The sequence below is a fragment of the Salmo salar genome, chromosome 18, assembly GCF_965601325.2.
Source record: "Salmo salar chromosome 18, fSalSal1, whole genome shotgun sequence".
In the NCBI taxonomy this organism is placed as follows: domain Eukaryota; kingdom Metazoa; phylum Chordata; class Actinopteri; order Salmoniformes; family Salmonidae; genus Salmo; species Salmo salar.
This window is the reverse complement of record NC_138308.1, coordinates 71,643,483-71,714,605: the sequence shown is the minus strand read 5'-3', so window position 1 is coordinate 71,714,605 and position 71,123 is coordinate 71,643,483. Positions and strand designations below refer to the sequence as shown.

General features: G+C 42.6%; 4 protein-coding genes across 16 annotated transcripts; 2 read left to right on the top strand and 2 right to left on the bottom strand.

Annotated features, from left to right (window-relative positions):
• The first annotated feature begins 1,794 nt into the window (after nt 1–1,794).
• LOC106577555 (G protein pathway suppressor 2) lies at nt 1,795–8,861 on the top strand. Its single transcript, XM_014155690.3, has 10 exons — nt 1,795–1,922; nt 2,260–2,377; nt 2,503–2,612; nt 2,701–2,813; nt 3,233–3,312; nt 3,523–3,602; nt 3,893–4,052; nt 7,585–7,745; nt 7,962–8,057; nt 8,429–8,861. The coding sequence occupies exons 2-10, from the start codon at nt 2,284–2,286 to the stop codon at nt 8,519–8,521; spliced, it is 987 nt and encodes a 328-aa protein (XP_014011165.1). The 5' UTR covers nt 1,795–1,922; nt 2,260–2,283; the 3' UTR covers nt 8,522–8,861.
• LOC106577556 (eukaryotic translation initiation factor 5A-1) lies at nt 8,852–19,499 on the bottom strand. Of its 8 annotated transcripts, none has more exons than XM_014155694.3 (6): nt 19,217–19,499; nt 16,818–16,990; nt 16,550–16,654; nt 15,374–15,505; nt 13,589–13,661; nt 8,852–10,451 (listed from the first exon to the last, which is right to left on the bottom strand). In XM_014155694.3, the coding sequence occupies exons 2-5, from the start codon at nt 16,983–16,985 to the stop codon at nt 13,599–13,601; spliced, it is 468 nt and encodes a 155-aa protein (XP_014011169.1). In that variant the 5' UTR covers nt 16,986–16,990; nt 19,217–19,499; the 3' UTR covers nt 8,852–10,451; nt 13,589–13,598. The 8 variants fall into 8 exon arrangements, with proteins under 8 accessions (XP_014011169.1, XP_014011170.1, XP_014011171.1 ...); XM_014155695.3 differs by having other exon boundaries at nt 19,225–19,499; XM_014155696.3 differs by having other exon boundaries at nt 16,818–16,987; nt 19,225–19,499.
• A 2,187-nt stretch (nt 19,500–21,686) lies between these two features.
• On the top strand, nt 21,687–26,698 carry ybx2a (Y-box-binding protein 2-A). Of its 5 annotated transcripts, none has more exons than XM_014155487.3 (10): nt 21,687–21,961; nt 23,144–23,207; nt 23,385–23,418; nt 23,638–23,727; nt 24,017–24,271; nt 24,656–24,738; nt 24,932–25,151; nt 25,246–25,392; nt 25,557–25,632; nt 26,141–26,698. In XM_014155487.3, exons 1-9 carry the CDS (start codon nt 21,883–21,885, stop codon nt 25,590–25,592), a joined length of 1,008 nt encoding a protein of 335 aa, XP_014010962.1. In that variant the 5' UTR covers nt 21,687–21,882; the 3' UTR covers nt 25,593–25,632; nt 26,141–26,698. The 5 variants fall into 5 exon arrangements, with proteins under 5 accessions (XP_014010962.1, XP_082820602.1, XP_014010963.1 ...); XM_082964476.1 differs by having other exon boundaries at nt 21,688–21,961; nt 24,038–24,271; XM_014155488.3 differs by having other exon boundaries at nt 21,688–21,961; nt 23,638–23,739; nt 24,038–24,271.
• A 317-nt stretch (nt 26,699–27,015) lies between these two features.
• On the bottom strand, nt 27,016–68,444 carry LOC100136445 (solute carrier family 2, facilitated glucose transporter member 4). 2 transcript variants are annotated; one of them, XM_014155686.2, is made up of 11 exons: nt 67,968–68,444; nt 61,867–61,962; nt 41,926–42,086; nt 31,566–31,690; nt 31,256–31,371; nt 30,917–31,079; nt 30,534–30,721; nt 30,186–30,290; nt 28,953–29,054; nt 28,577–28,780; nt 27,016–28,367 (listed from the first exon to the last, which is right to left on the bottom strand). In XM_014155686.2, exons 1-11 carry the CDS (start codon nt 68,148–68,150, stop codon nt 28,149–28,151), a joined length of 1,662 nt encoding a protein of 553 aa, XP_014011161.1. In that variant the 5' UTR covers nt 68,151–68,444; the 3' UTR covers nt 27,016–28,148. The 2 variants fall into 2 exon arrangements, with proteins under 2 accessions (XP_014011161.1, XP_014011163.1); XM_014155688.3 differs by lacking the exon at nt 67,968–68,444 and adding an exon at nt 65,702–66,029.
• Nucleotides 68,445–71,123: the final 2,679 nt, after the last annotated feature.

Below are 71,123 nucleotides of genomic sequence, written 5' to 3'. Positions count from 1 at the left end.
TGATCTCAAGGCAGCTGGGACCATAGTCACCAAGAAAACAATTGGTAACACACTACACCGTGAAGGACTGAAATCCTGCAGCGCCCGCAAGGTCCCCCTGCTCAAGAAAGCACATACACATGCCCGTCTGAAGTTTGCCAATGAACATCTGAATGATTCAGAGGACAACTGGATGAAAGTGTTGTGGTCAGATGAGACCAAAATGGAGCTCTTTGGCATCAACTCAACTCGCTGTGTTTGGAGGAGGAGGAATGCTGCCTATGACCCCAAGAACACCATCCCCACCGTCAAACATGGAGGTGGAAACATTATGCTTTGGGTGTGTTTTTCTGCAAAGGGGACAGGACAACTTCACCGCATCAAAGGGACGATGGACGGGGCCATGTACCATCAAATCGTGGGTGAGAACCTCCTTCCCTCAGCCAGGGCATTGAAAATGGGTCGTGGATGGGTATTCCAGCATGACAATGACCCAAAACACACAGCCAAGGCAACAAAGGAGTGGCTCAAGAAGAAGCACATTACGGTCCTGGAGTGGCCTAGCCAGTCTCCAGACCTTAATCCCATAGAAAATCTGTGGAGGGAGCTGAAGGTTCGAGTTGCCAAACGTCAGCGTCGAAACCTTAATGACTTGGAGAAGATCTGCAAAGAGGAGTGGGACAAAATCCCTCCTGAGATGTGTGCAAACCTGGTGGCCAACTACAAGAAACGTCTGACCTCTGTGATTGCCAACAAGGGTTTTGCCACCAAGTACTAAGTCATGTTTTGCAGAGGGGGTCAAATACTTATTTCCCTCATTAAAATGCAAATCATTTTATAACATTTTTGACATTTTTTGTTGTTGTTATTCTGTCTTTCACTGTTCAAATAAACCTACCATTAAAATTATAGACTGATCATTTCTTTGTCAGTGGGAAATGTACAAAATCAGCAGGGGATCAAATACTTTCCCCCCTATATTTCACTGGTCATCCCCAATGCCAACACCTCTTTGGCCGCCTTTCCTTCCAGGTCTCTGCTGCCAATGACTGGAACGAATTGCAAAAATCGCTGAAGTTGTTTTGACTTTCTGTTGTGGATACGGTTGGTGAGGAATGCAGTAGTCAAGCCAAGCCTTGTGATATCTCACCTTGTCTTTTACGCTCCCTTTCTCTCATTATGTGTTTGTGGAGGGCTTATATCTCCCTCACTAACTTTAAGCATCAGTTATCTGAGCAGCTTACCGATCGCTGCAGCTGTACACAGCCAATCTGTAAATAGTCCATCCAACTACCTACCTCATCCCCATATTGTTTTTATTTACTTTTTTTGCTCTTTTGCACACCAGTATTTCTACTTGCACATCATCATCTGCACATCTATCTCTCCAGTGTTAATTTGCTAAATTGTAATTACTTCGTTACTATGGCCTATTTATTGCCTTGCCTCCTAACTCCATTTGCAAACACTGTATATAGATTTTTCTATTGTGTTATTTACTATACTTTTGTTTATCCCATGTGTAACTCTGTGTTGTTGTTTTTTGTCACACTGCTTTTTATCTTGGCCAGGTCACAGTTGTAAATGAGAACTTGTTCTCAACTGGCATACCTGGTTAAATAAAGGTGAAATAAAAAACTACAAGTGTAGTTATTGGAGGTGCATCTTGGTCAGTTTAGCTCAGAACATGCAGCCCTAGTCAATCGGCCACCTAATCCTGTATAATGAGCGTGCCGTCCGTGAACTTCAGTCATTCCAAATAAAATCATCTGTTCAAGGTCTGGGCCACGTGCTAATTAGAAACCACAACTCCCACCGTTCCCCTGAAGTCAAAACGGGAAGCTCCATTTCACACCGGAAATGTATTGGTTGGGGTTAACCATGATTGAATTTTTTTAAATTTACAATACAGACAAAAAGTCCGTGTTTTTCATAGAAAAACGGTAATTTTCCGCATTATAATTTAGCAAAACAACCAAACTCCAAGCGGAGACTCATAAAGCAACGGAAGTCTGTTTACAACTTAACGCCTGCCGGCCGTTCTTCATTGAGTTAGCAATTCTAGTTACCAACTAGCACAGCCAGATTAAATGCAACGTTAGCTAGCTGATGGTGAATTAATGCAATTAACTGTAGCTATGATTATGTATTTCTATTATCAACAAAGTAAATGTTTGAAGAAAACATCATTTTCAGTTCCTAGGTGGTAATTGTCACTTTTTTATTGCTGCATGTAGCTAGCTACTATTCAACATATTTTCTCCATTCTGCTGCATTCAGCTGGCCCCTCCACTGCCTGTCACCATGCCTGCTCTGCTGGACAGACCGAAGCTGTCCAACGCTATGGCCAGAGCCCTCCACAAACACATAATGAGAGAAAGGGAGCGTAAAAGACAAGGTGAGATATCACAAGGCTTGGTTTGACTACTGCATTCCTCACCAACCGTATCCACAATTATCTTGTTGGAATTGGTGCACATTTCTCATTGTTCTCAAGGTGATTTATTTTCTTCCTAATCTCAGAGGAGGAAGAGGTGGACAAGATGATGGAGCAGAAGATGAAAGAGGAAGAAGAGAGAAAGAGAACAAAAGAGATAGAGGAGAGGATGTCCTTGGAGGAGACCAAAGAACAGGTCAGAGAAAGTCAAAACAACATACAAACAGATGGAGATCAATCAGAGAAATAACTTGTTCACCTTAACCCTCTCTTCCTCCTCAAAGGTGATGAAGATGGGGGAGAAACTGCAGGGACTTCAGGAGGAGAAGCATCAGCTCTTCCTCCAGCTGAAGAAGGTCCTGCACGAGGAGGAGAAGAGACGCAGGAAGGAGCAGAGGTGAGAGGAATTGAGCCTCGATGACTCCTCAGGTCCATCTCAATGTCTTAAGCGGCTTCCTTTCCTTGTCTTCTTTCCTTAATATTTACCGACATGGAAACAGCTTAGGTGAAAACACTTTGGATGCCTGGATGTGTCTAGAAATGTGCTTTCACCGGTCAAGCTTCCTTAACATGGTGTCCTTTTTTGTTTTTGTTTTAAAGGCTCTTTAAATCCCATGTATTGCTATTGTTGTTATTATTATAACGTTAATGTAAGTGTAGAAAGAGTCAAGGTCAAGGATCCACTTTAGATTATTGAAATGCAATCCTCCCAGTTTGGATTATGAATGTGATTGTAGTAAGGCCATAGATATCAGGATTTGCTGATCGTTTGAGTTCTCCTTTCAGAGATCTCACCTGTTTTTACCTCTCCTGCAGTGACATCACAACACTGACGTCAGCCAGCTACCAGCCCAGTCTAACCATGCACACAGGACAGCATCTCCTTAACATTGAATGTAAGGTTTAGCCTACATCTGTTCATAAATGCAATCTGCTATCAATTACATAATAATCATAATAATATGGTCATCTACCAGACCTTTTGATTTTCAATATATGTAGCACGTTGTTTCTCTCCACAAATGTCTTCAGTGACTTCACTGACACCTGTCACTTCACTATACTCGTCCCTCATCCCTTTTTTCGTTCTCTCATCCCTCTGTCAGGCAGTCCAGTCAGTCACAACAGGGCCGGGGGTCTGATGTCAGAGCGCAGTAAGCAGTTGTTTCCAACACCGGTCAACCCGGTGAGTGGCAACTGGCGAGCCCTCAGCATGTGTAATATCCTTTCTAACCACTTGAGAGCTTTCTATGAAGCACACTTTTCACTTGTGTCGGAGGAGCAATATGGTCATAAAAGGAGTTCCAGACATCACTATTCGGCCCCAAGCTGGAATTAAATCCTTAACTCTGTAGTTCCAAACACCACGCCCCTACCCACTGAGCCATAGAAAATGTCAATGATGCCAACAGACGCATAACCCGTGCTCCGTGTGATTTGCTTAGAGTGACCGTTTCACTCTCCTCGCTCCACCAGAACCAGGCTGGGTTCAGTGCGGGCCCGGCTGAGCACGGACAGTTTGGGGGTAGTCAGTCGGTCCACGAGAGCTATGGCGTGGCCCAGACACAACACCCCTCCACCTACGCCCCCGGCCCCTCTGTACCTGTCAGCTTCACCACCAGCTCCCAGATCAGAGGTAGGATGTGTGTGGCTGTGATTTTTTTAGTGTGGGATTTTAATTTTTGAAGTTCAGTTATTTTCATTTTCAGACCGGATTTGCTAGTTTTTAATTTGTTTTTGTTGTATAGCACACTGTATTACTTATACAACTAATATAAGGACAGGACATGAGACAGGAGTAGATATTAACTTGGGCATCGTTTAATGCGTTTCACAGGAAGAACATTTCAACGTAGGTAAGCAAGGGGGAGTTACAGGTGCCCTAAAGGGACAAAACTAGAATATTAATACACAACAGTTTTAGTTGTATAAAATATTTAGTTTTTGTTTTAGTGTAAGGTAGAAACCAAATTCATGGGAGGCTAGGAGCCATTTGTGTTGAATAGTTTGTGCAAATATTGCCAGTGGGGGGTTGTAATACTTCAGGTGATGGGTCAGGTCATAGGTTAGATTTGAATTATAAAGGAAATCTCAATGTGGCTTGGTTTTAAAAGGAATGGCACTGAAGCTAGTGGAAGGAAACTGAACAAAATTCATGATGGTTTTTATTTTATTTAGTTTTGGAGTGAAATATAATCATTTCAGTGTAGTTTTAGTTTTTCAAATGGATTTGTTAATTATTTTATTTCAGTTTACGAAATAGATTTTTCATGATTTAGTTTTAGTTTACTATAATAACCTTGGTGTGCGCATGAGTAAGAGGGATTTAAAGCATCCTAACAGGTTTACTGTTTCCTTAAACTATTCATGTCCATAACAGACATTTTTTAATACCCTTAGGTAGGGGAGAGTGGGATAGGTTCGGCCACTTTTTACATTCCGCATCACTCCGTCAAGGGAAATAAAGTATTCTTTCTAACAAAGAGATCTATACTGAACAAAAATATAAACTCAACATTTAAAATTTTCTCCGATTTTTCCGAGTTACAGTTCATATGAAGAAATCAGTCAAAATGAAATAAATTCATTAGGCCCTAATTTATGGATTTCACATGACTGGGATGATCAGATATGCATCTGTTGGTCACAGATAACAAAAATGTGGCCTCACAATGGGCCTCAGGATCTTGTCACTGTAATTTTGTGCATTCAAATTGCCATTGATAAAATGCAATTGTGTTTGTTGTCCCTAGCTTATGCCTGCCCATACCATAACCCCACCACCACTATGGGGCACTATGTTCACAACGCTGACATCAGCAAACTGATCGCCCACACATCACCATACACATGGTCTGCGGTTGTGAGGCCGGTTGGATATAGTGCCAAATTCTCTAAAACGACATTGGAGGGAGCTTATGGTAGAGAAATTAACATTAAATTCTCTGGCAACAGCTCTGGTGGACATTCCTGCAGTCAGCATGCCAATTGCCCACTACCTCAAATCTTGAGACAAATTTTAGAGTGGCCATATATTGTCCCCAGCACAAGTTGCCCCTGTGTAATGATCATGCTGTTTAATCACCTTCCAAATATGCAACACCTGTCAGGTAGATGTCTAGGATATTTTATTTCAGCTCATGAAACATGGGACCAACACTTTACATGTTGTTTTATATTTTTGTTCTATATACATATATTTCAGAATGTTGTGTATCCCTGGAAATTATCAGAATTCATGTAAACATTACAGTTTTGAAAACATAGCTGTACAAAAAAAGTGGTCTCTTTGCACAACTTACGTATGGGGTAAATTGAGCCGTGGGACAGGGACAAGTTAAGCCACCTACAAATGTCTTAATGAAATATTACAACTACCTTTTTAAAACCATGTCTATCTTTTATATTCAGTGTATTACAGTGCATTCAGAAAGTATTCATACCCCTTGACTTATTCCACATTTTGTTGTGTTACAGCCTGAATTCAGTTTAGAAATGTTGGTAATTGTATTGAAAATGTAATACAGAAATATACTATTTACATAACTATTCACAACCCTTAGTCAATACTTTGTAGAAGCACTTTTGGCAGTGATTACAGCTGTGAGTCTCTGGGTAAGTCTCTAAAAGCTTTCCCCACGTGGATTGTGCAACATTTGTCCATTATTCTTTTCATAATTCTTCCAATTCTGTCAAATTGGTTGCTGATCATCGCTAGACAACCATTTTCAAGTCTTGCCATAGATTTTCAAGAAGATTTCATTCACAACTCTAGTTCGCCCACTCAGGAACATTCACTCTCTTCTTGGTAAGTAATTCCAGTGTAGATTGTTCATTGTGTTTTAGGTTATTGTCCTGCTGGAAGGTGAATTAATCTCCCCGTGTCTGGTGGAAAGCAGACTGAAACAGGTTTTCCTCTAGGATTTTGCCTGTGCTTAGCTCCATTCTGTTTCTTTTTTATCCTGAAAAACTCAGCAGTCCTTAATGATTACAAGCATAGCCATAACATGATGCAGCCACCACTATTCCTGAAATTATGGAGAGTGGTACTTAGTAATGTGTTATATTGGATTTGTCCCTAACGTAACACTTACAAGACAAAAAGTGTATTACTTTGCCACATTTTTTTTTGCAGTATTACTTAAGTGCCTTGTTGCAAACAGGATGCATGTTTTGGAATATTTGAATTCTGTGCAGGATTCCTTCTTTTCACGCTGTCAATTAGGTTAGTATTCTGGAGTAACTACAATGTTGTTGATCTGTCCTCAGTTTCCTATCACAGCCATTAAACTCTGTTTTAGTCACCATTGGCCTCATGATGAAATCTTCCTCTCCGGCAACTGCGTTAGGAAGGATGCATCTATCTTTGTAGTGACTGGGTGTATTGATACACCTTCCAAAGTGTAATTAATAACTTTACGATTTTCAAAGGGATATTCAATGTATACTTTTCAATAGATTTTTACCCAGCTAGCAATAGGTGCCCTTCTTTGCGAGGCATTGGGAAACGTCCTTGGTCTTTGTGGTTGAATCAGTGTTTGAAATTCACCGCTTGACTGAGGGACCTTAGGGATAATTGTATGTGTGGGGTAAAGAGACGAGGTAGTCATTAAAAAAAACACTATTATTGCACACAGTGAGTCCATGCAGATTATTATGTGACTTGTTAAGCACAATTTTACTCCTGAACTTATTTAGGTATCCACCTCTTTGTTAGGTAAAACCTATTATTTCTCCTTTTCATTTTTAATTAATTTGTTAAAACAAATTCTAAAAATGTAATTCCTATGACAAAAACAGTCCGAATGTAATCTATAACACAGCAAAATGTGGAAAAAGTCAAGGGTTGTGAATTCTTGCTGAAGGCCCTATATATGCTTTTAACAATTTAATTCATAAATGTATAAAAAAAAAAAGACATGCTGATCATTGAGAAAATTTGAACAAATAATTCTAAGCACAACTTTGATTGACAGTTGAGGTATGATAGATGACGTCAATGTGGCCTGTCTAGACACTTGTACTAACTATGTTGACACAATTTCATGAGTTTACACCAAACAGAATTTGTTCTGTGGCACATGTTGAAATTGTACTAAATATAGTACAAGGATGTGAATGGGTTAATACCTTAATACCCAATTAGATTGTTTCTGTCTCCTGCCTAGGTGTGTCTGCATTCCAGGCAATGCAGTACCTCCCTCATCAGCAGCCAGGCTATGCTGTTCACAGTCACTTCACGTCCCAGCCTGGATTCATCCCTGGTGCTGGAATACCCCTTCAGAAGCAGTTGGAACATGCCAACCAACAGTCTGGCTTCACTGACGCGGTAAGACCACTGGTCAGACAGATAGGGGGGGAAGATGCACTTTCAAGAGGTGCATATTATATAAGGTTGAGTTCTCTATTCAACCAATACACTTCGTTGTGAATCTGTTTTAATGTTTAAGTGCTTAGTGCACAAATGTCAATTCAAATCGGAGTCCTCACTCTTACCTCTTGTCCTTTCCTTGTCTTTCCCTAAACTCCTCTTGTGTTTTTCCAGGGTGCTCTGAGACCCGTGCACCCCCAAGCCCTCCATACGTCTGCTGCTGGCCTGCTCCCCACTTCCTCCATGGCTGTCCAGATCCCCACTCCCAAGGTACACCTCATTACCCCCTCCCCACCCCACATCTTACTGTTGATCAGAAATATGACTGCCTCAGAAAGAGGTTATTGTGGGTATGTTGGTTATTCCTTTACTCGTGCTCTTTATTAAAGCATAGATTGAAAAGTGATTTGTATTTTTGTTTTGTTGCACAATTTGTCCAAGCTCTCATAGCCAAAGCCAGAGGAAAAACAGTGTGAATCTTGAGTATGAAATAATCTTAACAGTGAACGCAAACATCTTTAATGTGTCAACTATAATATTCAATTTCAATTATTACTTGGTCATTTAAAATATGCATGGTTTAGCTTAAAGTTCTTAGCTGTTGCTTGATAACATTTCATTGGCGTTGTTCCGTCCACCAGGGCCCTTTCCAGAGCTCTCCCCAAGCGGCTCCTCGCCACGCTCTCCTTCCCCACACCCAGAGTGGACAGAGATTCTATCACCACAGCAAGTAACCATGGTTACCTGCCCAAACTACCTTTACCAGGAGTTCTTATCGTTGAGATTTCATAGGCTTCTAGAAGACTGGAATTATGGGACAGTAAAACTTGGATTTTGATGGTTGATTGTAAAGCCCAAACTTCCAGGCTTGACTTTGTAGTAATATTTCTTGTATAGTTTATTTTGTTAGTGCAGTATTACTTTAGTTTTAGATGCCTAGCTGTACTAGGAAACCATTTTCTCCACTGTGAAACTGTATAGTGTTATACTTTGTCAATTTTATTGTGTGTTTGGATGTATTACCTTCAACTATTATGTCCGCTAAATAAATAAAGCACACACCATTTCTAACAATTTGTGTCTTCTTTAATTCATTTTGGGGCGGGGAGACATTCTGCACAATTTGAACTTCTTTGTGAATGCAAAAACCAAATGCCATAACTTTTTTCTCATTCATGAGTTTGTACAAAGTAATAATGGGTCAAAAAACTTGGTGCTTCTCTCTATAGGTGACCCAGTGTGTCTACTAGCTAGCTACCTGCCCTGTTGGCAGCCCCTGTCGATAAGGTCTTTGCCCAGGCGTTGAGGGTAATGGAAGATAAGGGGTTGATTGCGCAAAGAAAGGACTTAGTCTTGTGCACGGTCTCGATCAGATATCTGAAAGACTGAACTGAAACACTGGAATTGGTTTGCGAGTTTCGTTTCTCCCAAATGCTACTCTGTGACACTTGTTCAACTCCTACTCAAAGAACTGGCCCCAGATTCACAAAACACTTACGTAAGAAGCTTCTTAAGAAAAAAAAATCCTCTATCTTAAATCATAAAATCTTTCCTACAAACTTCTCATATCTTGTTAATCTTCTTAAATCGGTTGCCTAGCAACAAACATTTATCTAGCAAAGGCAATCATATTTTCTACTGAGATTACTGTTCTAGTATGTTCTTGGGTTTAAAATAATCGATACTGAAACTTTCAGATGAAGTTTGTGAGTGAATTAAACATGTTCAATTGCTTTCATGAGCTTATTCTCTCACTGCCCTGAGTTCAAGACAAGGGTTTAGCTATCTTGGAATTAGGAACAAATCCCAAAACATTATTTTCAAGAATCGAATTTCTTCTTAACTTCTTACTTAAGGAGAAACATAAGAAGTAGCGCAAGTACATTTCCAATAACCTTTTTGAGGAATAGCAACTGTTTAACTTTCATCATAAGTCTATAGTTAAGGAAAAAAATGGCTGTTAAGACATTTCTTCTTAAGGTTTTGTGAATCTGGGCCCTGATCCTGGCATGTAAATCATGACACTTTTTTAAACAGACAGGTTTAGGTGCTATACGTTACACAAAATATTGAACAAGACAGAAGGGGCTCATTCAGAAGGGTGGATCGCTCAGAAAGTCAGAAATGTAACGTATAGACCTGATACAATCTCCATGTTCTAGAACCGGCACCATTTTCAATGATGTATGCTATATTTCTATTGTAACATTCCAAGCACAGTGCTCCCGCTGAATGAGCTCCTAAACAGAACAGCATCCATCACTCATACATCGAGTTGAAGAAGCCCTTGATGAATCGGAAAAATTTACAAAACAGACATTTGTGAGATTTTCACCCCTCCTCCCTTGACTAGGTACAGTAGTTACTTATGCCCTGCCCTCATAGGTGGCAATTTGTTTGTGAGAAAACACTTTCTCCATTCTACCTTCTCTCTCCGTTTAATCTGTACAGGTGTTGACCTGGTGTGTGTGTGTGTGTGTGGAGAGAATGTTTTGTCTGTTTTGCTATTTCCAATTATTTATTGAATTGCGTTACTAATTTAACCCAGAGAAGGGCGAGAAAGTACAGTGAGAGGGAGAGAGATTACAAAAACAAAAGTGGGAGAATAGCATTGACGTGGCCTTATTCCCTCCTTTTTCCAGGTCCAGTGCATCTTGTTAACTCCTGAAAGAGAGTTGGGAGGACAAGGAAAGTACAGGGGTAGGATAGGTAGAAAAGGGGGAAAAAGAAAAGGGAAGATGAAGTGATTGAGGAAGACACACGTAGGGATAGGAAGGAGAGACGGGAAGAAAGAAAAAAAGTGGACAGTATAATTTAGTGTGCATCCATACAAAACAGTTCACAAGTGCATTGTGGTACATACAGTACGAACTCTGAACATTCAACAAATACAAAGATCCTTTCACATACCATCAAAATACAGTAACCCACCACACATTTAAAAACCTTGACCTCACATAGTGCACATTTCATATACAGTGAGCTCCAAAAGTATTGGGACAGTGACACATTTGTTGTTTTGGCTCTGTACTCCAGCACTTTGGATTTGAGATGATACAATGACTATGAGGTTGAAGTGTACACTGTCAGCTTTGATTTGAGGGTATTTTCATCCATATTGGGTGAACCGTTTATAAATTACAGGACTTTCTGTACTTTGTCCCCCCATTTTAGTATTGGGACAAATTCCTACGTGCAATGATTAATTACATCAAGTTGTGACTACAAACTTGTTTGGTGCATTTGTTGTATGTTTTGGTTGTATTTCAGATTATTTTGTGCACAATAGAAATGAATGGTTAATAATGTATTGTCATTTTTTGGAGTCACTTTTATTGTAACTAAGAAACTAATATGATTCTAAACACTTTTACATTAATGTGGATGCTACCATGATTACGGATAATCCTGAATGAATCGTGAATAATGATGACTGAGAAAGTTAGAGACATAAAAATGCTAACCTCCCCTGTTATTGTAATGGTGTGAGGTTAGAATGTCTTGGTGGTATGATATTTAGCTTTCTCATCATTAATCATTATGCATCCAACAAGTTTGTAGAGTCACAAGCTTTATGTAATCATTGCGCGCTAAGAATATGGAGCCAAATACTCAACTTTTGACTACTTTAATACACACAAGTGAATTTGTCCCAATACTTTTGGTCCCCTAAAATGGAGGGGGGGGGGGGGGCTATGTACAAAAAGTGTTGTAATTTCTAAACGGACCACCCGATATCAAAGAAAATACCCTCAAAATTAAAGCTGACAGTCTGCACTTTAACCTCATAGTCATTATCATTTCAGAGCCAAAACAACCAAAAATGTGTCACTGTCCCAATATTTTGAAACTCACTATCCCAATACTTTTGGAGCTCACTGTAAATACACCATTACATTCACACAAATACACCAAGCATTGGAATCTATATAAAAACAACTCTTTATATATACATGTGCTCATACATAAATACTGTAAATAAATAACATATGTAAGCAAGTAATAAGTGCATAAGGGGTAGGCAAGTCCATTGCTGTAACAGTACTGTACCTTTCATAGATTTCATATAATATACAGTGGATTCATAAAGTATTCAGACCCCTTGACTTTTTCCACATTTTGTTACATTACAGCCTTATTCTAAAATTCATTAAATAGTCCCCCCCTCATCAATCTACTCACAATACCCCATAATGACAAAGCAAAAACTGTTTTTTGAAATTTTAGCAAATGTATAAAAAATAAAAAACTGAAATATTACAGAAACAAGATTCTCTGGTCTGATGAAACCAAGATTGAACTCTTTGGACTGAATGCCAAGTGTCACGTCTGGAGGAAACCTGGCACCATCCCTACGGTGAAGCATGGTGGTGGCAGCATCATGCTGTGGGGATGTTTTTCAGCGGCAGGGACTGGGAGACTAGTCAGGATCGAGGGAAAGATGAACGGACCAAAGTACAGAGAGATCCTTGATGAAAACCTGCTCCAGAGCGCTCAGAAGGTTAATCTTCCAACAGGACAACGACCCTAAGCACACAGCCAAGACAACGCAGGAGTGTCTATCGGACAAGTCTCTGAATGTCCTTGAGTGGCCCAGCCAGAGCCCGGACTTGAACCCGATCGATCTCTGGAGAGACCTGAAAATAGCTGTGCAGCAACGCTCCCCATCCAACCTGACAGAGCTTAAGAGGATCTGCAGAGAAGAATGGGAGAAACTCCCCAAATACAGGTGTGCCAAGTTTGTAGGGTCATACCTAAGACTTGAGGCTGTAATCGCTGCCAAAGGTGCTTCAACAAAGTACTGAGTAAACACTTATGTAAATGTGATATTTCAGTTTTCTTTTGTATTTTATTTGCAAACATGTCTAAAAACCTGTTTTTGCTTTGTCATTATGGGGTTTTGTGTAAATTGATGAGGAAAAAAACTATTTAATCCATTTCAGAATAAGGCTGTAAAGGTAACAGAATGTGTAAAAAGTCAAGGGGTCTGAATACTTTCCGAATGCACTGTACATGGAAAAACAAGACATCCCCAGTATATTGTACAGTACTCTTAAACAATTCCCTTGTACCAACATGTTTTTCAAAACAGACATATACTGTAGTGCGAATGAAGCCTACAACCAGGTAAACCAACAGTAACATTGCAAACACTGGAGGCTGCTGAGGGGAGGACGGTTCATAATAATGGCACATGGTCCATGTGTTTGATGCCATTCCATTTGCTCCGTTCCAGACATTATTATGTATTTGATACCATTCCACCTATTCCACTCCAGCCTTTCCCACGAGCCCGTCCTCCACCAATTAAGATGCCACCAACCTCCTGTGATTTAAAACAAATAAATAAGTAGCCTGGGGGACCAGCCAAAGTGTTTCAGTATGTCCTTAGGCAAAGTAAAACATGTACCTAACCTTGGCTGATAAAAAAAGACATACAAATAAATAAGATACATTCAAAAAGACCTTGATCAACATTAACGATAACTCCTGTTATGCCAACATCTCTGTAGTTCAAGGTCTTGAATAGAGATGTTCTCCAAAAAGCAGTCTTGGAGTTGCCTTCCCCTTGGTCCATAGACATACAGTGTTACGTACCTGTAACCTGGCAATGCACGTGCATGTTAAAAAGTGTCCTGTGGCATCACACACACACACACACACACACACACACACACACACACACACACACACACACACACACACACACACACACACACACACACACACTTTTGTCACAGGCAGTGTGTGTATGGGGTGACAGGTAGTTCAGTTGGGATACAGAAAGCTTCTGCATTTACCTGCAGTGTCTTATTTAGCCATGGCCTTGATGGCAACTGCAGCCTCCTCATTCATCGCAGACAGAACAGTGATCTGGGAAACAAACAAAATACATGTATTTTAATTATAAGAACAACTTTGCTGGTGTAGTAGAAGTAAACTAGTTGTGTCTATCTTAGGCTGGGACATCATCCCTTTCCCTGAGACTTGAAGCAATTGCTACCCCCAAACCAGTGGAGGCTGCTGAGGGGAGGACGGCTCCTAATGGCTGGAACAGAGCAAATGGAATGGCATGTTTTTGATACCATTCCACCTATTTCACTCCAATCATTACCACGAGCCTGTCCTCCCCAATTAAGGTGCAACCACCCTCCTGTGCCCCAAACCATAACACTTTGCAGAGTGCTGCTGAGAGCATGGTATCGATTCCCAGTAGGGATTGGTATGTGCTACATACTGTACAGTCTTACTCCCAAATTCCATGTATCCCTAGTCCTGCCAGTCTTCATTGATAAGTGAGGGTATTTGTGTACTCTGCTAGTTTTAACTGTTCGTGACAGGGACATTCAATTCCCGGAAGTAATGTAAGTATACAGGTTCAATATGACTATAGCAGCTATAATACATATGGAATCAGTGGTAGAAAAAGTACTCAATTGTCATACTTCTGTATAAGCAAAGATACCTTATTAATGGAAAATGACTTAAGTGAAAGTCACCCAGTTAAATACTACTTGAGTAAAAGTCTTAAAGTGTTTGGTTTTAAATATACTAAAGTATCAAAAGTAAATGTAATTTCTCAAATATAATTAAGTATCAAAAGTTAAAGTTAAAAAAAAATATATATTTCAAATTCCTTATATTAATGGCACAATTTTCGTATTTTTAAATTTACGGATAGCCAGGGACATACTCCAACACTCATTTACAAACAAAGCATTTGTATTTGGTGAGTCCACCAGATCAGAGGCAGTAGAGATGACCAGGGATGTTCTCTTCATTGGTGTGCGAATTGGACCATTTTCCTGTCCTGCTAAGCATTCAAAATGTAACGAGTACTTTTGGGCGTCAAGGAAAATGTATGGAGTAAAAAGTACAATATTTTCATAAGGAATGTAGTAAAGTAAAGTACAGATAGCCCCCAAAAATACTTAAGTAGTACTTTAAAGTATTTTTACTTAAGTACTTTACCCCATTGTATGGAATTTCCACCAAACACACACCGGGTAAATAGATCAGAAGAGGAGAGGAAAACATGAATCTGTCACGCCCTGACCTGAGAGCTGTTTTTCTCTGTTTAGTTAGGTCAGGGTGTGATATGGGGTGGGCATTCTATGTATTTTATTTCTATGTTTTGGCCAGGTATGGTTTCCAATCAGAGGCAGCTGTCTATCGTTGTCTCTGATTGGGAACCATACTTAGGCAGCCTTTTCCCACCTGTGTTTTGTGGGTAGTTGTTTTCTGTTTTGCCATTCGTTACCTGACGGAACTGTTTGGCTTTTCGTTTTGTTTCTTTGTTCTAGTGTTTCATTTGTTTAATAAATCAATATGAACACTTACCACGCTGCGCTTTGGTCCCCTCTCTACGACAGCCGTAGCAGAATCAGATATGTCTACCTACACAACTGCTTATGTAGAGGAGGTACAAAGGACTGAATAAGGACAATAAAATCTCTGGACTTTAGGAAAAGGGCTACTCCCATGCAACACTGTGTCTTACAAAACCGTAACGCTTAATAGCAAACGTAGGCAATTTCTTGTCGAGGGAGAATCATAGACGAAGTAGGATGAGGAACACCACTGACCAGAATCTCCTCTCCAGCGTCGTACTTGGTTTCGATTTCTTTGCCCATGTCTCCTTCTGGCATCTTCAGGTCCTCTCTCACTTCACCGCTGTCCTGGAGCAGAGACAAGTAACCATCCGTGATCCCAATCAACTGCAGGGGGAAGAGAGGACGGAGGGAAGGAGGATGACAGAAAGACAGACGTGTGAAAAATACTCTTGTTTAATTTCTGCCCCTTTTCTGATTGCCCTGTCAATCAGTCAATCAATTAGAGCTACTGTGTGCCCTCCAATCAACTGACTCATGTCCACCCACAGTGCCAGAGTCTCCCGCCCGAAAGAGGGTAAAAATGAACACAGGAGAAAAAACAGCTACCCACTTGAGGTTCCCTATCCGGCTCTAAGGACCATGAAAAAGTATAGAACTTGTGCTGGTGTTGGTCAAAGGCATTCCATCCCAGAGTTGTACTAGACACACCACTGTGATTACATTCACCTTCAAACTCCATTATGTGTTCCTCCAACCTCATTGACTTTTCCTCATGGCTTAAACAGCACTGGATTGGTACAGGAAAAATGCTAATATCTCCACAGCCTATTAATAGGCTATAGCAGGGTTCCCCAACTGGCGGCCCACAGGATGAATTTGGCCCGTGGGTGGTTATATTTGGCCCCCCAAGTTTTCTGAGCAAAAACATAACATTTCGAATTTTCATTGTTGGACATAAAAGACTGTAAAAACACCAGTAAATCAGCTCCAAATTATTACATTTTTGGAAATCTGTTCCTAAGTATTCCCACGCAGGCAATTTGCCGACTACAAATGATTGGTATTCATGTTCCGGCCCCCCGATCAACCGCTCAAGATAAAAATCAGCCCACGGCTGAATCTAGTTGATGATCTCTGGGCTATAGGGAGGTTCCACCATACTGCTGACACCTAGTCAATCCTCACAGATCTTCCAGTGTGAGTCAACAAGGGCAGAGGCAGGAGATTGAGTCAGGGAATTACAAATAGGGAATCAGAATGCACAAGGGACATCTATTACCAGTGACGTGGCCATTTAGTTTGAGAGTGAGTGTTACCTAATTGGCCATCTCACTCAAACCAGCAATACCTCTTTCTCTCTACTTCTCCTTCTCTCCCTCCATCCTTTCTGTCCTCCTCACTGCTTTGGCCGTTCCAATGTCCTCTCACCTGGTAGTCTAGTCTCTTGATGTTGGGTACGTCCATGTTGTGGGTGGAGGGACAGATATCCTCATACTTCTTTCCGTTGAAGATGTCAATACCAACCATGTGGACCTGCCCATAAAGAAAAGGAAAGACAAACTGTTCAGGGAGTTGTAGACACAATACATACAGACTCAGAAACAAGCGCAAGATAGTATGATGTCAGCCACTCTTTCATGTCTGCACACCAGCCAGGGCTATAAAAATGGTTACAGTCAAATCGGGCACAACTGACCTTAGCGTGGCCGTGTTTGCCGGTCTTGGATGTGGACATCTCCACGATTTTGCAGGGTCGTCCCTTCAGCACCACGAAGCCGTTCTTGCGCAGGGCCGAGCACTGCTGGGGGAAGGTGGCGGATGCCCCGGCATCGCCTGTCTGGAAGTCAACGTCTGCGTCTGCCATACCTGCTGCCGAGGCAATGATGTCACAGGGGAGAGGGGGGAGGGGGAATGTGGAAAGAGATTTCTGTTTAAAAAAGGAAAAAAAGATTGCCTTTCATGACATAACACTTGCACTTGACTTTTCCCTCCCCCTACTAGCACTGACTTTGCTGATAGCTACTTTATTGAGGAAAAAGGAACTTACTATGACTGACATATGCGGTAGTCCAACCTAACTGTCTTAATTAAGATGAATGCACTAACTGTAAGTCGCTCTGGCTAAGAGCGTCTGCTAAATGACAAAATGTAAATATAAAATGTTAACGAGGACTAAGAACTGGTTAATGACACCGCTGGTAATGACATCACTGGTAATGACGCCACTCAGATACTGCAGAGTCCGGGGATTGGGGGAAGGGGGTCCAATTACTCCAAGTGGTCTACTTACCTCTAATTCCATTCTAATACATGTTAGTTATGGCTTATGCTTGGGAAACTAGCTATTTGCTGATACATCTACAATAGATGTTTAAAAGGTTTTGCTAAAGAATAAATAAAAAGGGAGTGTATTCCGGTATTCCTATTTTTAGCAATAAACACATTATTGAGCAATAGAAAAATGATGGCCTACTGCACTTGGTATGATGTTACACTGTTTGCAGTGTAATGAAGTGTGCAGTAGGCATACACTTTCTCCTACTGTGAATTTTCCAAGAATAATTTTAAATGTGTCCAAATGACCACACTCCAGTAGGGTACTTGCATATTTTACTTAATAACGTTAAGAAATGCAACATTATTAATTGAATACAAAATGAATAAAGAGCTGGTTCACTGACATTAGGAGAAAGAAAATGATAATATCGAGGTAAATAAAGTAACGAGATAGGGCACCTGTTAACTGGACCAGTCAGCCATTGCCTACTCACTATGAGCAATAGGATATAACAGTTTTCTGAAAAATGAATAGGCCTTCTCTATGCTACTTTTGTGCAATTGCCACAAACATTGGAACATTTTCAAATAATGGACTATGTAAACAAGTATATTATTTGCTGAGTATGTGAGTGACTATATATCGCCGCGGAGGAATGCACGCGATTCAAGGAAAGGCCCCATGCCTGGCCAAAGCAATGCACGCGTGCGTCAGCCTTGGTTATAATGTCAAGAATATTATAACGGTCAACTTGCTGTTGTTGGTTATAACGTCAATAATATTATAACGGTCAACTTGCTGTAAGAATAATGGCAAAAATATTGGTGGAAAGTTATATCCATTCAACAGAAAGAGCTACAAAAGTATTGCATCATATAGCATATTCCAATTAATCTACTGTGATTGAATTCGGTCTGCAGCCATAGCCTAGGCCTATTGGAAAACGACACTGATTATACTGGTAGAGGCTTAACCACGGCGCTTGACACACACAAGGCCAATTTGAGACTATACGTGGAACGTAAACACACATTCATAATAAGGATATGTTCATTTACATATTAGTAACAGACAAACTGTCGCTGCCACATTTTTATAACACGCGTGTCTTGCTCCGCAGTGTTGGAGCCTAGCGCGGCCTAGTGCGCACAAAACGTGAACCGGCTGTCAGTGACGGCATCGCTGCATGCATGCGCACTGCTAGTGGGCTGAGGCCCCACTAACTAATATGGGGGCTCCGCTCCAGTCGAGAGGCAAGTGTAACATTGTTGCATGAACCACACAAGGAGAACTCTTGGTCTTGATACACTGAAAAGGCTACGTCGCTGATAGGAATGTAGGCTACTAGAGTAAAATGACTAAGCTAATGCGCATGATAAGGCTACGGCGAGCATAGCGGTAGGTTTGAGTTTCGGTCCCAAGTTATTTTGGTCAATTTCTGTGTAAAATCGTCCCACCGAAGATATGCATGACATTATACATTTGATTGGCTGATAGGTAACGGAAACTTTATCAGTGAGCATTGAGCAAGGGCAATTTAACAGCCTATTGCTTATAGACTATCAAACGTGATAGCCTACAATACAACAATACGATGTTGTATTATTGGTAGGCTATCATCTCATAATGCTCACAAGTGAGCAGCTATGTAGAATGAAAATAACGTGACAGCTATGAGCAGACGAGCATAGGAAATGTTAAGTCTAACGCAAAATCACGCCCGTTATATTCACGTTATGATAAGTAGGCTTAACTTACCCGGTGAACTAACGTTTCCACAATTTGTTTACTCTGTTCGTTTTACAAAATTGTCAAACCTTCCCACTTTTTATGTCTTCCTTTTTCTCTCTTCGTCCGCAGCTACGGTTGTCTGGTTGGTGTCTACCGCCGCGATGCCTCTGTCTGTCGTACCTTATCTCCTAAATCAGCTCTCTTCCTCTCTCATTCCAGTCGCTTCCACTATCCTCCCTATTTTGTCCTGCGGCTCCGTCGTATCGTTCTCGTTGGGGGAGGGGGGGGGGGGGGGGGGCATACGCTTGGGTCAGCCGCCAGCCTAAAAAGAGTGGGAACCTTAAACCCACACTGTCCGTAGCCTAGCACTCTCCACCTTTCCAAATACCCATGAAATGAACCTAGGCAATATTGTGCTTAGTGCGCAGGCGTGGTCACCCTCAATTCTCAGATTCTAGAACAGGGAGGGGGCGCAATCCCGGGAACATCGAATGGAACCTCTCATTCACTAAGCATGGGGCCTCTCTCATTCATTCTAAGGACCGTTATTTTTGGGAATAAGGATATGGGCGCTTTTACGCACCAAATAAGCACTCTCGGATAATGATCGAAGCCTCAATAGAAATTGATCCCTTATCATTCACCATATTTCACTTTTAAGGGAATATTAGGATTAAGATTGTTTTTAACCTTTTTTTAAAGAAGATTGCGCTTTTAGGGGGTTCTGGTTTTAATGCTCAATAAATGTTTCTGATGTAGGCCTAATAACAGCGTCTCATTATTGGCAAAAGTCTTTGCTCTTTGTAATAGGCTACCCATGGTGGTATTGCCCCCATGGTGGTATTGACATGGCGGCAGGCAGTCAAAGTCAGTGCGCAGTGATTGGCAGTTCGCGGAGCCGCTGGGTTAAATTTAGCCCAGTGAAACATGAATCCGATGACCTATGTGTGGAGGGCCCGAGGGCCAGATGGGAGCTGAGATAAAATGGAGGGATGGGGAGTGTTGAGAGACTAGGGGGCATGCGAGTCAGGGCATGGGTTGGAGCAAAGACGGGGACGGGGGGTGTTTGTGCTGACTGATTTGGCGCAGGACCAACCATGTAATTTATCACTGACGGCTGCACGAGCTGAAATATCCGCAACAGAGAGACAGGTGCTAAGCCATTTACTCATAGGAGAGGGTAACACCTAGTAGGCCTAGTAACCCATTATGATAGACCAGCACACATGAATTACACTTTGGACAATGGCATGCTATTGACTATTTCAGAATCATTTATCAATCATATAGGATATGCACTCTGGTCCACACAGTTACGAGAGGCTACATGCATAACACCCAGTGGTTTAAAGTACTTAAGTAAAAATACTTCAAAGTACTACTTACGTCGTTTTTGGGGGTATCTGTGTTTGACTTTACTATTTATATTTTGACAACTTTTACTTCACTACATTCCGAAAGAAAAATAATGTACTTTTTACTCCTGACACCCAAAAGTACATTTTGAAAGGAAAATGGTCAAATTCACACACTTATCAAGAGAACATCCCTGGTCATCCCTACTGCCTCTGATCTGGCGGACTCACTAAACAGAGAACATCCCTGGTCATCCCTACTGCCTCTGATCTGGCAGATTCACTAAACAGAGAACATCCCTGGTCATCCCTACTGCCTCTGATCTGGCGGACTCACTAAACAGAGAACATCCCTGGTCATCCCTACTGCCTCTGATCTGGTGGACTCACTAAACAGAGAACATCCCTGGTCATCCCTACTGCCTCTGATCTGGTGGACTCACTAAACAGAGAACATCCCTGGTCATCCCTACTGCCTCTGATCTGGCAGACTCACTAAACAGAGAACATCCCTGGTCATCCCTACAGCCTCTGATCTGGTAGACTCACTAAACAGAGAACATCCCTGGTCATCCCTACTGCCTCTGATCTGGTGGACTCACTAAACAGAGAACATCCCTGGTCATCCCTTCCGCCTCTGATCTGGCGGACTCACTAAACAGAGAACATCCCTGGTCATCCCTACTGCCTCTGATCTGGCGGATTCACTAAACAGAGAACATCCCTGGTCATCCCTACTGCCTCTGATCTGGCGGATTCACTAAACACATGCTTTGTTTGTAAATTATTCTCAGTGTTGTAGTGTACCCCTGGCTATCCGTAAATACAATTTAAAAAACTAGAAAATTGTGCTGTCGGGTTTTCAAAATATAAAGAATTTGAAATTATTAATACTTTTACTTTTGATACTTAAGTACATGTTAGCAATTCCATTTACCAGTGATACTTAAGTATATTTAAAACCAAATACTTTGAGACTTTTATTCAAGTTGTATTTTACTGGGTGACTTTCACTTTTACTTGAGTCATTTTCTATTAATAAGGTATGTTTACTTTTACTTAAGTATGACTTGTGAGCACTGTTTCCACCACTGACAACACCTCATTCAGGTTATCACCTGTCAAATCTCTTTAAAATCTGGGTGCTCCGCTCTGCGCGCTATCATTTGTCCTGCTCTACCTGCTTTTATTTTAAACCTGTCTTTTTTGCGGCCTACGCCCTTCCAAATGGCTTCCTTGCTGAGCTAATGAGGCTCCTGGATTGGCTACTATGAAACCAATGAGGGCGCGGTTAACATCGTGGATCCCGGGAGATTGTCAGGATAAAAAGTTTGCCGTGGCGGCCAGAGCAAAGTTTGGAGAGGGGGACATTATTGTAAACGTGCATCCGTGAGAGTATGACCGACGCAGAAGCGCAGAGCGCCCCACCGTCGGCTCCGGTGGAAGAACAGCCACAGCCGGAGAGAAAAATTATAGGTAGGTGAAGTGGAATTATTAGTGACAAAAATATCTTCCTTGACTAAAGTTAGAATATGTGAGTGTTGTAAGTTTGTATTTACCTATGCGTCATGGCCACGCACTAAAGCCAGAACATGGCTGTGCCTCAAATCATTGCTTAAAATATGTCAGTAGGACTAAAGATTGGGTAGTTGGAAAGTGCGTATGTTTCAGTGACTCATGTCGGTTTTGTAACTCTTGGATGTTAATCTGTGGGAGTAGCGCACATTGTACACCCAGGTCAAGTTGTGCTGATCCTAAGCAGTTTTTGGAGTTTCGTTTCAAGTTCCACGTGCCTCATGTTTTACGCAAGGACTTGGATGAATATAATTGTATTAAATGCTTACTCCAGTTTAAGACTGACCATTAATGTCGCCACAAATATATTGTTCAACAAGCGCATATATTTAAATTGAGACTTAAAGTAGGACATTTGCTCAACTGACCCCTCGTGGGTTTGTGCGGTTGGTAATGTGCCGGCCTGTTTAGATGCACACGCGTTATCAAGTTCAATTATTCAAACCGACATTTTGAGTTGTCGCGTATGGACGTGGTTGAATGTAGGCTAATGGTGTCACAATATGACCCTAATTTCACCTCATCAAATGTCACGTGTTCAAAGGGGGAGGGATGTTTTCCACAGGTGTACGTCATCTTGATCAACGATTGACGTCTGATTTCACCCTGTGACAGTCCTTTAGGTCAGAATGTTAACGTGACAATCAAGCATTGACAAGTGAACTGGGCTTTCATTAAATGTTCAGTGGTATTGGTGTAAATTATTTGACAGGTTTCCGTTAAACGTTCCAATTGAGGTGGTCAAGTGCCATTGGTTTTGGTTACATCAACAAAGTTACTAGGTATGTTAATGTGTATTCATCAACTCTCTACAATGTTAAAATGGTGAAACACACCTATGCACAGTAAGCACAACGTGTCCCACTTGGTGTCTAGTCAAGTATTGTTAATGATTGGCACAATCACGGCATGTCCTGCAGCCTAGCTTGAACCGTTTTGGTTGATAAAAGTTGCGATAAGGGAGACATGTACTAGGTCATATAGTAGACGTTCACTTTCAAGACCTCAAATGCAGCTTCACAATCGTTGATTCCTTCTTTTTGACTTGACTTTGATGTTTGAGACATTAAACTGTTGTTGCAGCCACCGCAGTCCAAGGCACCGTGAAGTGGTTCAACGTGCGCAATGGATATGGCTTTATCAACAGGTACCCTGCTATGTGGTTTTGTGTAATGTGGCTGTCAAATGTGAAATTGGAAAGTACACTAATGGGCATTTAACTTGACACAATGCATGTGCTCTGTAGTACTGGTATGACACGTTAACATGGATATAGTTTGATCATTTTGGATGTGTCATAACGGATCATTTTTTCCCCCTTCAGAAACGACACCAAAGAGGATGTCTTTGTTCATCAGGTAAGCCCAGCAAGATGAAGTCAGAATCACAAAGAGCACCTGCTGCTTCATACCACTGGGTTGCATTCATTAGTGTGAATCTTAGCAAAACGTTTTACAATGTGAAATGAAAACTAGGGATTCTTATTGGACAAGTTCAGGCAGTCCGTCCCTGTTTTATTCTGTTTGGTGCCTAGTGAATACAAACCCTGTATCACAACATCCAATCCATCTTTTTAGACTGCTATCAAGAAGAATAACCCCAGGAAGTTCCTTCGCAGTGTTGGGGATGGGGAGGTGGTAGAGTTTGACGTGGTCGAGGCCGCCAAGGTAGGCAAACCTGTAAGGACGATCTTTTTTTTTTCACCCTCCATTATTAACAAGTCTTAAGGATAGTTCAGCCCAAAATCAAACTTTATTAGATCTTTTTGTGCTTTTGACATAGTCCTATGCCAATTTCAGTTTCATTCCATAAGTTGTGTGGCTGCTGCGTTATCTGTTTGTTCATTTTCAAATGAATGGAAAATATTAGCTTTTTGGAGTGAACTATCCCTTTAATTTGAATGCCACTCAAACTGTTTGAATTGTATATCATTGTTTTAAATATCTCTCCTACAAGCTCTCTCTCTCCTTCTCTCAGGGCTCGGAGGCAGCCAACGTGACAGGGCCTGGTGGCGTTCCCGTCAAAGGCAGTCGGTACGCGCCCAACAAACGCCGTTTCCGCCGCCGTTTGTCCCCTCGCAGCCCCAGGCCTGGTGACGAGAAGGTCGACGGCACCTCAGGCCCCACCTTGGAGGGTGGAGGAGAGCAGGACGGAGAACGGCCTCCGCCGCGAAGGCGCAGGCCCCGCCGACCCAGACAGGAAGTGCAAGAGGTGATGAGTAGATGGATAAAAAGCTGCAACCCCATGTTTTAAAGTCCCTTCTCCATTTTGACTTATTTGAAGAGGAAAAACAGACCAACTGAAAGTAAAATGGTGAATGGAATTTACTGCCACTTTTTCTAGGAAGTTGCTTCCGCTTGTCCAGTTCCTAAATGGATGTCCCCCCACCCTAAACCCTACCCTTACCTTAACTGTTTTAAATTGAAACTTTAATGGGGTGAAGTCAGTTGGGATGTCCCATGGGTTTCTTTGACTTTTCCGTTACTAAATGTTTGCAAATGGAGGGGTAGTTGAGGATTGGACCTCCACCTGTGCATATCAGTTGTGTAATTGGTTTCCCTCCTGAAGTGTTGTGTGGTCTGTTCTCTCCCCCAGGGTGAGCCAGGGGAACAGGAGGGAGGAGCAGAAGGCGACCAGCAGAGGCCTCCACCGCGCAGGTTTAGGACCCAGTACCGCAGGTGAGACTGACATGGCATTTTTGTGTGTAGGCTTTTATGTATTTGGGATGTTCACATGTCAATAGATCTTACCAAGTTTGTGGATGACTTTTTAGCCCAAAGGCCAGTATTCCAAGAGTTGATGATGGTGTAGTTTTGGCCTATTTGACTTGCAGTGTATTTGACTTTGTCCCATGCCATCTAACCTTCTCAGGCCATTCCGTCCTCGCCCACCTCCCGGGGAGGTTCAGGCGGGTGCTGCCACCTCAGAGGGCCAGGCAGCAGAAGGGCAGGAGGTGGTGGAGGTGGTGGTGAAGGAGGCCCAGGAGGGCCAGCAGCCAAACAGGGAGCAGGCCAACGAAGACAGCCAGAAGCCCCGCCGACAGTTCAGCCGCCGCAGGCAGAGGAACTCGGAGTCTAACTCTGTCTCTAAAGTGAGCGGCTCAGTGCTTCCTATGTAATGTTGCAATACAAAATAATACAATGACAATATTATGTTGCTAATTTTCCCCTCTGTTCATATCTTAGGATGGGACAGAGAAGCCAGATAAGCTAGCCTCGGAACCTAGCACTCCCCTTCAGACAGCCAAGCCAGCTGACCTCAAGGCCTCCCCCAAGTCCTCCCCTAAAGGCTCCCCCAAAATGTCCCCCAAAACTTCCCGCAAATCACCAGAGGTAAGAGGCACCCCGAAATCTATTCAATGCGTCCTCTTGCTTTTAACTGTTGTAACTGGTCTTAACTTGGCTACTGTTTTACTGTAGGTATTCCTGTATGTAGTCATTATATTAATATTGAGTCTTATGTTCCAACGAAGTAAAAAAATTGTCATTTTTTTCAGCCACCTGCCACGACAGTTCCTGCAGCCTCAGAATGACGCCCAGGATGGGACGGTGTAACGCGACCCCAGTCAAGAGGTGGGACCCTACTCTAAACTGGCGCAGCCTTTGAGGGTTTGGGTGGAGGGTTGCGCTTCTTGCATTACTACAAAAACTGCGATGTCGGCTATCTCGTAGCTGTTGTCACTAGTATGTGATATTTAGTTAGTTTTTCATCGTATGGGTTTTCAGAGGAAATGCACGAGTCTTCTGAAAGATGGTCAGCACCTGCGGTCCAAATGGGGGAACTGGGTGTTAAAGATGCTTTTCCTAATGACTTTATATTTTTGGGATGTTCTTGTGTTCAATGAAAGCCCACCTATATTGCAGTTGTAAATTGGTCGCCAATTGAAGGCTCAAACCCGGTGGGACCCACTGCCTGTTAGAAGTCTTAATTCTTGGCATTAATTGTTTTAAGTGTTAATGTCTCTCTCCCCTTTGTCCCCCTCTGTCGGTCTTTGCCCCGCCTGTCTTTTTTTCACCTACCTGCCTTTCTCCCCTTATCTTCTCTGCCCATCTGTCTCTCTCCCCCTGTCCCTCTCTTTAGGTCCTAGGGAGGGTTAGCTGGGGGACCGAGCCCATCTCACCACACCCACCACTGTGTGCACTACTCTCCAATCCCCCCCGCATCCCACCTTACAACCCCCTTCCCCCCACCCCTGACTTGTCTAGCTAGAAACTGCATATGGGAGATGGGAGGGAGGTGTGTGTCTATTCATAAATGTTAAAATACACCTAGAAAGATCTAGAAGAAAAAAGTATTTAAAAACCTGCTTGGATGCCCAGTTATTCCATAAACCCCCAGCTAGTTTACTTTAATTGACTGAGAATGGGCATGAGCAGTAGAGGACCCAGCCGCTATTTAAGTTCGATGATGAGAGGGAAGCGTGTGTGAGGGTAGTGGTCCAGGAGTTGCGACGAGAACCTTGCCACCCCCTTGTTTCTAAAACATGCTGCAGCCCACACCCTATTTGGAAAATCAAGGCCGGGGGTTGGTTTAAAAAAAGTCATTTTTGTTCTACTTATTTTATGTGCTTTTCTTTTGGAGGGGATTATGTGCAATGTCAGTATCTAAATGTCAATAAAATGTTTGCAAAACCCACAATGCATTCATGTCTTTAATGTCCCCAATACAATGCATTCATGTCTTTAATGTCCACAATACACACTCCAGGAAATGTAAAATGTCTGACTTGAATCTAATTTTAGTGGGATAAAACCCAGAGTAAGTAATTGAATTTCTTAAATTCCAACTCCAGTAGAATCTGAAACCGGAGCATCGCACACTTGATAAAAGCTGTAACATTAAAATGCAGTATTTGTATTCAATTTGACCTGTTTCTGGGGATGGTAGTAACTAAAGACTTGCTGAAATGTTGGGGCATTAACATGCTCATGTTTGAAATGAGAACAGTTGTCACAAACCATACAGAATACTTTATCAATATTCACACTTAATATAAATTACAGATTATCTTTGTACAATGTCTTTGAAGATTTGTATTGAACAATCACAAGCAGTACAGCATCGACAGCAAACGGCACACATGCGTAATTAGTTCAGGGACAGATTGCTGATGCAGTAGCAGTCAAAACCAAGGCCTGTTGCCATATCAACTAATATTGTGCCCTACCCCATAGAAACCAAAGACATACTCCTATTGGAGTGGGTAAAGTTTGAGTATTTGTAGACCTTCGTACCATTGTGTTTTTTCAATCAAACCAGCACGCTATATACATTTAAGTACTAAATACATGATTTTCTCTCCTTAAAAGTAACTTCTCTGTAGGCTGTGCAATGAGTCACGTTAAAGCTGTCCATCTTGTGAAATCAAGTTTAGGGACACTTCCAAAAGGGGAAGTGGGTCGCTAGTGGTAGACTGGTTAGCCCACTGAGACTTACAGTAACTCGGAAATAAATCACTCAATGTCACACACCATAGCTTTGCTCACTAAAAATGTACATGGGTTTTCACTAACTGTTTTGCTATTGTAACCAGCTATCAATCTGAAAACTGCTGACATTTTTGTATATAAAGTGCAGGAATACCTCCAAGCCTCTCTCTCCATAGAACATGTGCGCATTCTCTCTCAAATCTCCACCCCATCAGCATATGTACACCCGGGTGGGGGTAATGCCTTAAAGTTCAGAAACCTTGTTCCTGATCATCCCCTCTATCACCCATTATGGGTTGCTCTGGTAATAAAAATCACTCACACTCCACCCTTTCTGGGGTATGTTCAGTTGGTGCAATGCTTTGTAATGTTGCACAGCCTTTTCCTCAAGCAACCTGTTCCTGTCAACATATCTCCCTCAAGCTCCATTTCCTAACTACGGGCTCAGTTCCAAATCCATTCCACCTCCCTATCCCTTGACCCACACGCCAACCCTACCCTACTCTCCCTGCTCGATATGCCTAGATACAACTCAAAGGATGTGTTTGGAATCAGGCCCAAGCCCAGTACCCAGTTGTAGCCCTCTGAGTTTCCCTGCATAACCAAGAGTATGTCTGGCCTTCTCAGCTTGCCCTCCCCAGTTCCCCCAGGGGACCCCATTAGTCAAGGCTTCCCTCCCCCCCCAGGTAGTCCAGCTCTGTACTCCGCTTGCCCAACTCCATGTCCAGGTCCATCATGGCTGGCGGGTGCTGGCTGAAGGAGGTGGAGATCTGGTCGAACGTCTTGCCCCGTGTCTCCGGCACCCGGAAGAAGGTGAAGATGAGGAAGAAGAGAAGGAGCACTGCGAAGATGAGGAAGACATAAGGCCCACAAAGCTCCTGTGGAGCGGGAGGTAGAGGGGGAGGGAAAGGGAGGCGTATATTCATTAGTGTTTCATTGAAAATACTTTTACTCATCAGTCCATGTCTGTCAGACACCATCCAATCCAGAATAGGTCAGCTTCGCCTATCATTAAAACCAATACTAAAGTCCTAAATGAAGGTTCCTGGTCAATTTTTTTTACCAAACACACAAAGTGATCACTTACAGCGAGATACTGGAAGCCAAAGCCAATAATGAAGTTGGCCGTCCAGTTGGAGAATCCGGCCACGGCCATCGCAGCGGGCCTGGGGCCTTGGGAGAAGAGCTCAGCCACAAAGAACCAGGGGATGGGGCCAGGCCCCACCTCAAAGAAGGCCACGAAGCCAAAGATGGCCAGCATGCTGATGTAGCTCATCCAGGGAACACTGTCCTGTCAAGGGAAAGGCGGTGATGGTTCAGCCAGAGGTACATGAATAGAAATAGCCATACCACCCATTATGGCCTCTGACTTGAATGGGGTGCCCCTTCTAGTATTTTATTTCTATGGGTACATGATTCCGTGAATGGGCTAATGAGTTTGTTGCTATTCATTAAGGACTGACCAATAAGGCGAGCGCTATCGTCATGACAATGGCACAGCCACACATTCCGGACAGCCCCAGCATGTGTAGTGTCCGGCGGCCCGTCCTCTCCACCAGGAAGAGCTGTTGATTGGACGAGAGCAGAATGACAAACAGGTAACAACAGGCCTGGATCATTTTCACTCGTTTCTAATTGAGACAAAACTTAGCTGATGATTCTGACTGAACTTTTCCAACTGGCGTTTGTCTCAAACCTCTACTCTGGGACCCCCAGCCGTTCCATGTTTTTGATCTATTCCAGAGCTTGCACCTGATTCGACTAGTTAACTAATCATCAAGACCTTGAATAGGTTAACCAGGTGAGCTAGTTCAGGGCTACAACAAAATTGTGAAATGTCTGGGGGTCCCCGAGGAGAGGTTTGCGAACCACTGGTCTAAGGCATTCTCCAGTCTGGTTTGGTCATGGATAAAGACTATTGTAAGTGGGAGCTTTCTCTACAGAATGCAAACATAAAAGTGAAGCTGATGATTTAAAGAGGTGTTTTCATTTTAAAATCAAAGGTCAACCCTTAACCCAGCCAAGACAATCAATACATTAATCAACAAATCAGACCTTTTTGGATGAAGGCAGAAAGACTAAAGGCTCTATTCAATCTGAAGCGTTACAGATTGTACAATATAAATGTAAAGGTCATTTCCGATTGAGCCGACATATGCAGCGTTTATCGTGAATTCAGACTCCGTTAACGTGGGAACATTGACCTTTAAATTTCCATCACGTTGTAACGGTAACTTCCGCGATACGGATTGAATAGAGCCCTAGGTTGGGATAACCTCATCCCACAGCGCATATAAACCTGGGACATCAACGATTTAAAGTTGGCCTTAGTGGGAGTGACCTATAGAATTCCTAGAGTGACTTTACTAAGTAAGGTATTTATCATCATTTCATTTTAGTGAATCACAAAACTGCGAGGCGTGGCACCGTAAACAGAGTTGCACAAGACACGTACAGAGAAGGGGCAAGGTGTTCTGGGAGATGATTAATTGGTAGATTAAGTCGGGAGTTTCTCCCGTTCTCTATTGGCTCAGGAAAACCAAGTTGAAGCGTTGGTCCATGCGCATGTGGGAGGGAGTGTCTGGGAACGAGATTAAGGTTGGGTCGACCCACTACGTTATCTTGTTTGTTCAATGATAAAGGTGTAGGAGTTAAACAGTAATGGAGGTGCCTGGAAACAGGGCCTGCTTGTGTACCGAGACCACAGTGAAGGCACAGTTGACCACGCCAGCTCCTATAGTGGCGTAGACGGGGCTCTGGACCCCTGCCTTCTGGAAAATACTGGTGGAGTAGTAGAAGATCTGGAGAGAATACAAGAGGACGGTTGGTCATGGAATGGAGTCAAGCTTGAAGCAATGCAGAGATGTGACTAATGCCAACCCTTATTGTAATATGATCCCAATGTAATTGTATTTATTTGTCATTCTTTCATTGTTTGATGAAATCTAAGGACTCCGGATATAGAATGTATTTGAATATACTCATCATCAGGTGATACACACACCTACTGCACTCCCCTGCCCTCTCTACCCTCCAGTACTCACAGCGTTGACCCCAGAGAGCTGTTGTGAGAGCTGCAGCAGGATGGCGATGATGATGGGCTGCCGGTACATGGGGGAGCGGAAGAGCTCTGCGATGGACACCTTCCTCTCCATGTCCATCCTCCTCTTCTCCTCCTTCATCTCCGCCAGCATATCCCCCACCTCCTGCCTCCCGGTCAGCCTCCTCAAGCCTGGCGAAGAGTGGGAATGAGAATCACGCTGAGCGGAGAACTTTAGATGGGTTTCGGGGTGTGTTTGTAATTCAATCCCTGCCCCTGATCTACTTGTAGTCCTCTCCAATCAATCAAAAATAGGAAAGGAGATAAGGGAGGAAAGGAGGCCACTAAAAAGTGTTAGGACGTGGCCGGCCGTGACTTGATCCTCACCGCTCTTGGCGTGGTGCTCCTGGCAGCGGATGATGTAGAGAAAACGAGGGCTCTCGGGGCAGAAGGGCAGCAGCGCCATCTGCAGGACAGTGGGCAGAACGGTCACACCCACCAGCACTGGCCACAACTCCTCACTGCCCAGCAAAGACTCCAGACCTAGGACCTAGGGATGAGGGGGGAAAAAGAGAGAGGGAAAGGGAGAGAGGAAAGGAAAGAGAAGCGTGATGAAGATAGGAGAGAGAGAACATTAATGCAGGTTCAGATAGAAATATATTGTGTAGAACAAACAAGATTCACTGTCATGTTGTTAAATACATTGTGCAAGCTCAGCTTCTGTACCTGTGCTATGAGAATCCCTGTGACGATCGCCAACTGGTGGAGCGTGCCCAAAGCACCTCGTAGACTTGTAGGCGCTATCTCCCCCACATACATGGGCACTAGCCCTGATGCCAACCCTGGAGGAAAGATCATTAGGCTAAGGTTCAGAAACTGGTATGCCAAGGTCTGGAGACAAAAATGAGCAGCGATAGTGATTCCTATTAACTATTTCACCGCTTATTGGAATTTCAGTACGATTCATAGAAAATAATATAGTCTATCTACTACACCACTGAAAAGTATCATTTAAATCTACAGGATGAGTGCTCACCACAGTATGCACCGATGACGAAGCGTCCCAGGATCATCATCTCAAAGGACCGGCTGATTTTGGCCATGCCCATCAAACCTCCTCCGATGAAGGCAAACAAGTTGTTTATGAGCATGGCTTTCCTCCTGACAGAGTACAAAGGAATAAATACGTTTTAATATTATTAGTAGTCATAGTTTATAGAAACACTATAATCGTGGTTATAGGCCTTTGACAGTTCCATAATGTGTCCTCTAGATGGCAGACTTACATCACAAAACAGACACTGTTACAAAGAAAAATATTTTGTTTCTACAAGGAACAGCTATTGTTAATCCTTAAGAGTCACCCGTTCGTCAATCTAAGTAACATAATAATGAACTCCCCATCAAAATCCGCCAATTTAAACTGGAGCTAACAGATTTTGCATGTACTGCCTCTCAACCCACCGCATCCGTCTGTCGACCTTCCACGTCTGCGGTGGAAAGTGGCTGAGCTATAGCGGTGTTTGTCAGACCATGATGAGACAAACCGAAAATCGGTCTTCTCACGAACAGTTTGGCCTACAAAACTAATATGAGACTCGCACGAACACGATGGTGCTCTCCGTTTTGCTCTACATCCCCCACAAGTGTCAAGGGACTCGTCTAAAGGGAACCCATACAACTGAATGGAAGTATGGAGGGAGTTCTCATATCTCCTAGATATAAGATCTCCTAGATATAAGATCTCCTAGATATAAGACAGACACTTCACAACCTTATTCTTTATGATACATTTTTTTTACTGTCTTTTTTTGCCATTTATGAATGGATTATTCAATGCGTTTCTATGGGCTATAGTAGTAAAGTCCAAATTCAATATTTGATCAAATAATATTATTCTATTTCTTGTTGATACCTAAAGGGGTCATACAATTCTAAATCAAATAGCTAAATGAGCCATGGTATGACTATCATAAAAACAATTCCATATGGTAGCTTAGTAGAACCCCCCCCCCCCCCAACTGCTTAAACTTTTAGAGGTTAAGAATGGCATAGCGAATTTCATTAATTTTGTAATACTCCAACACACTTTATGTGTGTGAAATGCATAGAAGACAGAGCATTCCTCCAGTATAGTGTGTGTACCAAACCTGCTAATACAGAGACAGGTTCTGTAACAGACTTCATGCTGCTGCTCAACAGTAAAGCTTCCTTCCTCATGAGCCCACACTGCTATTCAATATTGGAACCTCAGTCTCGCATACACATCAAACACCTTTAGCCAGCTGCGCCACAGGAAAGCTAGCAATTTGATGCGTGCAGATTGTGGTATTTCAAGCTGAGAAGTGAGATTTTTTTCATTTCAACTTGGTTATATTTACACGTCAAGAGTGTTTCTTGCCACACAGCATGAGAAACCCAAGCCTAGTGGAGCAGAGGGGACAGGGGCACCGTTTGAAACAGTCTGAAACACCTCAACACTGTTTCAGTCTTCCTTACTCAGCAGCTGTGACCTCTGCCTTTTGAGGAACACCTTGTCCTAACTGTACCCATTCTGATTGTTTGACTGATTGACTGACTGACATTCTCCAAAGGGAACTATGTTGGATCCAACTGACTGACACTATCTATAGGGAACCATGGGACCACGCAGCTGTCATACTGCTCAGGAAGGAGACCCGTTCTGTCTCCTAGAGATGAATGTACTTTGGTGCGAAAAGTGCAAATCAATTCCAGAACAACAGCAAAGGACCTTGTGAAGATGCTGGAGGAAACAGGTACAAAAGTATCTATATCCACAGTAAAACGAGTCTTATATCGACATAACCTGAAAGGCCGCTCAGCAAGGAAGAAGACACTGCTCCAAAACCGCTATAAAAAAAGCCAGACTACGGTTTGCAACTGCACATGGGGACAAAGATCGTACTTTTTGGAGAAATGTCCTCTGGTCTGATGAAACAAAAATGGAACTGTTTGGCCATAATGACCAGAACTGAAAAAGTGTGTGCAAGCAAGGAGGCCTACAATCCTGACTCAGTTACACCAGCTCTGTCACGAGGAATGGGCCAAAATTCACCCAATTTATTGTGGAAAGCTTGTGGAAGGCTACCTGAAACGTTTGACCCAAGTTAAACAATTTAAAGGCAATGCTACCAAATACTAATTGAGTGTATGTAAACTTCTGACCCACTGGAAATGTGATGAAAGAAATAAAAGCTGAAATAAATCATTCTCTCTGCCATTATTCTGTCATTTCACATTCTTAAAATAAAGTGGTGATCCTGACTGACCTAAGACAGGGCATTTTTACTAGGATTAAATGTCTGGAATTGTAAAAAACTGAGTTTAAATGTATTTGGCTGAGGTGTATGTAAACCTCCGACTTCAACTGTATATATATGCAGCTGGATTTGTACTGAGTGTCTGTAAGTGAGAACATTCATCTATCATGTGTACATGGGAATGTACATAACATGTGTATGTTTTGCAGTGCTGACAAGCGTGCATTTTGTGGGTATGTCAGTGTGTGTAGGTCTATGTGTGTCCAAACCAGCCCAGCATGTAAGCATGGGACATGGATTGTGTGGAACAGTCCCGCATTTATGCCCTTTGTCCCGCAACCAAATAATCATGTCCCGCATTTTATCAACAAATACAAACACCACCAATTTTTAAAAAAGTATCTTTGTCCCTTATTTAAATCAGATATTCCAAACCTGTCTCTTTCAGTCACGTTGCGCTTATGAAAATATATGCATAGATATCATAATGATGTGGTAGCCTAAGCTTAATGGTGATGTTAAACTTCTCCAATCGTTTAGATATGATATTTTGCGCAGTGCAAGACGAGACGAAGGCCAACGTCATATAGGCTTATGGTCAACCAATATGTCTCAAATCCTTTCGGAATAAATTTCGGCTAAACTTGGAGGACAGTTAGGCCTCCTAACTACTTACAAAAAGCGTGCTTCTGATGAAGAGCTACAGAATTAAGGAAATAGCCATATTAGACCGAAAGATATAAGGACATTTCGTGAAACGTGTGAGGCTCCCATGCCCATTAGTTGCTCATTCAACATATTTGCAGTACTTTACTCAATCTCATCCTAACTGTTTAACATTCCACGAGTCCAACCACAAATGTTTCCGTGGCCAAATATAAACAGATTTTCATAAAACATCCACACATGTTGTCTCTCGGTTCTGCACCACCAAATTTTGTGCAAGGGAAACGAGTTGGATTCGCTTCAATTGCTCGTTTGGTGCTGCGGCCTGCAGGGGTGTAGCAAAAATGTATATCTGTGGGTGTAGTACTGCCAGAGAACACCGGAGCCACTTCTCACAATGGTGCTCGTTTAGTAAAGTTAGATAAAAGCTGAAATAATGTATTGGAAGTTCCCATAATGATTCATTAGTATTCTACATAACATAACAAAATATAATAGCACAGTATAAGGTTACTGTTACACCAAAAACACCACTAATTTCTTATGAGATTTTAAGTTGGTTAGCAGAATAGTCCCCACAAAAAATATCATGCGGCAAAAACTTAACAGCACGCGCCTGCTAGGTATCATGATCATCGATTGAAACAAAATACAGAGGCTATATAGTTTAAGACCATCTGCTCTAATTTGCTCACCAAACAGTCATTCAAGAAGATCTAAATGCATATGCATTGGCAGTTCGAGTATGTATGGCTCCCTTCAGCGCTCCTGCCCCCCCCAAAAAAGCACCATTCTGCACAACCTGTAATTTTTATTCAGACATTTGGAACAACACAAATAAATAATCCTAACATTTAAAACTATATAAATATAAAAATATATAAAAAGGAAAACTCGTAAATATCAAAAAGAAGTAACAAAGACAAATATAAACAAATTGTATAAATACAAATAAAAAAGAGAATCAAATTATTACACTATCAATAAATCAATCAAATGTATTTATAAAGCCCTTTTTACATCAGCCGATGTCACAAAGTGCTATACAGAAACCCAGCCTAAAACCCCAAATAGCAAGCAATGCAGATGTAGAAGCACGGTGGCTAGGAAAAACTCCCTAGAAAGCCAGGAACCTAGAAAGAAACCTAGAGAGGGACCAAGGCCCTGAGGGGTGGCCAGTCCTCTTCTGGCTGTGCCGGGTGGAGATTATAACAGAACATAGCCAATATGTTCAAATGTTCATAGATGACCAGCAGGGTCAAATAATAATAATCATAATGGTTCTAGAGGGTGCAACAGGTCAGCACCTCAGGAGTAAATGTCAGTTGGCTTTTCATAGCCGATCATTCAGAGTTAGAGACAGCAGGTGCGGTAGAGAGAGAGAGTCGAAAACAGCAGGTCCGGACAAGGTAGCACATCCGGTGAACAGGTCAGGGTTCCATAGCCGCAGGCTATGAAACTGGAGCAGCAGCACGACCAGGTGGACTGAGGACAGCAAGAAGTCATCAGGCCAGGTGGTCCTGAGGCATGGTCCTCGGGCTCAGGTTCTCAGAGAGAAAAGAGAGAAAAGAGAGAAAGAGAAAAGAGAGAAAGAGAGAGAACTATTGCTAACAAAAAACACAAACTGAAATTGCACAAATCCTATATCACATAAATACACAAATAGAATAACACACTTGTAAAGAAGATAACCTGATTATTCCACTATTGCACTTCAAACAAGAAACACAAAAACTAAATTGCACAACTGCCATCTAAACCCTGACCTTCTTGCCTTCCTTGATGCAAAGTCATCAATTACATTGTCATAAGAAATCTGCCCAGCAATTGCATGGTTAATACTGATGACAGCAAGGCCACTAAGGCGTTCCTGTGACATGGTGGACCTCAGATAGGATTTGATGAGCTTCAGCTTCGAAAAGCTCCTCTCTGCTTCAGCTACGGTCAATGGAAGAGTAAGACAAATTCCGAGAGCAGTCCACAAATTTGGATACATTTCTGAGAGCTCCCTATCGTGTATAAATATCAGCAGCTCAAGCAGGGTCATGGTCTTTGATGGCAAGTCAGACAAGTTCTTCAGTTCCTGTGCAAGCTCTCTGCCATCCAAGTCTGAGTGTTCTTTATAGTGCAGTGTCATACTATACTAAGGGCCTCACATTGTTCTGTCAGCTCCTCATTTGAGATACTTTGGAAGGTTGACAGCACTCCAAACTTCTCTCCCAAATTTTCCAATGTGTAAAATCTTTCCTGAAGGGCTGTTGCAGCATCAACAACGACATTGACACATGTCACATCCAGCTTCTTCAGGGCATCAGTCAAAGGCTCATCAAATGATTCGTATGAAAAGTGACGCTTTGTGGACCTCAGCCTTTTTTGCCTCTACATTCATACCCTCGCAAATATCCTTGGGTGAAGTTTGTGCAGTCATAAAGCCTGATGCTCTGTAGTTGCTGAGACGTCTCTCTGTCTTTCTGAGAAGACTGACTGCAACATCCAAATGCATACTGGGAGACTGCATCAGCTTGCTCACATGTTGGATCTGGCTCAAGATGTCATACCACACCACTGTACAGATGCTGAAGATGTATGATCCCACCTCCTCTGACAAGGACTGGGCCTCAATTTTTATCACAGGGTCTTTGGTTTGATCCCTCACCTCAATCAGTGTCTCTCTCACTGCTGCTGCCTGATACCTCAGTGGCTCGACACTCTTAACTTTACTCTCCCACCGTGTCTCAGTCCACATCTTCAAAGTGATGTCCACGTGTTTTTTCAGGATGGCCCATCGCTGTGTGGAGGCTGAGAACAAGGTGTACAGTTTGTGTAAGATGCCAAAGTAACCTGTGGCATCGACAGAACTTTTAGCAGCATCAGCCACAACTAGGTTCAATGTGTGAGCCCCACATGGCACAAATAGAGCTCTTGGATTCATTTCCAGGAGTCTGGCTTGGACACCTTTGTTTTTAGCTCCTCTAATCTTTTGAGAATCAGGGATGCCAAATGTTGGCCTGTAGACTCCTCTGCCTCCAAAAACCCCATGAAATGTTCCTTTATGTGGGGCTCCTCCTTCAGTGACACAATTCTAATCACAACTGAAAACTGTTCAGTGTGGCTGACATCTGAGGTGCAATCTAGAATGATAGAGAATATTTTTGCCAGCTTGATGTCACTCACCATTATTGAAATGACCTTGCTGCTCAACAAATCAATGAGTTCATCCTGTATTTGGTGGCCAAGGTAGCTGGTGGTGTGACTCGAGGTCCCTTTTTGGACACGGTTAAGGTTCTCTTTCATGACTGGATCAAATTGTGCCATCAGTTCAACCTATTTGAGGAAATGTCCATATGATGGAGAGTACAGTGCCAGATTTCTAATTGCCAGAGACTGCACAATAGCAGTCAGATGTGTCAACACCTCTCTCCATCTTATCCTCTCAGCCTCCATAAGTGCCATCTCGTGCTTATCAATTGTTTCCCTTTTTTTATCCTCATTGCCAGTTCTTTCCATGTTTCATTGTCACACCCACTTTTATTGAAATGTTGATTAATGTGCACTGTCCCTGTAAAAATAAAATAAACTCAAACTCAAACTCAATTGGAGGCAGCTGAATATCGTTGCCTCTAATTGGGGATCATACTTAGTGTGTCCCTTTTCCCAACTGCGTTGTGGGATATTGTTTAGAGTTATTGCCTATGTACGCTACGTATTGGCACGTTCGTTAAATCTTTGTTGTTGTTTTGTAAGTTTCACTTTAATAAATATGTGGAACTCTACTCACACTGCGCCTTGGTCCGCTTATTTATTCAATGAACATGACAGAATATCCCACCATAACAGGACCAAGCAGTGTGCCCAGGAGGTAAGGGTGAGTTGGACATGGGAGGAAACACTGGGGGGAAGCGAGACCCTTGGCGGGAGACGCCAAGGAGTAATGGAGGACAGCGACGACGCCGGGGTCCGCAGCCACAAAGAGCCCAAGGGCAACCCCAATAAAAAAAATGTGGGGGGCACAAGGAGCGGTCAGCTGAGCCGGGGAGAGAGCGAGAGACCGTCTGGGAGTCGATGGAGCTGTTGGAGGGAGATCGGAGAGAGATGTTGGTTAGGTGTATTCTGCACCGCACTCGCCCTGAAGAGCGTGTCATCAGTCCGGTGCCACCTGTGCCGGCTCCACACACCAGACCTCCAGTGCGCCTCCCCAGCTCGGTATATCCTGTGCCGGCTCCCCGCACTCGCCCTGAAGAGCGTGTAATCAGGCCGGTGCCACTTGTGGCGGTTCCACGCACCAGGCCTCCAGTGAACCTTCCCAGCCCAGTACGTCCTGTGCCGGCTCCCCGCACTCGCCCTGAAGAGTGTGTCACCAGCCCTGAGTCTCCAGTGCCGGTGCCCAGTCCAGTCCAGGCACGGCGTCCAGTCCCACTCCATGGCCGGAGCCTTCCTCTGTGCCAGTGCTCAATCCAGGCACGGTGTCCAGTCCCGCTACATGGCCGGAGCCTTCCTCTGCGCCGGTGCCCAGTCCAGGCACGGCGTCCAGTCCCGCTCCATGGCCGGAGCATTCCTCTGCACTGGTGCCCAGTCCGGGCACGGTGTTCAGCCCGGCTACGTCCCGCACCGGAGCCGCCACCAACGCTAGTTGCCCACCCTATCCCTCCCCATCTAGTTTCAGGTTTTGCGGTCGGAGTCCGCACCTTTGGGGCGGTACTGTCACGCCCTAACCATAGAGAGCCCTCGTGGTTCTCTATGGTGTTTTAGGTCAGGGCATGACTAGGGGGGTTCTATGTATTCTATTTCTGTGTTGGTGTGTGTGTATGGTTCCCAATTGGAGGCAGCTGAATATCGTTGCCTCTAATTGGGGATCATACTTAGTGTGTCCCTTTTCCCAACTGCGTTGTGGGATATTGTTTAGAGTTAGTGCCTATGTGTGCTATGTATTGGCACGTTCGTTAAATCTTTGTTGTTGTTTTGTAAGTTTCACTTTAATAAATATGTGGAACTCTACTCACACTGCGCCTTGGTCCGCTTATTTATTCAATGAACGTGACATTCATGCAGTTTTGGTGTTCTGGACTGCTGTCGTGTGAAGTCAGCAAAGAACTTGCATGTTTCCAGTCTGTCAGTCCTGAGTTTGCTAACTACATTTTCTTCTTAGAAAATAGTTTGCAGCTGAAGCAGAAGAGGCTGTTGTTTCTTTCAGAATACACCAACCAACTTCTAGGGATTCTTCACCACTCAGCAAGGTCTTCCTGAAATACTGGTGGTGGCGACTTCTTCTATCACTCTCATTCCTTGGGAAAACAAAGTTAGGTGGTACCTCACTTGGTCCTCTGCAAACGAGTTGTGTCCGAATTCTGTCAGTCAGAACTGAAGGCCAATCAGCAGGGTCTGTAGACAGTGGTTCATCCTCAGCAGCAGGATTTGGTAGGGATGCTGCTACAGGCATTTCTAATGGGCATTAGTTTACACACGTTATTTACAGAATTTATAGTGGTGGAACATCCCACATACATACCCAGTAACAATAAAATCATCATTGTTACCTACAATATAGAAACTTAAAACTTTGCAAAAGGGAAATTATTTATTTTGTTTATGTTATGCAGGGACGCACACATAAACACATGTGCGTGTACCCACACACACACCTGAAGAATCCTGCTGGGGAGAAGTGGAAGCAAATGGGTCTTCATCCTCATCCTCAGTCTCAGACAACATTTGTGAAGACACCTGTGTGGCTGAGGAGGTGGATGGCTCCTCATCTTGAGGCTCCGAGATCATTTCTGAAGAGGCCTGTGTGGCTAATGAGGTAGATGCCTCCTCATCCTGGCCAGTGCCAGAGGGTGCTCCAAAATATTTCAGAAGTTCCCCTGAATTTGCATTGAAATACTGTATATGAGTCTGACACCCGAAATACATTTGTTGCACAATGAAATATACATGTCATTATGCACAATTTATCAAACTTTCAGAATAGGAACCAAATGAACCATACAACCTCCTATATCACACAAGATACAAAATATCAGCATAATATAGACGTATTTTAAGTTAGCCTACAGCATTGCAAATTCCCCTTACTGAGCTCAGGACCTAGTCAATACAATCACAGAAAACCTTAATGATGTCACCTCAATAAAAGTTAACCAAATCAATAATGTGCTAGTTAGGTGGTAATCGTTTTGCTGCAGGCTACACACATTATCATGATAAAACTGTGTGAAATTATATCCAATGTTATGTAAGCTAGTTGGACAGAAAACGGAATATTGTCCCCCTATGTGTAATAGGGGTGGCAGGTAGCCTACTGGTTAGAGCGTTGGGCCAGTCACCGAAAGATTGCGAGAACGAATCCCCGAGCTAACAAGGTAAAAATCTGTCGTTCTGCCCCTGAACAAGGCAGTTAACCAACTGTTCCTAGGCCGTCATTGTAAATAAGAATTTGTTCTTAACTGACTTGCCTGGTTAAATAAATAAAATATAAAAATAGCAAAGCAAGCAACATAGTAACATAGCCTAACAAACATAAGTATTATACTAGCCTATTTCATTACATGCATAATATTATACTCATAAAGATATGACATAGCTGCATACCTTTATCTTTTACACGTTTCTCCTCTTCTTCTCTCCTCTTTTTCCTAAACTGGGCACCTGATGGCTTAGACCTTTTCTTATCCATTTGTGTTGATTTGGCACTCGAGCATCAATACATTACCCATCCCCCAACACTGTCAACCAAGAGTCAAGACTAAACCAATTCACCTTGGTGGTGTGCAGACTGGTATTATATTATTCTTAATGATTTCGCACAAACCAGAAAAAAATGCAACAATATGTCTGTGAAACTATATATTCACAGTATTATGAATGAATTGTGGTTTATTTGGTAGCATTTTGTAGTGTGACTGATTTTACTAATTGCATTAGTACTGTACAAAGTTAGAGGTGCGCTATTTGATAGATTCCCCCGCTCCCCCTACCTTGGGCTTCCAGTGGGGAGACCTGAGGTCAACCTACCACCGCCAACCCTCCCCATCTTGTACTTCTGAGTGGGAGACCTTCCCAGGCAGTAGCCTGCCTAGCTCACAAACTAGAATCAGGGCGCCCACTCCGACAAGGTTAATTGACCCACAGTCCCACACGGTGACATGATATCATTGACGTGACGTGCAAACGAGCAATAGAAAACCGCTCTCGCAAATGTCAAATTCACCATCTTGCCCCCCCCCCGGGCGGCTGCCCATGTTGCCCATACCTAAATCTGCTTCTGTGCATATGCAAATACTACCAAATGTTTCATTCATGTAGGCAACACTATCCAGTTAATGTCCTGCAAAATCATCCTGTTGTCTTTGAGGTTTGAGGTTTTTAATGTGGTCACCCTAGCGTGTGCATGCATACACACGCGTGTCTGGGCGTCCGCTCTCTCGTCTGTGAGTGTATCATCTCCCCTACCTGCCCAGCCATTCTGAGATGACGCCCACACAGAAGGAAGAGATCATGCCTCCTATAGAGAAGATGGCTACCGACAGTGACCACAGAGTGGTGAGTGTAGCGGTGGGAATGGGCTCTCCATACCGGTGCACCCATGTAGCATTGTAGTCCGCCTCAATGATCTGGAAAGGCAGGAGAAGAGAGATGAGATGAGACCATGACAAGACAATGAGGAGACAGATGAGCCATCCAATAGAGCTAACATTTTTTCCTTAGTTATAGCAGGAAGACTGTAACCTGGTCCCAGATCTGTTTGTACTGTCCTAGCATGACAGGGATCATAGGAGTTGGTAAGACAGCACAAACAGATCTGGGACCAGGCCAGGAAGACAACAATGTCAAGACAAAATGTCTTTATGAGCTTTGTTCAAATTGGTTCCGTTAATTGGAGCGTTGTGCATCCTTTCAACACCAGAGTTCTTGGTTTGATTCCCGCATGGCATGGGCCACATATACTGAATCAAGGTAAGTGTATACAAAAGTGTTACTTCCTCGAGATAAATGCTTTGGCAATGGAACAGAGAGAGACGTGCTTTGTGTGAATACAATGACAAACTGTTCTGTGAAGGCCGGGTATAACCACCACTCAATACTATGTGCTTCTTGCCAATATGGTCTGTCAAAATGGTCTATCAAAATCAAGAATTTAACGCAAATAGATTGTCTTCAATGGATTGACTTTCAATGAGTAGCACTGTTGAGTCAAGAGTTTCTTTTGGGCCTCAAGATTTCGCCTGGTTAATAGATGGCACAGGGTTCAAGGTTTTGGCTCATGTGTAAAGAGGTTCAAGGGACCAGGACTCATGACCAGAGAGTAAATACCAGCGGGGGCACGTCGGTTGTAAGGCCTCTCTCGTAACACAACTCACCTGACTAACTCCATCTGTTCCTCTGTCTGACTCATTCCCTGTCTGTATCTAAATACAGATACTATCAGATTCCTAAGAATCTGCCTCAATATACACTGAACAAAAATATAAAACGCAGCATGTAAAGTGTTGGTCCCATGTTTCATGAGCTGAAATAAAATATCCCAGAAATGTTCTATACGCACAAAAAGCTTATTTCTCTCAAATGTGCACAAATTTGTTTAAATCCCTGTTATTGAGCATACCTCCATTGCCAAGATAATCCATCCACCTGAGAGGTGTGGCATATCAAGAAGCTGATTAAACAGCATGATCATTATACAGTTGCACCTTGTGCTGGGGACAATAAAAGGCCACTCTAAAATGTGCAGATGTCTCAACTTTTGAGGGAGCATGCAGTACACGCTGATTGCAGGAATGTCCACCAGAGCTGTTGCCAGAGAATTTAATGTTAATTTCTCTACCATAAGCCGCCTCCAATGCTGTTTTAGAGAATTTGGCAGTACTTCCAACCGGCCTCACAACTGCAGACCACGTGTATTGCATCGTGTGGGCGAGCAGTTTGCTGATATCAATGTTGTGAACAGAGTGCCCCATGGTGGCGGTGGGGTTATGGTATGGGCAGACATAAACTATGGACAACGAACACAATTGCATTTTAACGATGGCAATTTGAATGCACATAAATACCGTGACGAGATCCTGAGGCGCATTTTGAGGACCATTTTTTGTAAGGTATCTTTGACCAACAGATGCATATCTGTATTCCCAGTCATGTGAAATCCATAGATAAGGGCCTAATTAATTTGTTTCAATTGACAGATTTCCTCATATGAACTGTAACTCAGTAAAATCTTTGAAATTGTTCCATGTGGCGTTTATATTTTTGTTCAGTATAGATTTGTTAACTTGTCAGATGAGGAGTTGAATGATACTGCTGTCTACACAAAATGCAATATATGCAGCATGAAACTGATTCTACATTTGATATAATATACTGTTGATATATGTACCTATATATTTTATGAATAATATCTGATACACAGTACCCAAGCTAGCACATAAAGTTCTCAGAACCATATGTTTCTTAGAGATTGGTGAGAGCATGGTTGTTTTATGGTTATTTTGCAAACAACCATCCCACAACTTTCTAGAAATGGTGCAGGATAGTTGCTTGCCTTTGGAACATTCTCAGCACATTTAAAAACATTATTTTATTGATATTTCATTACTTTAACAGAACGTTTGATTAAAAGTTCAAACATGGTTACATTTCATTTCAATTTTGGTAACGTTCTAGGAACTTTCTCCAACTGGTTTGACATTGGGAATGTTGTCAAATTGTTTCAAGAACGTTAAGAAACAACATTCTTCTGTGGGAATTTCAGTACTTCAGCATAACGTTCCTACAGGTTTCCTCGTGGTTCTATTTGAAGTCATGTTCTCAAATTGTTCCGAGAATGTTAAGACATTTTTCAATAAAAACTACAAGAACACTTTAGTAATATTCAGAGAACGCTCTGAGAATGTTATTTAAAAACGTACATTCCATTCTCAGCATCAATCAAACTCTCTCTATCCTCTATCTTGTTAAATGTGTTCTGGTGTGTTGTCCACGCTCATTAATTGGCCACTCCTGATCTTAATGAGTGCTTGTCCAGGCTGTATCAGCGTCTGGCTGTGATTGGGAGTCCCATAGGGTGGCACACAATTGGCCCAGCATCGTCTGGGTTTGGCCGGGGTAGGCCATCATTGTAAATAAGAATATTTTCTTAACTGACTTGCCTAGTTAAATAAAGGTTAAATATATATATTTTAAATGGTTTCCTTTGAAATGGTCTCTGTTTTAATAGACTAAAATGAACAGTTTTGAATGCCTAAAAAAACATGGCATGCTAGCCCCATCGTGGTAGCATGGGTACCAGTTTCTTCAGCTAATCCACTCACTGTACTCCATGCCATGTGCCAAAGAGACTGGCCATTCTGCTATCTTCAAATATGAACATTCTTTCATTAATGAGATCAAGGAGAACAGAGGATTTAATGCTGATTCGATCACCCTCACACCTATCCTCCAATCACAACGATTATGCAAATATTCAAATCTTATCACTTTTTTCCTCCACAAAACACGTCGTTATCTGGTTGCTAAGCAACCGTTTTTTGTTTGTTGCTTGCTCAAGTCTAAATTCTCAAAGTAAATACAGTAATTCCAACCACAAAACGTCTTAGATTTGATTTTATGCCTCAAAATAGAACCTGCCTAACAGCTAAATATGTGTTTTTGACTTTATTATAAATTCTAATTCTATTTTCCAGGCACCACATGTTGTAATGAAAAATATTATTTCCAACAACCAATGAGCAAGTCCGCTGTAAATCCAGCATATATTGAATGTTGTAGACTGCCAAAAGGCCGGTCTCTTTGGCAGTGACAAGGAGTGGAATGTTAGCTAAAGAGACTGGGATTCAGCCTACCATCCTGGTGGCTCAGTGGAGTAATTCCATGGCCAGAGAACATTAGATTACAGGTTTGAATCTCACTTATACTGTGCCACAATAAAAAAAAAGGTATGTGTTTGCATGATTAATGCCTAAGGAAATACATTTCCATGTGTCCTATCTGTGCTTGGACTTCAAAAAAAGCTAACCCCCAAAAAGTTAGCAGTGTTATTAAAAGTCTTATTGAAACATTCAGTAAAAGCTTTAAGGTAGTTATAAAAAAAACTCCAAATAACCTATAATTTTGCTCTCAGAGCATTAATAAAACCTCACAGGAAAACTTTCAAGGAACCAGACTAAAACATTCTCAGAACCTCCCTGCTACCTAAAAATAAATGTTCCCAGAACAGGATACATTTTCACTTCTGTTCTCAGAACGTTTAAAAAAAAAAATCAGTTTAACCGGTCAGGAAACAACAAATGTGAAACCAAAAACATACGTTCTCACAACTTTCAAGGAACTAAATGTGCAAGCTGGGTATGTTTCAATATATTTGATGTAAACTCAGAAAAAAAGAAATGTCCTCTCACTGTCAACTGTGTTTATTTTCAGCAAACTTAACGTGTAAATATTTGTAAGAACATAAGATTCAACAACTGAGACATAAACTGAACAAGTTCCACAGACATGTGACTAACAGAAATGGAATAATGTGTCCCTGAACAAAGGGGGGGTCAAAATCAAAAGTAACAGTCAGTATCTGGTGTGGCCACCAGCTGCATTAAGTACTGCAGTGCATCTCCTCCTCATGGACTGCACCAGATTTGCCAGTTCTTGCTGTGAGATGTTACCCCACTCTTCCACCAAGGCACCTGCAAGTTCCCGGACATTTCTGGGGGGAATGGCCCTAGCCCTCACCTTCCGATCCAACAGGTCCCAGACGTGCTCAATGGGATTGAGATCCGGGCTCTTCGCTGGTCATGGCAGAACACTGACATTCCTGTCTTGCAGGAAATCATGCACAGAACGAGCAGTACGGCTGGTGGCATTGTCATGCTGGAGGGTCATGTCAGGATGAGCCTGCAGGAAGGGTACCACATGAGGGAGGAGGATGTCTTCCCTGTAACGCACAGCTTTGAGATTGCCTGCAATGATAACAAGCTCAGTCCGATGATGCAGTGACACACCGCCCCAGACCATGACGGACCCTCCACCTTCAAATCGATCCCGCTCCAGAGTACAGGCCTTGGTGTAACGCTCATTCCTTTAACGATATACGCGAATCCGACCATCACCCCTGGTGAGACGAAACCGCGACTTGTCAGTGAAGAGCACTTTTTGCCATTCCTGTCTGGTCCAGCGACGGTGGGTTTGTGCCATTGCCGGTGATGTCTGGTGAGGACCTGCCTTACAACAGGCCTACAAGCCCTCAGTCCAGCCTCTCTCAGCCTATTGCGGACAGTCTGAGCACTGATGGAGGGATTGTGCATTCCTGGTGTAACTCGGGCAGTTGTTGTTGCCATCCTGTACCTGTCCCGCAGGTGTGATGTTCAGATGTACTAATCCTGTGCAGGTGTTGTTACACGTGGTCTGCCACTGCGAGGATGATCAGTTGTCCGACCCTGGGCATCTTTCGTTTGGTGTTTTTCAGAGTCAGTAGAAATGCCTCTTTAGTGTCCTAAGTTTTCATAACTGTGACCTTAATTGCCTACAATCTGTAAGCTGTTAGTGTCTTAACGACCATTCCACAGGTTCATGTTCATTAATTGTTTATGGTTCATTGAACAAGCACGGGAAACAGTGTATAAACCCTTTACAATGAAGATCTGTGAAGTTATTTGGATTTTTACGAATTATCTTTGAAACACAGGGACATCCCTGAAAAAGGGACATGTCTTTTTTTGCTGAGTTTATGATTGATTGTTGATGTATGTCCCAATATATTTGATGTACAGTTGAAGTCGGATGTTTACATACACCTTAGCCAAATACATTTAAACTCAGTTTTCACAATTCCTGACATTTAATCCTAGTAAAAATGCCCTGTCTTAACTCAGTTAGGATCACCACTTTACTTTAAGAATGTGAAATGTCAGAATAATAGTAGAGAGAATAATTTATTTCAGCTTTTATTTCTTTCATCACATTCCCAGTGGGTCATAAGTTTACAACGCCAGCATGGTGTGTGCAACGCCAGGGTTGTGGGTTCGATTCCCACGGGGGGCCAGTGCAACAAATTATTTTTTTATTTTTTTAAAGAGAACAATTATAACAAAAAATTAAAAAATATGTATGAAATGTATGCTCTGGATAAGAGCGTCTGCTAAATGACAAAAAAAATATGTACATACACTCAATTAGTATTTGGTAGCATTGCCTTTAAATTGTTTAACTTGGGTCAAACGTTTCGGGTAGCCTTCCACAAGCTTCCCACAATAAGTTGGGTGATTTTTGGCCCATTCCTCCTGACACAGCTGGTGTAACTGAGTCAGGTTTGTAGGCCTCCTTGCTCGCACACGCTTTTTCAGTTCTGCCCACACATTTTCAATAGGATTGAGGTCAGGGCTTTGTGATGGCCACTCCAATACCTTGACTTTGTTGTCCTTAAGCCATTTTGCCACAACTTTAGAAGTATGCTTGGGCTCATTGTCCATTTGGAAGACCCATGTGTGACCAAGCTTAAACTTCTTGACTGATGTCTTGAGATGTTGCTTCAATATATCCACATAATTGTCCTTCCTCATGATGCCATATATTTTGTGAAGTGCACCAGTCCCTCCTGCAGCAAAGTACCCCTACAACATGATGCTGCCACCCTCGTGCTTCACGGTTGGGATGGTGTTCTTTGGCTTGCAAGCCTCCCCCTTTTTCCTCCAAACATAACGATGGTCATTATGGCCAAACAGTTCCATTTTTGTTTCATCAGACCAGAGGACATTTCTCCAAAAAGGACGATCTTTGTCCCATGTGCAGTTGCAAACTGTAGTCTGTCTTTTTTATGGCGGTTTTGGAGCAGTGGCTTCTTCCTTGCTGAGTGGCCTTTCAGGTTATGTCAATATAGGACTTGTTTTACTGTGGATATAGATACTTGCATACCTGTTTGGAAATTGCTCCCAAGGATGAACCAGACCTGTGGAGGTCTACAATTTTTATTCTGAGGTCTTGGCTGACTTCTTTTGATTTTCGAAAGATGTCAAGCAAAGAGACACTGAGTTTGAAGGTAGGCCTTGAAATACATCCACATGTACACCTCCAATTGACTCAAATTATCTCAATTAGCCTATCAGAAGCTTCTAAAGCCATGACATCATTTTCTGGAATTTTCCAAGCTGTATAAAGGCACAGTCAACTTAGTGTATGTAAACTTCTGACCCACTGGAATTGTGATACAGTGAATTATAAGTGAAATAATCTGTCTGTAAACAATTGTTGGAAAATTACTTGTGTCATGCAAAAAGTAGATGTCCTAACCCACTTGCCAAAACTATAGTTTATTAACAAGAAATTTGTGGAGTGGTTGAAAAACGAGTTTTAATGACTCCAACCTAAGTGTATGTAAACCTCTGACTCCAACTGTATGTTAGCTGATATATTCTAATATTTTTTATTTCTGTTACATCAAATATATTATAACATATATTAGCTATGTTAGCTGATATATGTTCTAATATATTTGGTGTATGTTAGCTGATATATGATCTGCTATATTTGATGTATTAGTAATTAGCTGATAAATGTTCTGATATTTGCCTCTGTCACATCAGAACCCCATGACCACCAAACCACAACTAATGCCCCCTTATGAGAAGGGGGCTTTATGACAGTGAATCTAAGAGATTGTCTAGATTGCAGCGAGAGCATCTAACTATATATTGTTCAGGGAGGCTGTACGTGCACTATGGTGTGTTTCTCGCCGAACGCGACACCACCCGCCCTTGTCTGTGTCACAGCGTGAACCCTCAACAAACCTTGTGAGTGTCGCCCTAAAAAAAGCCCAAAATAGCCCCTCTTTCCCATGACACCAGAATCGTTGCCTTAAACCCCTCTGCCTCCGATTTCACCCTTGGCTGTTAAGGATATCTGAGATGTGGGGGGGGGTAGATGGGGGTAGATAGATGTGTGGACTGTGCAGGCTTGCGGATGGGTGAGTAGGGCGAGGAGGCAGGGTGAGGTGTGAGGTTTGGGGGTATTTTTTGGCAACGCTGTGTGTTTCCTCATGCGGCTCGTGTTGACATTACTCGGATGCTCCCCTGGCCACTCTCTCTTCTGCTCTTGCCCTCTCTTGTCTCCAATATATTTCTTCCTCCTGCTCTCTTTATCCATCTCCTATTCTGTAATAGTACATCCATCCTCACAGTCTCTCTATTCCCCCTATCTCCCTCTCTCTTCTATATCCCTACATGTCTTCTTTCCTCTATCCCGACATTTCATTTAGTTTGTATCCTTAATTGATTTCACTGACATTAATATGTTGCTTTTAAAACCTATAGACTCTACTTCATTGTGAACGGGACAAACCTGGTCCTGAGAAAAAAGACAACAATAGCCTGTTTCCGAAAAGGTCATATTAATAATTTATTCAAGCGCTATTCATTACATAAAGAATCTCAAAGCGCTTTAAAGCAACACAAAAAAGACAAGCAATTTAGAAATCAACAACATCATTCATGAGATAGTAGATCATGAGAGGGTTGTAAAGTTCATGGCTTGAGTGACCATTGGAAGGAGGTGGTCAAATGAGATGAACAATTAAAAAAAATGTTTTTTATAATTTCATGCAATTCTACTAATTTTACTCTTCCCTCACTCTTGACCCATCCCCCTCTACTTTCTACACAGCCTGCCTCTCTCGCACCAGACACTTCCGATCCCCAGCGACATGGTCACCCCAACAGTTAACACACACAACCTTATCCACTGAAACTACACAATCTTCTGTCCCTTGCCCTCCTGCACACTTCCCACATCTTGGAATCTCCTTCCTACACACTGACATGACCATAAACATGGCACCTGAAACAACACAGTGGATTCAGCACAAAAGCTCCAACAGGATAACTGATATATCCTAACATAACTTTAATTAATCAGTTGGATGGGCATTTGATTTCTATAGGCGGCAAGTTTTTTTCTCACGGGACTTCCTGTTGCAGCAAACCGTTCGCCCAGTCAATGTGCAGGGGTTCAGGTTATTCAAGTTATTTTGTAGGTAGGGGTAAAGTGACTATGTATAGATAATAAACAGTGAGTAGCAGCAGTGTAAAAACAAAGGGGGGGGGGGGCATTTGATTAATTGTTCAGCAGTCTTATGGCTTGGGTGTAGAAGCTGTTAGGGAGTCTTTTGGTCCTAGACTTCACGCTCCAATGCCGCTTGCCGTGCGATAGCAGAGAGAACCGACTATGACTTGGGTGACTGGAGTCTTTGACAATTATTTGTTTTTATTTTCTCTGTCTTTGAACGTAAACAGGGTTTCCCGGTCGGAATATTATCGCTTTTTTACGAGAAAAATGGCATAAAAATGTATTTTAAACAGCGGTTGACATGCTTCGAAGTACGGTAATGGAATATTTAGAATCTTTTGTCACGAAACGCGTCGGGCGCGTCATCCTTCTTTACCCTTCGGATAGTGTCTTGAATGCACGAACAAAACAGAGGATATTTGAACATAACTATGGATTATTTTGAACCAAACCAACATTTGTTATTGAAGTAGAAGTCCTGGGAGTGCATTCTGACGAAGAACAGCAAAGGTAATCAAATTTTTCTAATAGTAAATCGGAGTTTGGTGAGGGCCAAACTTGGTGGGTGTCAAATTAGCTAGCCGTGATGGCTGGGCTATCTACTCAGAATATTGCAAAATGTGCTTTTGCCGAAAAGCTATTTTAAAATCGGACATAGCGATTGCATAAAGGAGTTCTGTATCTATAATTCTTAAAATAATTGTTATGTTTTTTGTGAACGTTTATCGTGAGTAATTTAGTAAATTCACCGGAAGTTTGCGGTGGGTATGCTAGTTCTGAACGTCACATGCTAATGTAAAAAGCTGGTTTTTGATATAAATATGAACTTGATTGAACAAAACATGCATGTATTGTATAACATAATGTCCTAGGATTGTCATCTGATGAAGATCATCAAAGGATAGTGCTGCATTTAGCTGTGGTTTGGGTTTATGTGACATTATATGCTAGCTTGAAAAATGGGTGTCTGATTATTTCTGGCTGGGTACTCTGCTGACATAATCTAATGTTTTGCTTTCGTTGTAAAGCCTTTTTGAAATCGGACAGTGTGGTTAGATTAACGAGAGTCTTGTCTTTAAAATGATGTAAAATAGTCATACGTTTGAGAAATTGAAGTAATAGCATTTCTAAGGTATTTGAATAACGCGCCACGGGATTCCACTGGCTTTTGAGTAGGTGGGACGATTTCGTCCCACATACCCTAGAGAGGTTAAACAGCTCGTTGAGTGTGGTCTTAGTGCCAGCATTGGTTTGTGGTGGTAAATAGACAGTTTCAAATAATATAGATGAGAACTCTCTTGGTAGATAGTGTGGTCTACAGCTTATCATGAAGTACTCTACCTCAGGTGAGCAATACCTCGAGACTTCTTTAAAATTAGAAATCGCGCAACAGCTGTTATTTACAAATAGAAACACATTCTCGCCCCTCGTCTTACCAGACATAGCTTCTCTGTCAAGCCGATGCACGGAATACCCAGCCAGCTCTATAGTATCCGTTCAGCCACGACTCAATGAAACAGAAGATATTATAGTTTTTAATGTCCCGTTGGTAGGATAGTCTTAATCGTAGATCATCCATTTTAGTTTCCAGTGATTGCACATTGGCCAATAGTACGGATGGTAGTGGCAGTTTACTCATACATAAGTATTCAGACCCTTTACTCAGTACTTTGTTGAAGCACCTTTGGCAGTGATTACAGCCTAGAGTCTTCTTGGGTATGAATTTGGGGAGTTTCACCCATTCTTCTCTGCAGATCCTCTCAAGCTCTGACAGATTGGATGGGGAGCGTCGCTGCACAGCTATTTTTAGGTCTCTCCAGAGATGTTTGATCGGGTTCAAGTCGGGCTCTGGCTGGGCCACACAAGGACATTCAGAGACTTCTCTCGAAGGCACTCCTGCATTGACTTGGCTGTGTGCTTAGGGTCACTGTCCTGTTGGAAGGTGAACCTTCGCCCTAGTCTGAGGTCCTGAGCACTCTGGACCAGGTTTTCATCAAGGATCTCTCCGTACTTTGCTCCGTTCATCTTTCCCTCGATCCTGACTAGTCTCCCAGTCACTGCAGCTGAAAAACATCCCCACAGCACCACCATGCTTCACCTTAGTGATGGTGCCAGATTTCCTCCAGACATGACGCTTAGCATTCAGGCCAAAAAGTTAAATCATAGTTTCATCAGACCAAAGAATCTTGTTTCTCGTGGTCTGAGTCCTTTAGGTGCCTTTTGGCAAAATCCAAGCGGGCTGTCATGTGCCTTTTACTGAGGGGTGGCTTCCATCTGGCCACTCAACCATAAAGGCGTGATTGGTGGAGTGCTGCAGAGATGCTCTCCCATCTCCACAGAGGGACTCTAGAGCTCCGTCAGAGTGACCATCGGGTTCTTGGTCACCTCCCTCCAATGAAGTTGCAGAAACATCTCAAGGATGGTCAATGGAAACAGGATGCGCCTGAGCTCAATTTCGAGTCTCATAGCAAAGGATCTGAAGACTTATGTAAATACGGTATTTCTGTTTTTATTTATAATACATTTGCACAGATAAAAAAAAAAAACTGTTTTGATTCCTCATTATGGGGTATTGTGTGTAGATTGATGAGATTATTATAATTTTTTAATCCATTTTAGAATAAGGCTGTAACGTAACAAAATGTGGAAAAAGTTAAGGGATCTGAATACTTTCCGAATGCACTGTTTGTAGCCCATGTATCTGATACTGTCTGGCCAGAAAAAAGTATGACATGCCATACTCCTTTTTGTCCAGACAGCATCAGATACATGGTCTACACATACTGAGGCAGAGGAGCGCTGTTTCACTAGCTCGGATGCTTTATCTGAGATTGATGCTTCTTTCTGTCGGCGCGGGTCTCGGTCAAATAAATGATCAATATTTCAATATTTCGACCTCATGGTGCCATGGCAACAGTAAGCATGTTTTAGTCATCCTAAAGGTATTAATTCCCAGATCAGCTCTTAAATTCCCAGATCAGCTCCTATGTGATAACTCACTCACGCTGTTCTCAGACCAGGCTCTGCCCTTTATCAGATGAAACAATGAGACCAGGCTTAGGTGGGTAGAATCAAGGGGACGTCTGTGTAAATGTCAACTCACTTTATTCCCTCACGTGCCCCTCTCAGACTCTACATCGATAAAACCCTTCAAATTAAAACCTGTCACAGGTATATTTACAGCCATCAGCATGTTCAACTAAATGTGAGATGGAACATTGAAATGCTGTTGAGATGCTTAACCTTCTCACCCAGTTGTGAAATGTGTAACAATTAGGTCAGCTATTGGCTTAGGGCCATGGTTCTAGCTCATTCATACAAAGTAACTAGCTACATTTCAGTGAACATTACCCAGCTAGCACATTTGGTTCGTTGGAAGTTATGGAATGTATGTTTTTGGTTGTGAGAACGAAGCCAAACGTTTCCTGACCGGTAAAATGTAAAGTTTTTTAAACGTTCTGAGAACGGAAGTTAACATTTTGCCTGTTGTGTATTAATATTCTAGTTTTGTCCCTTTAGGGCACCTGTAACCCCCCCTTGCTTACCTACGTTAAAAACGCTTGGAATGTGAAAGGCAACCATCCAGCATTGCTAGGACGCACATGGCTGGAAAAGATCAAACTAAACTGGCAGAAAATTTACATGGTTGCAAAAGAGGACACAAACCTACAAGGGATATTGAGGAAACACACGGATGTGTTCAAAGGAGACCTTGGCAGTATGAAGGACATAACAGTTAAACTGACCGTGAAACCAGACAGCAAGCCAAAATGCTTCAAAGCTAGACCTGTCCCATACGCCATAAAACCAAAAGTTGAAATTGAGCTAAACAGACTAGTCGAGAGTGGAGTATTGGATCCAGTGAATGTTAGTGAAAGGGCTACACCTGTTGTTCCAGTCATAAAAAAAGATGGATCACTCAGACTTGGTGGTGATTTCAAAGTCACCATTAACCCAGTCTTGACTGCTGAAAAATATCCACTACCCCTCACTGACGACCTCTTTTCTGGTTTAGCTGGAGGACAAAAATTCAGTAAGATAGACTTATGTCAGGCCTATCTACAGATGCATGTGGACCAAGAGTCACAAGAACTGTTGACCATAGTGACTCACAAAGGACTGTACAGGTACCGGAGGCTTCCTTTTGGAATTACTTCAGCTCCGGCCTTGTTTCAGAGAGCTATGGACCAGATACTGAGCGGGCTCACTGGGGTCCAATGTTACCTCGATGATCTACTCATCACCGGCAAAGACGAGCAGGAGCACCTGAGAAACCTGAACGCTACACTACAGAGATTGGAGGAGTACGGTCTGAGGGTCCGGGAAGGCCAAATGCGAGTTTTTCCGGCCCTCTGTTGAGTACCTGGGCCACGTCATCGACAGTTCGGGGCTCCACAAGGCGCCATCGAAGGTGAAGGCTGTTGTGGAAGCTCCATCCCCACAGAACGTGAGTCAACTGAGATCATTCTTAGGACTACTGACATACTACGCAAAGTTTGTGCCAAACCTAGCTAACATGTTAAAGCCACTGCATGAACTTTTGAACAAAACCAAACAGTGGAAGTGGACAGACAGATGTGAGGAGGCATTCAAGAAAGCGAAAACAGCCTTAGCTCAGTCAGAGGCCCTAACCCACTTCAACCCCAACTTGCCATTACAGTTGGCATGTGATGCATCGCCTTATGGCGTTGGTGCAGTTGTCTCACACATCATGCCATCAGGTGAAGAAAGGCCAATTGCTTTCGCATCACGGACCTTAAGTAAAGCCGAGAGCAATTATGCACAGATAGAGCGTGAAGCACTCGCCATTGTGTTTGGAGTTAAGAAATTTCATCAGTTTCTGTTTGGCCGACAATTCACACTGCTGACGGACCATAGACCCCTCACCTCCATCTTTGGTCCCCACACCGGCATTCCGTCGCTTGCAGCCAGCCGCATGCAGCGATGGGCGTTATTGTTATCTGCTCACCAGTACGATATCAAGTACAGAAGGTCTGAGCAGCACTGCAATGCAGACGGCCTCTCAAGGCTTCCCTTACCTGTCGCACACACTGAGCACTCCCAGGCTGAAATCTTCTACTTCAAGGAAGTGACGAACGCCCCAGTTACATCTGTCCAAGTGAAAAAGTTCACCCACACTGATCCAGTGATGTCTGAGGTCGTGGACATTGTCACTCGTGGAAAAGAAGGAGAGATGTCGGACAGCCTACAACCTTACCTAGTGAGGAGAAACGAGCTCACAGTTCAGTTCGGATGCTTGCTATGGGGTTTTCGAGTCATCATACCGCCGCCACTGAGAAGGCAGGTGCTTGAAGAACTCCATTCAGGGCACTGTGGCATGGTGCGAATGAAGGAGATTGCACGCAGCTACTTTTGGTGGCCAGGTCTGGACGCAGCTATCGAAGACAAGGTCAAGTCATGTTCTGCATGTCAAAAGATGAGGAACATGCCTCAGCTAGCGCCACTACACCCATGGGACTTCCCAGAGGAGCCTTGGCAGCGAGTTTACATAGACTATGCAGGCCCACTGGAGGATCGTATGTTCTTAGTCGTAGTTGACGCACACAGCAAATGGCCTGAGGTCACAGTGATGAAGAGCACCTCAGCGGAGAGAACCATCGAAGAGCTACGGTCAATCTTCAGTCGCTTCGGCTTGACAACGCAACTCGTTAGTGATAATGGCCCCCAACTGGTGTCTGAAGAGTTCCGGTCATTCATGGAAGCAAATGGAATTCAGCACATCAAGTCAGCGCCGTATCACCCTGCAACGAACGGCCTTGCTGAAAGGTTTGTCCAAACGATGAAGCAAGCTTTAAAATCCTCACAAGGGAACAGCTCCCTCAATCGGCGTCTAAACACCTTCCTGTTAACCTACAGAAACACTCCCCACGCTACAACCAAAGTGGCACCTGCGTCAGCCATGATGAAAAGACAGCTTCACATGCGACTCAACCTCCTGAGATCTCCAAAGACGAAACAGGTTGTACAGACACAACAGAGAGCACAGGTGGAGAGACGGAGCAAAGCAAAAGACAGAAGCTTCATAGCTGGAAAGAGAGTTCTTGCTCGGAACTACTGCAAAGGTCCAAAGTGGATACCAGCCACAGTGGTTGCACAAACAGGGCCTGTGTCCTACACAGTTCACACACCGGAAAACATCATCTGGAGGAGACACGTGGATCAACTGTTGCCAGGAACCAACCTCAGAGAGGACTCATGTCAAGTGACAAACCAAGATCAGCTACTGGAGACCTACCATGACTACAAGCTATCACCTGAACATCCACTGCAGCAACCTACAAATGTGGAAAGTGCTCCAGACTCAACTGAACCAGTCAGAGTGCCTACTCAGGGTACTGTTGCACCCCAGTCTGGGCATACACCATCACCACTCAGACTCATAGATAATGTGACTGTAGACTCACCTGTATGTCGTCATTACCCTGCAAGAGAAAGACGACCCCCTGACAGGTTGACTATTTAGTTCAGACTAACCTCCGACATTGGGGCAGAATACACCCCAGGGTTAAGTCTGGGGACTGAGGCAGTCTACCCTCTATCCCTAGTTTAGAAAGGGTTATTCTGAAATATTATATTAAAAAGAAAACAATAGGCAAAACAGTGAATATTAACTTTTTCCTTATGAGTCATCAAAGGTAAAGGGGGAGGAATATGTTGTGTATTAATATTCTAGTTTTGTCCCTTTAGTGCACCTGTAACCCCCCTTGCTTACCTACGTTAAAAACGCTTGGAATGTTCTTCCTGTGAAACACATTAAACAATGCCCACATTAATTTCTACTCCCATCTCATGTCCTGTCCTTATATTAGTTGTATAAGTAATACAGTGTGCTATACAACATTGCCTGTTCTGGGAACATTTATTTTTAGGTTGCAGGGAGGATCTGAAAACGTTTTACTCTGGTTCCTTAAGTCTTCCTGTGAGGTTTTATTAACGCTCTGAGAACAGAAATGATAGGTTATTGAATAACTTCCATAAAACTTCACTGAATGTTTCAATAAGACCTGTAATAACATTGCTAGCTTATTTTGGGTTAACTGTTTTGAACTCCAAGCACAGTTAGGACACATGGTAAATGTATTTCCTTAGGCATTTAATCATGCAAACACATTTCTTTTTTATTGTGACATGGCATCAATGAGATTCAAATGTATAATCTTCTGTTCTCTATCCATAGAATTAGTCCTCTGCACCACCAGGATGGAGCTAGCATAGCATGTTTTTGTACACATACAAAGCTGTTAATTTGAGTCTAATAAAACAGAGTCCATTTCATAGGAAACAAAGCACAAATTAAGATCAGGTGTTGCCAATTAGTGGGTGCAGCCAACACAGCTGAACACACTTAACGTTCTTGGAACAATTTGAGAACATGACTTTAAATAGAACCATGAGGAAACCTGTAGGAAACACTATTCTGAAGTACTGAAATTCCCACAGAAGAATGTTGTTTCTTAACGCTCTCTGAGCTATTTTAAAACATTCCCAATTTCAAACCAGTTGGAGAACATTCCAAGAACATTAGCAAAATGTAAATTAAATATAACCATGTTTGAACTTTTAGGAATTTAAGGAACTTTTTAGTTCCTTAAATGTGCTGAGAATGTACCAAAGCCAAGCGACTATCATGCACCATTCCCAGAAAGTTGAGGGAAGGTTGTATTCAAAACCACCAAAGGACAACCACGCTCTCACGAAGTTCTAAGAAATATATGGTTCTCAGAACATTATGTGCTAGCTGGGATGTTCATGCAGGAGCTACAGACTCCAGTAGAAAGAGCTAAGCCAACTGTCTTCCATGATGAAAAGGCAAGATGAAGCTAACAGATATGGCAGCTCTGCTTCTAGTGCCTAAGTAACTTTGCAGTATTTAGTTATTTCTTACATTATTAGCCCAGAATTGTTTTTGTGTTATTACATACAGCCGGAAAGAACTTTGGGATATCAGAGCGGCAGTAACTCACCAGAATTACGACCAGAAATACGACTTTTCCAAATTGGATCATTTGTTCGCACCCCCCAGGGCAATTAAAGTTATTCCAGAGGCTGCTCCAAAACACCGCCGGCAGAGAAGAGGTATTCAGAGTAGACTTCTAGTCCGACTCGGTAGGCGGGCACACCATCCACCACTTCCGAGTATATTACTCGCTAATGTTCAGTCTCTGGATAATAAAGTAGACGAGCTCAGGGCTAGGATCTCCTTCCAGAGAGACATCAGGGATTGTAACATACTCTGTTTCACGGAAACATTGTTCTCTCGGTATATAATGTTCCAGTTCATACTGCCAGCTGGGTTCTCAGTACATCGCACAGACATGAATAAAGAACTCTCCAGGAAGAAAAAAGGCAGGGGTGTATGTTCCATGATTAACTACTCATGGTGTGATTGTGATAACATACAGAAACTCAAGTCCTTTTGTTCACCCGACCTAGAATACCTCACAATCAAATGCCGACCATATTTTTACCTCCCAAGAGAATTCTCTTTGGTTATAGTCACAGCGTGTATATTCCCCCTCAAGCCGATACCACAACGGCCCTCAAAGAACTACACTGGACTTTATGCAAACTGGAAACCACATATCCTGAGGCCGCATTTATCGTAGCTGGGGATTTTAACAAAGCTAATTTGAGGAAAAAGCTACCGAAGATCTATCAACACATTGATGGTAGTACTCACGCTGGAAAAACATTGGACAACTGCTACTCAACTTCTTTTTCGAAATGCCTACAAGGCCTTCCCCTGCCCTCCCTTCGGCAAATCTGATCACGACTCCATTTTGCTCCTCCTTTCCTATAGGCAGAAACTCAAACAGGAAGTACCTGTGCTAAGGTCTATTCAATGCTGGTCTGACCAATCGGACCAATCCATGCTTCAAGATTATTTTGATCACGCGGACTGGGATATGTTCCAGGTAGCCTCTGAGAATAACATTGACAAATACACAGACACGGTGACTGAGTTAATCAGGAAGTGTATAGGAGATGTTGTACCCACTGTGGCTATTAAAACCTACCCAAACCAGAAACCGTGGATAGATGGAAGCATTCACGCAAAACTGAAAGCGCGAACCACAGCATTTAACCACGGCAAGGTGACTGGGAATATGGCAGAATACAAACAGAGTAGTTATTCCCTCCATAAGGCAATCAAACAGGCAAAACGTCAGTACAGAAACAAAGTGCAGTCACAATTCAACGGCTCAGACACAAGACGTATGTGGCAGGGTCTACAGACAATCACGGACTACAGAGAGAAAACCAGCCACTTCGTGGATACCGACGTCTTGCTTCCGGACAAGCTAAACACCTTCTTTGCCCACTTTGAGGATAACATAGTGCCACCGACGTGGCCCACTACCAAGGACTGTGGGTTCTCCTCTCGGTAGCCGTCTTGAGTAAGACGTTAAAGCTTGTTAACCCTCGCAAGGCTGCTAGCCCAGACGGCATCCCTAGCCGCGTCCTCAGACAATGCGCAGACCAGCTGGCTGGAGTGTTTACGGACATATTCAATCTCTCCCTATCCCAGTCTGCTGTCCCCACTTGCTTCAAGATGTCCACCATTGTTCCTGTACCCAAGAAAGCAAAGGTAACTGAACTAAATTACTATTGCCCCGTAACACTCACTTCTGTCATCATGAAGTGCTGTAAGAGGCTAGTTAAGGATCATATCGCCTCTACCTTACCTGACACCCTAGACCCACTTCAATTTGCTAACCGCCCTAATAGATCCACAGACGATGCAATCGCCATCGCACTGCACACTTCGCTATTCCATCTGGACAAGAGGAATACCTATGTAAGAATGCTGCTGTTCATTGACTATAGCTCAGCATACAACACCATAGTATCCTCCAAACTCATCATTAAGCTCAGGGCCCTGGGTCTGAACCCCGCCCTGTGATGGGCCGCCCCCAGGAGGTGAAGGTAGGAAAGAACACCTCCACTTCACTGATCCTCAACACAGGGGCCCCACAAGGGTGTGTGCTCAGCCCCCTCCTGTACTCCATGTTCACCTATGACTGCGTGGCCACGCATGCCTCCACCTCAATCATCAAGTTTGCAAACGACACAACAGTAGTAGGCCTGATTACCAACAATGACGAGACAGCCTACAAGGAGGAGGTGAGGGCCATGGGAGTGTAGTGCCAGGAAAATAACCTTTCACTCAATGTAAACAAAACAAAGCAGCTGATCGTGGACTTCAGGAAACAGCAAAGGGAGCACGCCACTATCCACATCGACGGGACCACAGTGGAGAAGGTGGAAAGCTTCAAGTTCTTCGGCGTAAACATCACTGACAATCTGAAATGGTCAACCCACACAGACAGTGTGGTGAAGGCGCAACAGCGTCTCTTCAACTTCAGGAGGCTGAAGAAAATTTGCCTTGGCCCCCAAAACCCTCACAAACTTTTACAGTTGCACAATTGAGAGCATCCTTTCGGGCTGTATCACCGCCAGGTACGGCAACTGCACAACTCACAACCACAGGGCTCTCCAGAGGGTGGTGCGGTGTGCCCAACGCATCACCGGGGGCAAACTACCTGCCCTCCAGGACACCTACAGCACCCGGTGTCACAGGAAGGCCAAAAAGATCATCAAGGACATCAACCACCCGTCCCACGGCCTGTTCACCCCGCTATCATCCAGAAGTCGAAATCAGTACAGGTGCATCAAAGCTGGGACCGAGAGACTGAAAAACAGCTTCTATCTCAAGGCTATCAGACTATTAAATCGACATCACTAGTCGGCTTCCTCCCGGTTACGCAACCCTTCACCTTAGAGGCTGCTGCCGTATATAAATTACTTGGAATCACTGGCCACTTTTATAATGGAACACTAGTCATTTTAATCATGTTTAAATAATGTTTACATACTGCTTTACTCATCACATATGTATATACTGTATTCTATTCTACTGTATTTTAGTCAATGTCACTCAAACATTGCTTGATCTAATATTTATATATTTCTTAATTCCATTCTTTAACTTTTAGATGTGTGTGTATTGTTGTGATTGTTAGATACTACTGCACTGTTGGCATTTCGCTACCCCCGCAATAACATCTGCTAAATATGTATATGTCACCAATAACATTTGATTTGATACCAAACATGCCCCCTGACAACATTGTAATTGGGATTCTATTAGAATTTAACGGTCTTGAATGTACTGTAACTTTTGGTGCCAAAGTGGGCCTGATTTTGCCAGAATCTGTATATCTATGGCACTGGTTAAAGGGAAAACTAGTATGTTGCTGGAGATAATAAATATGAGGTTAAAAAGTGGTGGAATTCCCCTTTAATGAAATTGCAAGTTGGTCTTACCTTCTGAGGTGCATTGATGACGCCGATATTGTATCCAAACTGAAAGGAGCCCAATACAGCAGTGAACACCGAGAGAGCAAGGGTTCCAGTCACTGTCTGTAGTGGACACACACAAGAGGAAGACAACACCTCTGTTATCATGGTGGAATTGTGTGGTTGTTAGCAGAGCCATATATTTAGATGTAAATATGTCTCTGGTTGTTCATAAAGGGAAACAAGGACTGTGGGATTGTGCCCATTGGAGAGGGATATAGAGAGGATGGATAACCTAGAAAGGCATGGATTGTTGCAAAACAACCTAACCCCCCCAGACACACACGCAACAGCCTCTCTAATATCCACTATTTATAACTGTGATACTAATGAGAAAGGATATTTCTAGCTGTGTCCAGGACTTAACTGTGTATTGGGTGATTGGGTGACTGAACGCTGAGTTCCATCCTAGATCCCGTCTAGGTTGAAGATGACAATATATATACAGTATATATAAAGTATATTTTCGTTCTATGTTCCCATCAGCCCACAGGCACCTGTTGCCATGGTGACTGACAGCTTGGGGCTCTGGGAGAGACTGACCAGGCTTTCCTAGTGCTTACATCTGTTTACCTTCAACCCAGCAAGCTGACTGGCTACAGCAGCCTTCCCAACATACCACTGAATTCACAATAGTTAAACATGGGCTGTAATACACAGTTACTTAGTTCTTATCCGATATTAACTAGATAGGGTTGACAGTTTTCTTCTCCAAAAATGTTATCAATATGTATGTTATTAATGAAAACATATACATGGTGTTCACTGTTATGTTTTATTTAAACTATACAAGACTGTGCAAAGCATTTCCCCTCTGAGGACATCATTCTATTCTATTCTATGCTATTCTGAAAAATGGTAGAATGGTTCATTAATAAATGTCCCAATGTGTGTGCATATCACATTAGAATCCTACACCTGGTTGAGTTTGTGTCGGAGGTGTGTCTGTCTGTGTTGCTGTGACATGATGACCTTGCAGTGTTGAGTACCCAGATAGGGCGTGTTTTGGCAACATAAAAGCAAAACAAAGGTAAAGTGTGTGCATGTGTTTGTCTAAGCAGTGGCGTAAAGCAACCAAGTAAAAATACTTTGAAGTACTTAAGTTGTTTTTTGGGGTATCTGTACTTTACTTCTTATATTTTTGACAACTTTTACTTTTACTCCAGTACATTCCTAAAGAAAATATGTACTTTTTACTCCCATATAGTTTCCCTGACACCAAAAAGTACTTGTTACATTTCGAATGCTTAGCAGGACAGGAAAATGGTACAATTTACACACTTATCAAGAAAGAACATGTGGTCATCCCTACTGCCTCTGATCTGGCGGACTAACTAAACACAAATGCTTAGTTTGTAAATGATTTCTGAGTGTGGCTCTGGCTATCCGTAAATAAAAAAGTAAATTGTGCCGTCTGGTTTGCTTAATATATTGAATTGATTTATAGCATTTACTTTCACTTTTGATACTTAAGTATATTTTAACAATTCCATTTGCTTTTGATACTTAAGTACATTTAAAAACAAATAATTTTAGTCTTTTACTCAAGTAGAATTTTACTGGGTGACTTTGCACTTCTGCTTGAGTCATTTTCTATTTAGGTATCTTTACTTTTACTCAAGTATGACAATTGGGTACTTTTTCTGTGTGTGTGTGTGTTAGTGTTTGTGTTTGTGCTAAAAAGGCCCTTATCGACCATGATTGACCTGCCAACGAACCAATCGCTGCTCCAGTGTGTCTTCTAATTACCTTGCTGGGGCCCGCCTACTGGGCGTGGCTAATCTGATCAAGTGAGGGATATAGACACATGGGAGCAGAGCTAGCAATAAAGAAGTGTTTGCTGTGTAAAATAGTGTAAGTAGCTATATTTGAGTTGATAGTCAAGTTTGTTTTGCAGGGATTGATGTTTGTACTTGTTTGTGTGCTAGGCTAATCATTTGGTAACATGACCTGCCTAGCCTGCTACATGTTTGTAGCCCACTGCGAATCATAATGATGGGGGCTGTTCAGTCTGATGCCATTGTCTCACACTTTGGCCCTTATTGTGCAGATATAGTGCATCATTTACTGGGATAATTGTATGCTACAATGATGGTGCCTTTCCCACATGTTGGTTATTTCCAGGCCCAGTGCTTGATCTGAGTCATATAGCATACCTGGCTAATGCTAGCTTCAGACCCTACCTGGGTCTGTTTACTATTTAACCATAATGTTTGTGATTCAGGCACTGCAATATTATGCATATTTTATCTTTATAGTGTGCAACTGAGAACATTATTCAGTTTAACTTGTGATACAGTAGTGAGTATACATGTATGCCTAATTGCCTTGTATAGCCTAACTTTTCATGTTTAATTTAGATTTCCATTCCTCTTCCCTCCTAGAAACCACACACCCTGTTGTATAAGTATCCAAAGTGAAATGGAGTGCCTTGTGGTGACAAAAGAAACTTGTCCTGACAGCCTTTGGCTCTGTTGCCCGACATCCCTGTGGTCCTTCACACATCCCTGAATCTAGTGTTTAGTAGAGGTTGTCCAGACCCTTTCTGTTTTTTTGTGTGCCCGAGAGACCCACATTGTACAACAACAAAAAAAGAACCTAAGGGTCGTGTTCCATTTCACTTCATAGAATGGGCTTTACAACATTTCAACTGTAGCCTACATATGTAGAACATATTGGGAAATACATATTGGGAAAGAAATGGGCTGATGTTAAGACATTGTTTTCATTGTCTACAATTCTATGAAGTGCATTTTCATGATGTTCATCTTATAAATTTTTCCACAAACTATGACCAGGAAGAAAAATACAAAGACGCTGCAATTCTGATTATATTTTGGAATATATGTACTAGTTTAATAGTGTTTTTAGTATGAGCTGTGGTATGTAACACAAACCGGTGGAACTGGGTCACCTACCAACCCATATTCATCTCAGCCCTGACCTGTAAGCAGGTATCTCCTGGTCAAGGTCACTATAGGACAAATAAGGGCTCACATGTCCAAAATAAGGATCAACATTATGTTTTGACAATCTTCCTGAAAGAATGTTTGTTAGAGCCATATATTTAGAGGGTCTGGCCTACTTTTAGAATGTGAAAGACTAATTTTAGACATTCAGTTACATAGCATTATTTAAATATTCCCCATGTAGCGTTATTGGGGTTCTAAATGTAAATGCTCATGTTGCCGATTCTGATGGATGAATAGCAATTGTGATAATTATTCTAATAGCACAACGTTTCATTCGCGGAAATTAGTTAACATTTTTAATATTCCATATTTCACTGACAGTTGTCTGTGTTCTGATCATATCACATCTCAACATTCCACAGCTGCAAAGTGGTATTAGGCTAAAGTTAGTCACCATTTTCTCAGATGACATACATTTTTCAAAGGCGTTCATATGAACTAGTCATTTCGTCAGGTGTGGAAGAGTCAACCCTCACCTGCGATAAGAAAGTGAAAGGGGATGAGAACGAAGAGATAAAGAGGCAACTTTTAGCTGGGTGGAGATATCAATTAGCCTATTGTAAAAGTTCTTAATGGATCTCTAAAACGTGCATTGCGAAATGTAAACAATGTATGTATTTAATGGATTTTTACACTTTTATAGACTTTTTATGAACAAAATTTACACTTTCATTCACACATGCAGAGACATGGGTTAGGCTACTGAAAATCGGTCTCAATAGGCTTTAACCTATGCGTAAATTCTACTCCATGCATCAGAGGCTACTCATTGTTAGTGAGCATGAAAACATTTCATATTTTCTTATAAAAACGAGTAATGTTGACAATACCTCCCCTCCAAGTTGCTGAAACCCAGGCGGCATGGCTTTGACCGCGCGAGACACCAATTACAGTCCGTGACAGTTGTCCCGCTCCCCCACGCGCACTCCCAACTGGACACGACGTGAAAAACCTCACTTGGAATATGGACAATAAGCCTGGCACTTGTATTAAATGTTGACCGGTAAAGTCAAATCCAAGACAAGAATTGAAACAAGTGAAAAGCGACAAAGTTGCAATAGTTCAAAAGTGTAACTCTGCGTCTCCTCGCTTCGAAGTTTGTGGCGAGGCCGGGTCCACCTTGGATAGAATGACATTGGCGCACACCTCTCTTGGTATTTTCTAAATGTGGGGGGGAGGGGGGGGTGACTGGAGGGAGTTTCAGCCGTCACAGAGGTCGTCTTTTGCGGCAAGATGAAAGCAGGAGCTGTATTGACCTTATTCACCATTGGATGAAGTCAAGAGGAGTGTTATCTGTACGGAAAACGGCCACTGTGACTCCTACTAGCCCTTTCAGATTCCATAAGTCGCCTTTTAAATATTGGACATATGTAAGTATGTGAAAAAGGACCAATCGTGATGAATCATGCAATTGTTAAAAGCACTATAAAAAGTGCAGTAGGCTAGTTGGTCTAATTTTTAAGTATTCCCTAACGTTTTGCACCACCAAGAAGAATGGTTACAATTGGATTAAATGCAATTGAAGAAGATATTTCATTTTATTGATTAGATTGATTCCTGGCAGAAAAATATAAATCTATGAAAAAGGAACTGCCCAGATTTGTTGGCTCCTGAATTACCTGCAAAGGTTGAACGCCTGGACTTTTGGAGATGATATGGAACTCAAGCCAATGTCCATCACCACCAATCTGGACTTATGACTCAACACTTCTTCCGGACAGCCTGGGGCTTGTCTGCATTGGACTGGCTCCCATTGTCTGTATTTTCTGCGGTCCTAAATTCTTTTGCTATTTTAGAACACATGCCAAAGGGGTCATGCTCCCCACCAGTACACTGCAGCGAGCTCACCCCATCCAATACACCCCCCCAAATATGAATTCCCAAGGCAACAGGTGGGCCCTAAATTGGGAACATACCACTTGGGGACATACCACTTGGGGACAGCAAGCAGGTGTGGATTAGGTGTGTCTCAGAAGTGGTGGTGAGGGGCAAGGTAGGACCTGCCAAAAACAATGGAAAAATGTCTGGTCTAGACACAATCCAACTTGTGCTCTCCCTCACCCCCTGTGAACACACCCCCAACTCACACCACTCTCTCTTCCTCCTCACCCCTCCCCTCCCTCCATTCATCCCTCCCTCTCTCCCTTTATCTACTCTGATCTAAGGCACAGATTGAGAAAGAGGGGCTGAACCTGACACCACCTTCCAAAGCCAGGGCCCCAGGCCAGTGAATCATGTGTATGGCCCACACTAAATGAGGAAGAAACTCTATACCAGGAGAACAGTGGCCCAAGGACTCCAAACCACTAGACCACATAGCATGAGGGTATTAGGCATCCATGGACAGACACGCTGATGTATAATACCTGTTAAAACCAACTGAACTAGCCAAAACAAAGAGAAACTCTAGTTGTGAGTGTCAAAAATATATAGGGGGATGACGCACACACATACACACATCAGTAATTTGTAAATCAGGTGGTGCCAGAACAAAAAGTGTGCACGAGAGGTGGGTGACCTGGGGCTCTCTGAGGTACTGGAAAATCACCTTCATAATAAAGCATTGCATGCATTGCATATCATCGCATTTGTGTAGTGGTCTAGACTAGTGTCGTGACTTTACTTTCATTAATCTCATGACTGTTATTTATCTAATCAACTAACTATGTTTAATTGTTACCAGATTAAATTAATCATGTAACATGTAGGATTTGGGGCACCACGAGAGCGGTTCTTTAAAGAGTTACTATCTCCCGAATTAAACTCTAAAAGGTCTTTACCAATTATATCCATAAACACTTATTAATCATAACCTCGTATCATATCATCATTCTGAACAGTCGTAATCTCCTGCATCTGCAAAAACCCCAGCCTTGCATTTGATTCAGTTTCACACACATTGGTTTCATTAGTTATTTACTAGCTAACTAAATGGTAACACAGGAATACTTAATACATTAGAAACAGGTCCCTAGCGGACTGACACAATATGGCGGGCTTATTACAAAAGACATGGCTAGGGCGAGAGACAGAGACACTTAATGTTGGTACATTTTAGAAACTACACTCATAGTAATCATATACTTGCACACGAACCGCCGCCCGTTTGGAGTAAGAAATCATGAATTTATGTCTTGGTTCTTCGTGTATTTCTGTCGGAACCAGTCCTTCTTGGAAAGGGTGTTGGGCCTTTTCGCGGCACGCTTGTAAGGCTCCGATTGTCCAAAAGGGGTCCCCACCCATCTCATACTGTTGCTCTCCTCTGCAGTCGCCCGGCATCCGGTGACCCGCTGTGTAGTCAAGAAAAGAACTACAGAGCTCACTCTGTTTCCACTCGCTCTGGAAGATGATTCTTTAAAGATTGGCTAGCCAGCTGTGTTGATGGTTCTCAGTGGGGTGATGAGAGTAGCGCATTACGGTGATTTGAGAAGAGTAGTAGAATGGTCCCCCTTAAATTCGCTTTTCTAGATAATCAGGCATACCAGTGATTGTCTGGGATGTGACTCGTTTCTACCTCGTGTTCAGATTTTTGACTTCAAACCACTTTGGACGTGAGCTGCAGCTCAATGCCTTTCTGGTCTGATATGTTAATTCTTAACCCATCATTTTATACAGTTTGTTCAAAAGGGGCGGTTCGTGAGGCTGACACGCTCTCTGACCTCACTCAAGGGGGCGGTGACTACTTACTTGTACAAAGTTATAGAAACAATTTCCTCATATTTTAAGATCCCACCCCTCTCAACAAAAAATATTTTCATAATTCATACACAATGCATAGGATGGACACTTCACACATAGTGTGTATACTTTTCAAGTAACAGTACTTCCATTTATAACACTTTTTATGACATCACAAAATAACAACCAAACAACATTAGTGGTCTTTGGATCACCTCTGACCATTCCCCACATTGTCTGTTAGAAATATTTTTCCAGTATTTGCTTTAGAACGTGTTAGAGTTTTGGCGGGACAATGTCTGGGAAACAAAGGCACATTCCTGTGTAAATTTGGAGAGGGAGATGGCTGAACGTTCTTGTCTTTGATTTACAACAGGGTGTGAGCTGTCAACCCCCCACCAGTTCCCTCCTCCCCCCTCTGTGGGTGAGAGAGGGTCTGGTTGAAGTAATTTATTGCCAAGCTGATCTGACCTATTTGGATCCTTACAGGACAGTCAGGACAGTAGAGTAGATGCGCTTGCAGAATTTGTTTTGTATCCTAGGGCCCGGAAAAATTGGGCCTTTTTATAAATGCATTTCATGCAATTCTATGTAATTCCCATGGCTATGATTCTATAAGGAAATAAATGACTCTGGAGAGATGGTAGTTGCAGGCTCATGTCTAGCAGAGCGAAGAGAGGGAAAGAGGTCATAGAAAGGGATTCTGGTTCTGAGAGAGATAGGCATGCTTTTCTCACACACCACAGCACCTGCCACGAGTTGGTCTCTAGGTTACAATGTTGCGCAAATCATAAACCCGGGATGGCCCAAGCTGAATCAATTCTTAGAATATCAGGAGCGGGTTGAAAATCTACGTTTTCACATTAGGCTACATTTTCTTTTAGGGGGAAGGAGAATTACAGAGGCAGGTCGAATGAACTCTGAACGCTTTCATTAAAAAAAATTACATTGCAAACAGTGAAAATTATGTTTCATGCCACGAGAGGTACCGGAACATGGCAAATAGGTTCCGGAACGAAACAGTCCAGAACTGAGGTGACGGATCCTGTTACGGCAGGATCCGTAACAAATTAAGCACTGACACATACAATGTTTGGGTTGTCTCTGCACATATCAGTTGTGTTGTCCCAAAATTGGAAGTGCCACCAATCAGAGAGCGTTATCTGAGGATAAGTCACACTGCCACACCGACGCACACAAACCATGTGACTGACCCACCGTCAGTCAAACAGGTGATCTGCTGTGAGTCAGGCGACGTAAATACCATTCCTCTAATGACTCTCTCCCAGTGTGTGTGTGTGTGTGTGTGTGTGTTAGCAAAGGGGCGCTGCCAAAGTGCTAGTTCATAGTCATGGTACAGTAATGTGAGTGACAGAAAACAGGTGTTGCATTATAGCCTCATGCATTCAACAAGTCTCAAGACTTAGAAAGCAATGGTGTCTAAATAGCAGACTCTGGTTGTAGCTAGTTAGACTTGCGTAGGCATTAGAGAAGGTATTGAGCAAACACACTTTTTCCTCTATTGTGCCATAAAGGCCTAGACCTCTTTGCAGAGACATGGTAGGTTAAATCTGACAATTGGGAAGAAAATACTAGTGTGAAGACCAACCTGAATCGCTAAATCAGTTACTAGCAATGGAATATTTGGTAGCACTGTCACGTTCGTTAGATGAAGGATCGGACCAATGCGCAGAGTGAGTAGCGTTCCACATAATTTATTATAAAGTGAAACGTAATGCAAGAACAAAACAAATAAAGAATAGCTGAACCGTGACTAACAATGCAACTATACATAAACAATATCCCATAACCCCCAAGTGAAAAACAAGCTACTTAAGTATGATCCCCAATTAGAGACAACGATTACCAGCTGCCTCTAATTGGGAATCACACCAATCACCTAAACATAGAAAAACTAAACTAGAACCCCACATAGAAAATAACAACTAGAAAAAAAACCTGTCACGCCCTGACCTAATCTACCATAGAAAATAAAAGCTTTCTATGGTCAGGACGTGACAAGCACTTTATAATAGCTCCATTATATGTTCTACTAAGCTAAAATATGGAATTGTTTTAAGATCATGAAAACTCAGCAAAAAAAGAAACGTCCTCTCACTGTCAACTGCGTTTCTTTTCAGCAAACTTAACATTTGTAAATATTTGTATGACGATAACAAGATTCAACAACAGACATAAACTGAACAACTTCCACAGACATGTGATTAACAGAAATGAAATAATGTGTCCCTGAACAAAGGGGGGTTCAAAATCAAAAGTAACAGTCAGTATCTGGTGTGGCCACCAGCTGCAATAAGTACTGCAGTGCATCTCCTCCTCATGGACTGCACCAGATTTGTCAGTTCTTGCTGTGAGATGTTACCCCACTCTTCCACCAAGGTCCTAGCCCTCACCCTCCGATCCAACAGGTCCCAGACGTGCTCAATGGGATTGATATCCGGGCTCTTCGCTGGCCATGGCAGAACACTGACATTCCTGTCTTGCAAGAAATCACGGTTAGAACGAGAAGTATGGCTGGTGGCATCTTTCTTTTGGTGTTTTTCAGAGTCAGTA

Excerpts from the sequence above, each read along its gene's own strand:
- LOC100136445 (XM_014155686.2), bottom strand. The coding sequence starts at position 68,150 with ATGCCGGGCGACTGCAGAGGAGAGCAACAGTATGAGATGGGTGGGGAC. Across the intron at positions 31,691-41,925 it reads ATCTCAGAATGGCTGGGCAG|GAGGAAAGCCATGCTCATAA; the intron begins GTAGGGGAGATG and ends GTACTCTGTCAG. Across the intron at positions 31,080-31,255 it reads CAGGGATTCTCATAGCACAG|GTCCTAGGTCTGGAGTCTTT; the intron begins GTACAGAAGCTG and ends CCTCATCCCTAG.
- ybx2a (XM_014155486.3), top strand. The coding sequence starts at position 21,883 with ATGACCGACGCAGAAGCGCAGAGCGCCCCACCGTCGGCTCCGGTGGAA. Across the intron at positions 23,419-23,637 it reads AGGATGTCTTTGTTCATCAG|ACTGCTATCAAGAAGAATAA; the intron begins GTAAGCCCAGCA and ends CCATCTTTTTAG. Across the intron at positions 23,740-24,016 it reads CCGCCAAGGTAGGCAAACCT|CTCTCTCTCTCCTTCTCTCA; the intron begins GTAAGGACGATC and ends CTCTCCTACAAG.
- LOC106577556 (XM_014155694.3), bottom strand. The coding sequence starts at position 16,985 with ATGGCAGACGCAGACGTTGACTTCCAGACAGGCGATGCCGGGGCATCC. Across the intron at positions 15,506-16,549 it reads TCAAGAGACTAGACTACCAG|TTGATTGGGATCACGGATGG; the intron begins GTGAGAGGACAT and ends TTCCCCCTGCAG. Across the intron at positions 13,662-15,373 it reads ACGCTGGAGAGGAGATTCTG|ATCACTGTTCTGTCTGCGAT; the intron begins GTCAGTGGTGTT and ends TTTGTTTCCCAG.
- LOC106577555 (XM_014155690.3), top strand. The coding sequence starts at position 2,284 with ATGCCTGCTCTGCTGGACAGACCGAAGCTGTCCAACGCTATGGCCAGA. Across the intron at positions 2,613-2,700 it reads TGGAGGAGACCAAAGAACAG|GTGATGAAGATGGGGGAGAA; the intron begins GTCAGAGAAAGT and ends TCCTCCTCAAAG. Across the intron at positions 3,603-3,892 it reads TTCCAACACCGGTCAACCCG|AACCAGGCTGGGTTCAGTGC; the intron begins GTGAGTGGCAAC and ends TCGCTCCACCAG.